Consider the following 72,089-nt stretch of genomic DNA (forward strand, 5'->3'; position numbering starts at 1 on the left):
GAAAGGAGGACTAGTAGCCGCGATGCGCAGGAGAATGTGAAAAGTCTTCATACGTAGTAAAAACCTGAGAAATCCGTCCGTTTTCGTCATTTGTTATCGAATCGACTTAAAGCCAGATCGACACATTGGCCGCCCTTCTGTCTGAAACGGTTACATTTATCGTCTGCAAAGCTATGTCGCATGGTGCGGTATGCGGAGACACTAAAAGCACCATATTAGAACACAGATGAAGCTTCTAAGTTGATGTAATAGCCAGTAAGAAGTAGTACACTTCAAGTTTTAGGTATCGATTATTGACTTTTTAGCAGGCTTTGGTGCCTTGGACATGAGCTACGTCCTTAAGATTCTGCATGAAAGGAGGACTAGCAGCCGCGTTGCACGGGAGTATGTGAAAAGTGTTCATATGTAGTAAAAACCTGAGATATCCGTCCATTTTCGTCATTTGTTATCGAATCGACTTATAGCCAGATCGTCACATTGGCCACTCTTCTCTCTGAAACGGTTATACTTATCGTCTGCAAAGCTATGTCGCGTGCTGCGGTATGCGAAGACACTAAAATCACCATAGTGGACACACAGATGAAGCTTCTAAGTTGATGTAATAGCCAGTAAGAAGTAGTACAATTCAAGTTTTTGGTTATGGATTATTGACTTTTTAGCTATCTTTGGTGCCTTGGAAATGAGATAGGACATTAAGATTCTGCATGAAAGGAGGACTAGCAGCGGCGTTGCATGGGAGTATGTGACAAGTGTTCATATGTAGTAAAAACCTGAGAAATCCGTCCGTTTTCGTCATTTGTTATCGAATAAACTTAAAGCCAGATCTTCACATTGGCCGCTCTTCTCTCTGAAACGGTTGTACTTAACGTCTGCAAAGCTTTGTCGCGTGCTGCGGTATGCGGTGACACTAAAAGCACCATAGTAGAACACAGACGAAACTTCTAAGTTGATGTAATAGCCAGTAAGAAGTAGTACAATTCAAGTTTTAGGTATCGTTATTGACTTTTTAGCTGGCTTTGGTGCCTTGGACATGAGCTAGGACCTTAAGATTCTGCATGAAAGGAGGACTAGCAGCCGAGTTGCATGGGAGAATGTGAAAAGTGTTCATATGTAGTAAATACCTGAGAAATTCGTCCGTTTTCGTCATTTGTTATCGAATCGACTTAAAGCCAGATCGTCACATTGGCCGCTGTTCCCTCTGAAACGGTTGTACTTATCGTTTGCAAAGCTATGTCGCGTGCTGCGGTATGCGGAGACACAAAATGCACCATAGTGGACACACAGATGAAGCTTCTAAGTTGATGTAATAGCCAGTAAGAAGTAGTACAATTCAAGATTTACGTATCGATTATTGACTTTTTTGCTGGCTTTGGTGCCTTGGACATGAGCTAGGACCTTAAGATTCTGCATGAAAGGAGGACTAGCAGCCGAGTTGTATGGGACAATGTGAAAAGTGTTCATATGTAGTAAAAACCTGAGAAATCCGTCCGTTTTCGTCATTTGTTATCGAATCGACTTGAAGCAAGATCGTCACATTGACCGCTCTTATCTCTGAAACGGTTACATTTATCGTCTGCAAAGCTATGTCGCGTTCTGCGGTATTTGGAGACACTAAAAGCACCATAGTAGAACACAGATGAAGCTTCTAAGTTGATGTAATAGCCAGTAAGAAGTAGTACAATTCAAGTTTTAGGTATCGATTATTGACTTTTTAGCTGGCTTTGGTGATTTGGACATGAGATAGGACCTTAAGATTCTGCATGAAAGGAGGACAAGCAGCCGAGTTGCATGGGAGAATGTGAAAAGTGTTCATATGTAGTAAATACCTGAGAAATTCGTCCGTTTTCGTCATTTGTTATCGAATCGACTTAAAGCCAGATCGTCACATTGGCCGCTGTTCCCTCTGAAACGGTTGTACTTATCGTTTGCAAAGCTATGTCGCGTGCTGCGGTATGCGGAGACATAAAAGGCACCATAGTGGACACACAGATGAAGCTTCTAAGTTGATGTAATAGCCAGTAAGAAGTAGTACAATTCAAGTTTTAAGTATCGATTATTGACTTTTTAGCTGGCTTTGGTGCCTTGGACATGAGCTAGGACCTTAAGATTCTGCATGAAAGGAGGAGTAGCAGCCGAGTTGTACGGGAGAATGTGAAAAGTGTTCACACGTTGTAAAAACCTGAGGAACCCGTCCATTTTCGTCATTTGTTATCGAATCGACTTAAAGCCAGATCGTCACATTGGCCGATCTTCTCTCTGAAACGGTTGTACTTATCGTCTGCAAAGCTATGTCGCGTGCTGCGGTATACGGAGACACTAAAAGCACCATAGTAGAACACAGATGAAGCTTCCTAGTTGATGTAATAGCCAGTAAGAAGTAGTACAATTCAAGTTTTAGTTATCGATTATTGACTTTTTAGCTGGCTTTGGTGCCTTGGACATGAGGTAAGACCTTAAGATTCTGCATGAAAGGACGACTAGCAGCCGAGTTGCACGGGAGAATGTGAAAAGTGTTCATATGTAGTAAAAACGTGAGAAATCCGTTACTTTTCGTCATTTGTTATCGAATCGACTTAAAGCCAGATCGCCACATTGGCCGCGCTTCTCTCTGAAACGGTTGTACTTATCGTCTGCAAAGCTAAGTCGCGTGCTGCGATATGCGTAGACACTAAAAGCATCATAGTAGAACACAGATGAAGCTTCTAAGTTGATGTAATAGCCAGTAAGAAGTAGCACAATTCAAGATTTACCTATCGATTAATGACTTTTTTGCTGGCTTTTGTGCCTTGGACATGAGCTAGGACCTTAAGATTCTGCATGAAAGGAGGAGTAGCAGCCGAGTTGTATGGGACAATGTGAAAAGTGTTCATATGTAGTAAAAACCTGAGAAATCCGTCCGTTTTCGTCATTTGTTATCGAATCGACTTGAAGCAAGATCGTCACATTGGCCGCTCTTCTATCTGAAACGGTTGTACTTATCGTCTGCAAAGCTATGTCGCGTGCTGCGGTATGCGTAGACACTAAAAGCACCATAGTAGAACACAGATGAAGCTTCTAAGTTGATGTAATAGCCAGTAAGAAGTAGTACAATTTAAGATTTACGTATCGATTATTGACTTTTTTGCTGGCTTTGGTGCCTTTGGCATGAGCTAGGTCCTTTTGATTCTGCATGAAAGGAAGACTAGCAGCCGAGTTGCATGGGAGAATGTGAAAAGTGTTCATATGTAGTAAAAACCTGAGAAATCCATCCGTTTTCGTCATTTGTTATCAAATCGACTTAAAGCCTGATCGTCACATTGGCCGCTCTTCTCTCTGAAACGGTTGTACTTAACGTCTGCAAAGCTATGTCGCGTGCTGCGGTATGCGGAGACACTAAAAGCACAATAGTAGAACACAGATGAAGCTTCTAAGTTGATGTAATAGCCAGTAAGGAGTAGTACAATTCAAGTTTTAGGTGTCGAATATTGACTTTTTAGCAGGCTTTGGTGCATTGGACATGGGCTAGGACCTTAAGATTCTGCATGAAAGGAAGACTAGCAGCCGAGTTGCACGGGAGGATGCGAAAAGTGTTCATATGTAGTAAAAACCTGAGAAATTCGTCCGTTTTCGTAATTTATTATCGAATCGACTTAAAGCAGTGCGTCACATTGGCCGCTCTTCTCTCTGAAACGGTTGTACTTATCGTCTGCAAAGCTATGTCGCGTGCTGCAGTATGAGGAGACACTAAAAGCACCATAGTAGAACAGAGATGAAGCTTCTAAGTTGATGTGATAGCCAGTGAGAAGTAGTACAATTCAAGTTTTAGGTATCGATTATTGACTTTTTAGCTGGCTTTGGTGCTTTGGACATGAGCTAGGACCTTAAGATTCTGCATGAAAGGAGGACTAGCAGCCGAGTAGCATGGGAGAATGTGAAAAGTGTTCATATGTAGTAAAAACCTGAGAAATCCGTCCGTTTCCGTCACTTGTTATCGAATCGACTTAAAGCCAGATCGTCACATTGGCCGCTCTTCTCTCTGAATCGGTTGTACTTATCGTCTGAAAGCTATGTCGCGTGCTGCGGTATGCGGAGACACTAAAATCACCGTAGTAGAACACAGATGAAGCTTCTATGTTGATGTAATAGCCAGTAGGGAGTAGTACTATTCAAGTTTTAGGTGTCGAATATTGACTTTTTAGCTGGCTTTGGTGCCTTGTACATGAGCTATTACCTTAAGATTCTGCATGAAAGGAGGACTAGCAGCCGAGTTGCACGGGATAATGTAAAAAGTGTTCATATGTAGTAAAAACCTGAGAAATCCGTCCGTTTTCGATATTTGTTATCGAATCGATTTAAAGCCAGATCGTCACATTGGCCCCTCTTCTCTCTGAAACGGTTGTACTTATCGTCTGCAAAGCTATGTCGCGTGCTGCAGTATGCGGAGACACTAAAAGCACCATAGTAGAACACAGATGAAGCTTCTAAGTTGATGTGATAGCCAGTGAGAAGTAGTACAATTCAAGTTTTAGGTATGGATTATTGACTTTTTACCTATCTTTGGTGCCTTGGAAATGAGCTAGGACATTAAGATTCTGCATGAAAGGAGGACTAGCAGCCGAGTTGCATGGGAGAATGTGAAAAGTGTTCATATATAGTAAAAACCTGAGAAATCCGTCCGTTTTCGTAATTTGTTATGGAATCGACTTAAAGCCAGATCGTCACATTGGCCGCTCTTCTCTCTGAAACGGTTGTACTTATCGTGTGCAAAGCTACGTCGCGTGCTGCGGTATGCGTAGACACTAAAAGCACCATAGTAGAACACAGATGAAGCTTCTAAGTTGATGTAATAGCCAGTAAGAAGTAGTACAATTCAAGATTTACGTATCGATTATTGACTTTTTTGCTGGCTTTGGTGCCTTGGACATGAGGTAGGACCTTAAGATTCTGCATGAAAGGAGGACTAGCAGCCGAGTTGTATGGGACAATGTGAAAAGTGTTCATATGTAGTAAAAACCTGAGAAATCCGTCCGTTTTCGTCATTTGTTATCGAATCGACTTGAAGCCAGATCGTCACATTGGCCGCTCTTCTCTCTGAAACAGTTGTACTTATCGCTTGCAAAGCTATGTCGCGTGCTGCGGTATGCGGAGACACTAAAAGCACCATAGTAGAATACAGATGAAGCTTCTAAGTTGATGTAATAGCCAGTAAGAAGTAGTACAATTCAAGTTTTAGGTATCGATAATTGACGTTTTAGCTGGCTTTGGCACCTTGGCCATGAGCTAGGACCTTAAGATTCTGCATGAAAGGAGGACTAGCAGCCGAGTTGCATGGGATAATGTGAAAAGTGTTCATATGTAGTAAAAACCTGAGAAATCCGTCCGTTTTCGTCATTTGTTATCGAATCGACTTAAAGCCAGATCGTCACATTGGCCGCTCTTCTCTCTGAAACGGTTGTACTTATCGTCTGCAAAGCTATGTCGCGTGCTGCGGTATGCGGAGACACTAAAATCACCAGAGTGGAACACAGATGAAGCTTCTAAGTTGATGTAATAGCCAGTAAGAAGTAGTACAATTCAAGTTTTAGGAATCGATTATTGACTTTTTAGCTGTCTTTGGTGCCTTTGCATGAGCTAGGTCCTTAAGATTCTGCATGAAAGGAGGACTAGCAGCCGAGTTGCACGGGAGGATGCGAAAAGTGTTCTTATGTAGTAAAAACTTAAGAAATCCGTCCGTTTTCGTAATTTATTATCGAATCGACTTAAAGCAGTGCGTCACATTTTCCGCTCTTCTCTCTGAAACGGTTGTACTTATCGTCTGCAAAGCTATGTCGCGTGCTGCGGTATGCGGAGACACTAAAAGCACCATAGTAGAACACAGATTAAGCATCTATGTTGATGTAATAGCCAGTAAGAAGTAGTACAATTCAAGTTTTAGGTATCGATTATTGACTTTTTAGCTGGCTTTTGTGCCTTGGACATGAGGTAGGACCTTATTATTCTGCATGAAAGGAGGACTAGCAGCCGAGATGCATGGGAGAATGTGTATAGTGTTCATATGCAGTAAGAAAATGAGAAATCCGTCCGTTTTCGTCATTTGTTATCGAATCGACTTAAAGCCAGATCGTCACATTGGCCGCTATTCTCTCTGAAACGGTTGTACTTATCGTCTGCAAGGCTATGTCGCGTGCTACAGTATGCGGAGACACTAAAAGCACCATAGTAGAACAGAGATGAAACTTCTAAGTTGATGTGATAGCCACTGAGAAGTAGTACAATTCAAGTTTTAGGTATCGATTATTGACTTTTTAGCTGGCTTTGGTGCCTTGGACATGAGCTAGGACCTTACGATTCTGCATGAAAGGAGGACTAGCAGCCGCGTTGCACGGGAGTATGTGAAAAGTGTTCATATGTAGTAAAAACCTGAGAAATCCGTCCATTTTCGTCATTTGTTATCGAATCGACTTAAAAACAGTTCGTCACATTGGCCCCTCTTCTCTCTGAAACGGTTGTACTTATCGTCTGCAAAGCTATGTCGCGTGCTGCGGTATGCGGAGACACTAAAAGCACCATAGTAGAACACAGATGAAGCTTCTAAGTTGATGTAATAGCCAGTAAGGAGTAGTACAATTAGAGTTTTAGGTATCGAATATTGATTTTGTAGCTGGCTTTGGTGCCTTGGCCATGAGCTAGGACCTTACGATTCTGCATGAAAATAGGACTAGTAGCCGAGTTGCATGGGAGGATGCGAAAAGTGTTTATATGTAGTAAAAACCTGAGAAATACGTCCGTTTTCGTAATTTATTATGGAATCGACTTAAAGCAGTGCGTCACATCTGGCGCTCTTCTCTCTGAAACGGTTGTACTTATCGTCTGCAAAGCTATGTCGCGTGCTGCGGTATGCGGAGACACTAAAAGCACCATAGTAGAACACAGATGAAGTTTCTAAGTAGATGTGATAGCCAGTAAGAAGTAGTACAATTCAAGATTTAGGTATCGATTATTGACTTTTTGCTGGCTTTGGTGCCTTGAACATGAGCTAGGACCCAACGATTCTGCATGAAAGGAGGACTAGAATCCGAGTTGTACGGGGGAATGTAAAAAGTGTTCATATGTAGTAAAATCCTGAGAAATCCGTCCGTTTTCGTCATTTGTTATCGAATCGACTTAAAGCCAGATCGTCACATTGGCCCCTCTTCTCTCTGAAACGGTTGTACTTATCGTCTGCAAAGCTATGTCGCGTGCTGCAGTATGCGGAGACACTAAAAGCATCATAGTAGAACACAGATGAAGCTTCTAAGTAGATGTGATAGCCAGTGAGAAGTAGTGCAATTCAAGTTTTAGGTATCGATTATTGACTTTTTAGCTGGCTTTGGTGCCTTGGACATGAGGTAGGACCTTAAGATTGTGCATGAAAGGAGTACTAGCAGCCGCGTTGCACGGGAGTATGTAAAGAGTGTTCATATGTAGTAAAAACCTGAGAAATGCGTCCATTTTCGTCATTTGTTATCGAATCGACTTGAAGCCAGATCGTCACATTGGCCTCTCTTCTCTCTGAAACGGTTGTACTTATCGTCTGCAAAGCTATGTCGCGTGCAGCGGTATGCGGAGACACTAGAATCACCATAGTGGAACACAGATGAAGCTTCTAAGTTGATGTAATAGCCAGTAAGAAGTAGTAAAATTCAAGTTTTAGGAATCGATTATTGACTTTTTTGATGGCTTTGGTGCCTTGTACATGAGCTATTACCTTAAGATTCTGCATGAAAGGAGGACTAGCAGCCGAGTTGCCTGGAAGAATGCGAAAAGTGTTCATATGTAGTAAAAACCTGAGAAATCCATCCGTTTTCGTCATTTGTTATCGAATCGACTTAAAGCCAGATAGTCACATTGGCCGCTCTTCTCTCTGAAACGGTTGTACTTATCGTCTGCAAAGCTATGTCGCGTGCTGCGGTATGCGGAGACACTAAAAGCACCATAGTAGAACACAGAAGAAGTTTCTAAGTTGATGTAATAGCCAGTAAGAAGTAGTACAATTCAAGTTTTAGGTATCGATTATTGACTTTTTATCTGGCTTTTGTGCCTTGGACATGAGTTAGGACCTTAACATTCTGCATGAATGGAGGACTAGTAGCCGAGTTACATGGGAGAATGTGAAAAGTGTTCATATGTAGTAAAAACCTGAGAAATCCGTCCGTTTTCGTCATTTGTTATCGAATCGACTTAAAGCCAGATCGTCACATTGGCCGCTCTTCTCTCTGAAACGGTTGTACTTATCGTCTGCAAAGCTATGTCGCGTGCTGCGGTATGCGGAGACACTAAAAGCACCATAGTAGAACACAGATGAAGCTTCAAAGTTGATGTAATAGCCAGTAAGAAGTAGTACTATTCAAGATTTAGGTATCGATTATTGACTTTTTTGCTGGCTTTGGTGCCTTGGACATGACCTAGGACCTTAAGATTCTGCATGAAAGGAGGACTAGCAGCCGAGTTGCACGGGAGAATGTAAAAAGTGTTCATATGTAGTAAAAACCTGAGAAATCCGTCCGTTTTCGTCATTTGTTATCGAATCGACTTAAAGCAAGATCGACACATGGGCCCCTCTTCTCTCTGAAACGGTTGTACTTATCGTCTGCAAAGCTATGTCGCGTGCTGCAGTATGCGGAGACACTAAAAGCACCATAGTAGAACACAGATGAAGCTTGTAAGTTGATGTGATAGCCAGTGAGACGTAGTACAATTCAACTTTTAGGTATCGATTATTGACTTTTAGCTGGCTTTGGTGCCTTGGACATGAGCTAGGACCTAAAGATTCTGCATGAAAGGAGGACTAGCAGCCGCGTTGCACGGGAGTATGTGAAAAGTGTTCATATGTAGTAAAAACCTGATACATACGTCCATTTTCGTCATTTGTTATCGAATCGACTTATAGCCAGATCGTCACATTGGCCCCTCTTCTCTCTGAAACGGTTGTTCTTATCGTCTGCAAAGCTATGTCGCGTGCTGCGGTATGCGGAGACACTAAAATCACCATAGTGGAACACAGATGAAGCTTCTAAGTTGATGTAATAGCCAGTAAGAAGTAGTACAATTCAAGTTTTAGGTTTCGATTATTGACTTTTTAGCTGGCTTTGGTGCTTTGGACATGAGCTATGTCCTTAAGATTCTGCATGAAAGGAGGACTAGCAGCCGAGTTGAAAGGGAGAATGTGAAAAGTGTTCATATGTAGTAAAAACCTGAGAAATCCGTCCGTTTTCGTCATTTGTTATCAAATCGACTTAAAGCCTGATCGTCACATTGGCCGCTCTTCTCTCTGAAACGGTTGTACTTAACGTCTGCAAAGCTATGTCGCGTGCTGCGGTATGCGGAGACACTAAAAGCACAATAGTAGAACACAGATGAAGCTTCTAAGTTGATGTAATAGCCAGTAAGGAGTAGTACAATTCAAGTTTTAGGTGTCGAATATTGACTTTTTAGCAGGCTTTGGTGCATTGGACATGGGCTAGGACCTTAAGATTCTGCATGAAAGGAAGACTAGCAGCCGAGTTGCACGGGAGGATGCGAAAAGTGTTCATATGTAGTAAAAACCTGAGAAATTCGTCCGTTTTCGTAATTTATTATCGAATCGACTTAAAGCAGTGCGTCACATTGGCCGCTCTTCTCTCTGAAACGGTTGTACTTATCGTCTGCAAAGCTATGTCGCGTGCTGCAGTATGAGGAGACACTAAAAGCACCATAGTAGAACAGAGATGAAGCTTCTAAGTTGATGTGATAGCCAGTGAGAAGTAGTACAATTCAAGTTTTAGGTATCGATTATTGACTTTTTAGCTGGCTTTGGTGCTTTGGACATGAGCTAGGACCTTAAGATTCTGCATGAAAGGAGGACTAGCAGCCGAGTAGCATGGGAGAATGTGAAAAGTGTTCATATGTAGTAAAAACCTGAGAAATCCGTCCGTTTCCGTCACTTGTTATCGAATCGACTTAAAGCCAGATCGTCACATTGGCCGCTCTTCTCTCTGAATCGGTTGTACTTATCGTCTGAAAGCTATGTCGCGTGCTGCGGTATGCGGAGACACTAAAATCACCGTAGTAGAACACAGATGAAGCTTCTATGTTGATGTAATAGCCAGTAGGGAGTAGTACTATTCAAGTTTTAGGTATCGATTATTGACTTTTTGCTGGCTTTGGTGCCTTGAACATGAGCTAGGACCCAACGATTCTGCATGAAAGGAGGACTAGAATCCGAGTTGTACGGGGGAATGTAAAAAGTGTTCATATGTAGTAAAATCCTGAGAAATCCGTCCGTTTTCGTCATTTGTTATCGAATCGACTTAAAGCCAGATCGTCACATTGGCCCCTCTTCTCTCTGAAACGGTTGTACTTATCGTCTGCAAAGCTATGTCGCGTGCTGCAGTATGCGGAGACACTAAAAGCATCATAGTAGAACACAGATGAAGCTTCTAAGTAGATGTGATAGCCAGTGAGAAGTAGTGCAATTCAAGTTTTAGGTATCGATTATTGACTTTTTAGCTGGCTTTGGTGCCTTGGACATGAGGTAGGACCTTAAGATTGTGCATGAAAGGAGTACTAGCAGCCGCGTTGCACGGGAGTATGTAAAGAGTGTTCATATGTAGTAAAAACCTGAGAAATGCGTCCATTTTCGTCATTTGTTATCGAATCGACTTGAAGCCAGATCGTCACATTGGCCTCTCTTCTCTCTGAAACGGTTGTACTTATCGTCTGCAAAGCTATGTCGCGTGCAGCGGTATGCGGAGACACTAGAATCACCATAGTGGAACACAGATGAAGCTTCTAAGTTGATGTAATAGCCAGTAAGAAGTAGTAAAATTCAAGTTTTAGGAATCGATTATTGACTTTTTTGATGGCTTTGGTGCCTTGTACATGAGCTATTACCTTAAGATTCTGCATGAAAGGAGGACTAGCAGCCGAGTTGCCTGGAAGAATGCGAAAAGTGTTCATATGTAGTAAAAACCTGAGAAATCCATCCGTTTTCGTCATTTGTTATCGAATCGACTTAAAGCCAGATAGTCACATTGGCCGCTCTTCTCTCTGAAACGGTTGTACTTATCGTCTGCAAAGCTATGTCGCGTGCTGCGGTATGCGGAGACACTAAAAGCACCATAGTAGAACACAGAAGAAGTTTCTAAGTTGATGTAATAGCCAGTAAGAAGTAGTACAATTCAAGTTTTAGGTATCGATTATTGACTTTTTATCTGGCTTTTGTGCCTTGGACATGAGTTAGGACCTTAACATTCTGCATGAATGGAGGACTAGTAGCCGAGTTACATGGGAGAATGTGAAAAGTGTTCATATGTAGTAAAAACCTGAGAAATCCGTCCGTTTTCGTCATTTGTTATCGAATCGACTTAAAGCCAGATCGTCACATTGGCCGCTCTTCTCTCTGAAACGGTTGTACTTATCGTCTGCAAAGCTATGTCGCGTGCTGCGGTATGCGGAGACACTAAAAGCACCATAGTAGAACACAGATGAAGCTTCAAAGTTGATGTAATAGCCAGTAAGTAGTAGTACTATTCAAGATTTAGGTATCGATTATTGACTTTTTTGCTGGCTTTGGTGCCTTGGACATGACCTAGGACCTTAAGATTCTGCATGAAAGGAGGACTAGCAGCCGAGTTGCACGGGAGAATGTAAAAAGTGTTCATATGTAGTAAAAACCTGAGAAATCCGTCCGTTTTCGTCATTTGTTATCGAATCGACTTAAAGCAAGATCGACACATGGGCCCCTCTTCTCTCTGAAACGGTTGTACTTATCGTCTGCAAAGCTATGTCGCGTGCTGCAGTATGCGGAGACACTAAAAGCACCATAGTAGAACACAGATGAAGCTTGTAAGTTGATGTGATAGCCAGTGAGACGTAGTACAATTCAACTTTTAGGTATCGATTATTGACTTTTAGCTGGCTTTGGTGCCTTGGACATGAGCTAGGACCTAAAGATTCTGCATGAAAGGAGGACTAGCAGCCGCGTTGCACGGGAGTATGTGAAAAGTGTTCATATGTAGTAAAAACCTGATACATACGTCCATTTTCGTCATTTGTTATCGAATCGACTTATAGCCAGATCGTCACATTGGCCCCTCTTCTCTCTGAAACGGTTGTTCTTATCGTCTGCAAAGCTATGTCGCGTGCTGCGGTATGCGGAGACACTAAAATCACCATAGTGGAACACAGATGAAGCTTCTAAGTTGATGTAATAGCCAGTAAGAAGTAGTACAATTCAAGTTTTAGGTTTCGATTATTGACTTTTTAGCTGGCTTTGGTGCTTTGGACATGAGCTATGTCCTTAAGATTCTGCATGAAAGGAGGACTAGCAGCCGAGTTGAAAGGGAGAATGTGAAAAGTGTTCATATGTAGTAAAAACCTGAGAAATCCGTCCGTTTTCGTCATTTGTTATCAAATCGACTTAAAGCCTGATCGTCACATTGGCCGCTCTTCTCTCTGAAACGGTTGTACTTAACGTCTGCAAAGCTATGTCGCGTGCTGCGGTATGCGGAGACACTAAAAGCACAATAGTAGAACACAGATGAAGCTTCTAAGTTGATGTAATAGCCAGTAAGGAGTAGTACAATTCAAGTTTTAGGTGTCGAATATTGACTTTTTAGCAGGCTTTGGTGCATTGGACATGGGCTAGGACCTTAAGATTCTGCATGAAAGGAAGACTAGCAGCCGAGTTGCACGGGAGGATGCGAAAAGTGTTCATATGTAGTAAAAACCTGAGAAATTCGTCCGTTTTCGTAATTTATTATCGAATCGACTTAAAGCAGTGCGTCACATTGGCCGCTCTTCTCTCTGAAACGGTTGTACTTATCGTCTGCAAAGCTATGTCGCGTGCTGCAGTATGAGGAGACACTAAAAGCACCATAGTAGAACAGAGATGAAGCTTCTAAGTTGATGTGATAGCCAGTGAGAAGTAGTACAATTCAAGTTTTAGGTATCGATTATTGACTTTTTAGCTGGCTTTGGTGCTTTGGACATGAGCTAGGACCTTAAGATTCTGCATGAAAGGAGGACTAGCAGCCGAGTAGCATGGGAGAATGTGAAAAGTGTTCATATGTAGTAAAAACCTGAGAAATCCGTCCGTTTCCGTCACTTGTTATCGAATCGACTTAAAGCCAGATCGTCACATTGGCCGCTCTTCTCTCTGAATCGGTTGTACTTATCGTCTGAAAGCTATGTCGCGTGCTGCGGTATGCGGAGACACTAAAATCACCGTAGTAGAACACAGATGAAGCTTCTATGTTGATGTAATAGCCAGTAGGGAGTAGTACTATTCAAGTTTTAGGTGTCGAATATTGACTTTTTAGCTGGCTTTGGTGCCTTGTACATGAGCTATTACCTTAAGATTCTGCATGAAAGGAGGACTAGCAGCCGAGTTGCACGGGATAATGTAAAAAGTGTTCATATGTAGTAAAAACCTGAGAAATCCGTCCGTTTTCGATATTTGTTATCGAATCGATTTAAAGCCAGATCGTCACATTGGCCCCTCTTCTCTCTGAAACGGTTGTACTTATCGTCTGCAAAGCTATGTCGCGTGCTGCAGTATGCGGAGACACTAAAAGCACCATAGTAGAACACAGATGAAGCTTCTAAGTTGATGTGATAGCCAGTGAGAAGTAGTACAATTCAAGTTTTAGGTATGGATTATTGACTTTTTACCTATCTTTGGTGCCTTGGAAATGAGCTAGGACATTAAGATTCTGCATGAAAGGAGGACTAGCAGCCGAGTTGCATGGGAGAATGTGAAAAGTGTTCATATATAGTAAAAACCTGAGAAATCCGTCCGTTTTCGTAATTTGTTATGGAATCGACTTAAAGCCAGATCGTCACATTGGCCGCTCTTCTCTCTGAAACGGTTGTACTTATCGTGTGCAAAGCTACGTCGCGTGCTGCGGTATGCGTAGACACTAAAAGCACCATAGTAGAACACAGATGAAGCTTCTAAGTTGATGTAATAGCCAGTAAGAAGTAGTACAATTCAAGATTTACGTATCGATTATTGACTTTTTTGCTGGCTTTGGTGCCTTGGACATGAGGTAGGACCTTAAGATTCTGCATGAAAGGAGGACTAGCAGCCGAGTTGTATGGGACAATGTGAAAAGTGTTCATATGTAGTAAAAACCTGAGAAATCCGTCCGTTTTCGTCATTTGTTATCGAATCGACTTGAAGCCAGATCGTCACATTGGCCGCTCTTCTCTCTGAAACAGTTGTACTTATCGCTTGCAAAGCTATGTCGCGTGCTGCGGTATGCGGAGACACTAAAAGCACCATAGTAGAATACAGATGAAGCTTCTAAGTTGATGTAATAGCCAGTAAGAAGTAGTACAATTCAAGTTTTAGGTATCGATAATTGACGTTTTAGCTGGCTTTGGCACCTTGGCCATGAGCTAGGACCTTAAGATTCTGCATGAAAGGAGGACTAGCAGCCGAGTTGCATGGGATAATGTGAAAAGTGTTCATATGTAGTAAAAACCTGAGAAATCCGTCCGTTTTCGTCATTTGTTATCGAATCGACTTAAAGCCAGATCGTCACATTGGCCGCTCTTCTCTCTGAAACGGTTGTACTTATCGTCTGCAAAGCTATGTCGCGTGCTGCGGTATGCGGAGACACTAAAATCACCAGAGTGGAACACAGATGAAGCTTCTAAGTTGATGTAATAGCCAGTAAGAAGTAGTACAATTCAAGTTTTAGGAATCGATTATTGACTTTTTAGCTGTCTTTGGTGCCTTTGCATGAGCTAGGTCCTTAAGATTCTGCATGAAAGGAGGACTAGCAGCCGAGTTGCACGGGAGGATGCGAAAAGTGTTCTTATGTAGTAAAAACTTAAGAAATCCGTCCGTTTTCGTAATTTATTATCGAATCGACTTAAAGAGGTGCGTCACATTTTCCGCTCTTCTCTCTGAAACGGTTGTACTTATCGTCTGCAAAGCTATGTCGCGTGCTGCGGTATGCGGAGACACTAAAAGCACCATAGTAGAACACAGATTAAGCATCTATGTTGATGTAATAGCCAGTAAGAAGTAGTACAATTCAAGTTTTAGGTATCGATTATTGACTTTTTAGCTGGCTTTTGTGCCTTGGACATGAGGTAGGACCTTATTATTCTGCATGAAAGGAGGACTAGCAGCCGAGATGCATGGGAGAATGTGTATAGTGTTCATATGCAGTAAGAAAATGAGAAATCCGTCCGTTTTCGTCATTTGTTATCGAATCGACTTAAAGCCAGATCGTCACATTGGCCGCTATTCTCTCTGAAACGGTTGTACTTATCGTCTGCAAGGCTATGTCGCGTGCTGCAGTATGCGGAGACACTAAAAGCACCATAGTAGAACAGAGATGAAACTTCTAAGTTGATGTGATAGCCACTGAGAAGTAGTACAATTCAAGTTTTAGGTATCGATTATTGACTTTTTAGCTGGCTTTGGTGCCTTGGACATGAGCTAGGACCTTACGATTCTGCATGAAAGGAGGACTAGCAGCCGCGTTGCACGGGAGTATGTGAAAAGTGTTCATATGTAGTAAAAACCTGAGAAATCCGTCCATTTTCGTCATTTGTTATCGAATCGACTTAAAAACAGTTCGTCACATTGGCCCCTCTTCTCTCTGAAACGGTTGTACTTATCGTCTGCAAAGCTATGTCGCGTGCTGCGGTATGCGGAGACACTAAAAGCACCATAGTAGAACACAGATGAAGCTTCTAAGTTGATGTAATAGCCAGTAAGGAGTAGTACAATTAGAGTTTTAGGTATCGAATATTGATTTTTTAGCTGGCTTTGGTGCCTTGGCCATGAGCTAGGACCTTAAGATTCTGCATGAAAATAGGACTAGTAGCCGAGTTGCATGGGAGGATGCGAAAAGTGTTTATATGTAGTAAAAACCTGAGAAATACGTCCGTTTTCGTAATTTATTATGGAATCGACTTAAAGCAGTGCGTCACATCTGGCGCTCTTCTCTCTGAAACGGTTGTACTTATCGTCTGCAAAGCTATGTCGCGTGCTGCGGTATGCGGAGACACTAAAAGCACCATAGTAGAACACAGATGAAGTTTCTAAGTAGATGTGATAGCCAGTAAGAAGTAGTACAATTCAAGATTTAGGTATCGATTATTGACTTTTTGCTGGCTTTGGTGCCTTGAACATGAGCTAGGACCCAACGATTCTGCATGAAAGCAGGACTAGAATCCGAGTTGTACGGGGGAATGTAAAAAGTGTTCATATGTAGTAAAATCCTGAGAAATCCGTCCGTTTTCGTCATTTGTTATCGAATCGACTTAAAGCCAGATCGTCACATTGGCCCCTCTTCTCTCTGAAACGGTTGTACTTATCGTCTGCAAAGCTATGTCGCGTGCTGCAGTATGCGGAGACACTAAAAGCATCATAGTAGAACACAGATGAAGCTTCTAAGTAGATGTGATAGCCAGTGAGAAGTAGTGCAATTCAAGTTTTAGGTATCGATTATTGACTTTTTAGCTGGCTTTGGTGCCTTGGACATGAGGTAGGACCTTAAGATTGTGCATGAAAGGAGTACTAGCAGCCGCGTTGCACGGGAGTATGTAAAGAGTGTTCATATGTAGTAAAAACCTGAGAAATGCGTCCATTTTCGTCATTTGTTATCGAATCGACTTGAAGCCAGATCGTCACATTGGCCTCTCTTCTCTCTGAAACGGTTGTACTTATCGTCTGCAAAGCTATGTCGCGTGCAGCGGTATGCGGAGACACTAGAATCACCATAGTGGAACACAGATGAAGCTTCTAAGTTGATGTAATAGCCAGTAAGAAGTAGTAAAATTCAAGTTTTAGGAATCGATTATTGACTTTTTTGATGGCTTTGGTGCCTTGTACATGAGCTATTACCTTAAGATTCTGCATGAAAGGAGGACTAGCAGCCGAGTTGCCTGGAAGAATGCGAAAAATGTTCATATGTAGTAAAAACCTGAGAAATCCATCCGTTTTCGTCATTTGTTATCGAATCGACTTAAAGCCAGATAGTCACATTGGCCGCTCTTCTCTCTGAAACGGTTGTACTTATCGTCTGCAAAGCTATGTCGCGTGCTGCGGTATGCGGAGACACTAAAAGCACCATAGTAGAACACAGAAGAAGTTTCTAAGTTGATGTAATAGCCAGTAAGAAGTAGTACAATTCAAGTTTTAGGTATCGATTATTGACTTTTTATCTGGCTTTTGTGCCTTGGACATGAGTTAGGACCTTAACATTCTGCATGAATGGAGGACTAGTAGCCGAGTTACATGGGAGAATGTGAAAAGTGTTCATATGTAGTAAAAACCTGAGAAATCCGTCCGTTTTCGTCATTTGTTATCGAATCGACTTAAAGCCAGATCGTCACATTGGCCGCTCTTCTCTCTGAAACGGTTGTACTTATCGTCTGCAAAGCTATGTCGCGTGCTGCGGTATGCGGAGACACTAAAAGCACCATAGTAGAACACAGATGAAGCTTCAAAGTTGATGTAATAGCCAGTAAGAAGTAGTACTATTCAAGATTTAGGTATCGATTATTGACTTTTTTGCTGGCTTTGGTGCCTTGGACATGACCTAGGACCTTAAGATTCTGCATGAAAGGAGGACTAGCAGCCGAGTTGCACGGGAGAATGTAAAAAGTGTTCATATGTAGTAAAAACCTGAGAAATCCGTCCGTTTTCGTCATTTGTTATCGAATCGACTTAAAGCCAGATCGACACATGGGCCCCTCTTCTCTCTGAAACGGTTGTACTTATCGTCTGCAAAGCTATGTCGCGTGCTGCAGTATGCGGAGACACTAAAAGCACCATAGTAGAACACAGATGAAGCTTGTAAGTTGATGTGATAGCCAGTGAGACGTAGTACAATTCAACTTTTAGGTATCGATTATTGACTTTTAGCTGGCTTTGGTGCCTTGGACATGAGCTAGGACCTAAAGATTCTGCATGAAAGGAGGACTAGCAGCCGCGTTGCACGGGAGTATGTGAAAAGTGTTCATATGTAGTAAAAACCTGATACATACGTCCATTTTCGTCATTTGTTATCGAATCGACTTATAGCCAGATCGTCACATTGGCCCCTCTTCTCTCTGAAACGGTTGTTCTTATCGTCTGCAAAGCTATGTCGCGTGCTGCGGTATGCGGAGACACTAAAATCACCATAGTGGAACACAGATGAAGCTTCTAAGTTGATGTAATAGCCAGTAAGAAGTAGTACAATTCAAGTTTTAGGTTTCGATTATTGACTTTTTAGCTGGCTTTGGTGCTTTGGACATGAGCTATGTCCTTAAGATTCTGCATGAAAGGAGGACTAGCAGCCGAGTTGAAAGGGAGAATGTGAAAAGTGTTCATATGTAGTAAAAACCTGAGAAATCCGTCCGTTTTCGTCATTTGTTATCGAATCAACTTGAAGCCAAATCGTCACATTGGCCGCTCTTATATCTGAAACGGTTGTACTTATCGTCTGCAAAGCTATGTCGCGTGCTGCGGTATGCGTAGACACTAAAATCACCATAGTAGAACACAGATGAAGCTTCTAAGTTGATGTAATAGCCAGTAAGAAGTAGTACAATTCAAGATTTACGTTTCGATTATTGACTTTTTTGCTGGCTTTGGTGCCTTGGATATGAGCTAGGACCTTAAGATTCTGCATGAAAGGAGGACTAGCAGCCGAGTTGCATGGGAGAATGTGAAAAGTGTTCATATGTAGTAAATACCTGAGAAATCCGTCCGTTTTCGTCATTTGTTATCGAATCGACTTAAAGCCAGATCGTCACATTGGCCGCTCTTCTCTCTGAAACGGTTGTACTTATCGTCTGCAAAGCTATGTCGTGTGCTGCGGTATGCGGAGACACTAAAAGCACCATTCTAGAACACAGGTTAAGCTTCTAAGTTGATGTAATAGCGTTTAAGAGGTAGTACAATTCAAGTTTTAGGTATCGATTATTGACTTTTTGCTGGCTATGTTGCCTTGGACATGAGCTAGTACCTTAAGATTCTGCATGAAAGGAGGACTAGCAGCCACGTTCCACGGAGAATGTGAAAAGTGTTCATATGTAGTAAAAACCTGAGAAATCCGTCCGTTTTCGTCATTTGTTATCGAATCGACTTAAAGCCAGATCGTCACATTGGTCGCTCTTCTCTCTGAAACGGTTGTACTTATCGTCTGCAAAGCTATGTCGCGTGCTGCGGTATGCGGAGACACTAAAATCACCAGAGTGGAACACAGATGAAGCTTCTAAGTTGATGTAACAGCCAGTAAGGAGTAGTACAATTCAAGTTTTAGGTATCGAATATTGATTTTTTAGCTGGCTTTGGTGCCTTGGACATGAGCTAGGACCTTAAGATTCTGCATGAAAGGAGGACTAGCAGCCGAGTTGCATCGGAGGATGCGAAAAGTGTTCATATGTAGTAAAAACCTGAGAAATACGTCCGTTTTCGTAATTTATTATGGAATCGACTTAAAGGAGTGCGTCACATCTGTTGCTCTTCTCTCTGAAACGGTTGTACTTATCGTCTGCAAAGCTATGTCGCGTGCTGCGGTATGCGGAGACACTAAAAGCACCATAGTAGAACACAGATGAAGTTTCTAAGTTGATGTAATAGCCAGTAAGAAGTAGTACAATTCAAGTTTTATTTATCGATTATTGACTTTTTATCTGGCTTTTGTGCCTTGGACATGAGCTAGGACCTTAACATTCTGCATGAAAGGAGGACTAGCAGCCGAGTTGCACGGGGGAATGTAAAAAGTGTTCATATGTAGTAAAAACCTGAGAAATCCGTCCGTTTTCGTCATTTGTTATCGAATCGACTTAAAGCCAGATCGTCACATTGGCCGCTCTTCTCTCTGAAACGGTTGTACTTATCGTCTGCAAAGCTATGTCGTGTGCTGCGGTATGCGGAGACACTAAAAGCACCATTCTAGAACACAGGTTAAGCTTCTAAGTTGATATAATAGCCAGTAAGAGGTAGTACAATTCAAGTTTTAGGTATCGATTATTGACTTTTCGCTGGCTATTTTGCCTTGGACATGAGCTAGGACCTTAAGATTCTGCATGAAAGGAGGACTAGCAGCCGCGTTCCACGAAGAATGTGAAAAGTGTTCATATGTAGTAAAAACCTGAGAAATCCGTCCGTTTTCGTCATTTGTTATCGAATCGACTTAAAGCCAGGTCGTCACATTGGTCGCTCTTCTCTCTGAAACGGTTGTACTTATCGTCTGCAAAGCTATGTCGCGTGCTGCGGTATGCGGAGACACTAAAATCACCAGAGTGGAACACAGATGAAGCTTCTAAGTTGATGTAATAGCCAGTAAGGAGTAGTACAATTCAAGTTTTAGGTATCGAATATTGATTTTTTAGCTGGCTCTGATGCCTTGGACATGAGCTAGTACCTTAAGATTCTGCATGAAAGGAGGACTAGCAGCCGAGTTGCATCGGAGGATGCGAAAAGTGTTCATATGTAGTAAAAACCTGAGAAATACGTCCGTTTTCGTAATTTATTATGGAATCGACTTAAAGCAGTGCGTCACATCTGCCGCTCTTCTCTCTGAAACGGTTGTACTTATCGTCTGCAAAGCTATGTCGCGTGCTGCGGTATGCGTAGACACTAAAATCACCATAGTAGAACAGAGATGAAGTTTCTAAGTTGATGTAATAGCCAGTAAGAAGTAGTACAATTCAAGTTTTATTTATCGATTATTGACTTTTTATCTGGCTTTTGTGCCTTGGACATGAGCTAGGACCTTAACATTCTGCCTGAAAAAAGGACTAGCAGCCGAGTTGCATGGGAGAATGTGAAAAGTGTTCATATGTAGTAAAAACCTGAGAAATCCGTCCGTTTCCGTCATTTGTTATCGAATCGACTTAAAGCCAGATCGTCACATTGGCCCCTCTTCTCTCTGAAACGGTTGTACTTATCGTCTGCAAAGCTATGTCGCGTGCTGCAGTATGCAGAGACACTAAAAGCACCATAGTAGAACACAGATGAAGCTTCTAAGTAGATGTGATAGCCAGTGAGAAGTAGTGCAATTCAAGTTTTAGGTATCGATTATTGACTTTTTATCTGGCTTTGGTACCTTGGACTTGAGGTAGGACCTTAAGATTGTGCATGAAAGGAGGACTAGCAGCCGTGTTGCACGGAGAATGTGAAAATGTTCATATGTAGTAAAAACCTGAGAAATCCGTCCGTTTTCGTAATTTATTACCGAATAGACTTAAAGCCACATCGTCACATTGGTCGCTCTTCTCTCTGAAACGGTTGTACTTATCGTCTGCAAAGCTATGTCGTATGCAGCGGTATGCGGAGACACTAAAATCACCATAGTGGAACACAGATGAAGCTTCTAAGTTGATGTAATAGCCAGTAAGAAGTAGTAAAATTCAAGTTTTAGGAATCGATTATTGACTTTTTTGATGGCTTTGGTGCCTTTGACATGAGTTAGGTCCTTATGATTCTGCATGAAAGGAGGACTAGCAGCCGAGTTGCATGGAAGAATGTGAAAAGTGTTCATATTTTGTAAAAACCTGAGAAATCCATCCGTTTTCGTCATTTGTTATCGAATCGACTTAAAGCCAGATCGTCACATTGGCCGCTCTTCTCTCTGGAACGGTTGTACTTATCGTCTGCAAGGCTATGTCGCGTGCTGCAGTATGCGGAGACACTAAAAGCACCATAGTAGAACAGAGATGAAGCTTCTAAGTTGATGTGATAGCCACTGAGAAGTAGTACAATTCAAGTTTTAGGTATCGATTATTGACTTTTTAGCTGGCTTTGGTGCCTTGGACATGAGCTAGGACCTTACGATTCTGCATGAAGGGAGGACTAGCAGCCGCGTTGCACGGGAGTATGTGAAAAGTGTTCATATGTAGTAAAAACTTGAGAAATCCGTCCATTTTCGTCATTTGTTATCGAATCGACTTAAAGCCAGTTCGTCACATTGGCCCCTCCTCTCTCTGAAACGGTTGTACTTATCGTCTGCAAAGCTATGTCGCATGCTGCGGTATGCGCAGACACTAAAAGCACCATAGTAGAACACAGATGAAGCTTCTAAGTTGATGTAATAGCCAGTAAGGAGTAGTACAATTCAAGTTTTAGGTATCGAATATTGATTTTTTAGCTGGTTTTGGTGCCTTGGACATGAGCTAGGACCTTAAGATTCTGCATGAAAGGAGGACTAGCAGCCGAGTTGCATCGGAGGATGCGAAAAGTGTTCATATGTAGTAAAAACCTGAGAAATACGTCCGTGTTGGTAATTTATTATGGAATCGACTTAAAGCAGTGCGTCACATCTGCCGCTCTTCTCTCTGAAACGGTTGTACTTATCGTCTGCAAAGCTATGTCGCGTGCTTCGGTATGCGGAGACACTAAAAGCACCATAGTGGAACACAGATGAAGTTTCTAAGTTGATGTAATAGCCAGTAAGAAGTAGTACAATTCAAGTTTTAGGTATCGATTATTGACTTTTTATCTGGCTTTTGTACTTTGGACATGAGCTAGGACCTTAACATTCTGCATGAAAGGAGGACTAGCAGCCGAATTGCATGGGAGAATGTGAAAAGTGTTCATATGTAGTAAAAACCTGAGAAATCCGTCCGTTTCCGTCATTTGTTATCGAATCGACTTAAAGCCAGATCGTCACATTGGCCGCTCTTATATCTGAAACGGTTGTACTTATCGTCTGCAAAGCTATGTCGCGTGCTGCGGTATGCGGAGACACTAAAAGCACCATAGTAGAACATAGATGAAGCTTCAAAGTTGATGTAATAGCCAGTAAGAAGTAGTACAATTCAAGATTTAGGTATCGATTATTGACTTTTTTGCTGGCTTTGGTGCCTTGAACATGAGCTAGGACCCTACGATTCTGCATGAAAGGAGGACTAGCAGCCGAGTTGCACGGGGGAATGTAAAAAGTGTTCATATGTAGTAAAAACCTGAGAAATCCGTCCGTTTTCGTCATTTGCTATCGAATCGACTTAAAGCCAGATCGCCACATTGGCCCCTCTTCTCTCTGAAACGGTTGTACTTATCGTCTGCAAAGCTATGTCGCGTGCTGCAGTATGCGGAGACACTAAAAGCACCGTAGTAGAACACAGATGAAGCTCCTAAGTAGTTGTGATAGCCAGTGAGAAGTAGTGCAATTCAAGTTTTAGGTATCGATTATTGACTTTTTAGCTGGCTTTGGTGCCTTGGACTTGAGGTAGGACCTTAAGATTGTGCATGAAAGGAGGACTAGCAGCCGCGTTGCACGGGAGTATGTAAAGAGTGTTCATATGTAGTAAAAACCTGAGAAATCCGTCCATTTTCGTCATTTGTTATCGAATCGACTTGAAGCCAGATCGTCACATTGGTCGCTCTTCTCTCTGAAAGGGTTGTACTTATCGTCTGCAAAGCTATGTCGCGTGCAGCGGTATGCGGAGACACTAAAATCACCATAGTGGAACACAGATGAAGCTTCTAAGTTGATGTAATAGCCAGTAAGAAGTAGTAAAATTCAAGTTTTAGGAATCGATTATTGACTTTTTTGATGGCTTTGGTGCCTTTGATATGAGCTAGGTCCTTATGATTCTGCATGAAAGGAGGACTAGCAGCCGAGTTGCATGGAAGAATGTGAAAAGTGTTCATATGTAGTAAAAACCTGAGAAATCCATCCGTTTTCGTCATTTGTTATCCAATCGACTTAAAGCCAGATCGTCACATTGGCCGCTCTTCTCTCTGAAACGGTTGTACTTATCGTCTGCAAAGCTATGTCGCGTGCTGCGGTATGCGGAGACACTAAAAGCACCATAGTAGAACACAGATGAAGTTTCTAAGTTGATGCAATAGCCAGTAAGAAGTAGTACAATTCAAGTTTTAGGTATCGATTATTGACTTTTTATCTGGCTTTTGTGCCTTGGACATGAGTTAGGACCTTAACATTCTGCATGAATGGAGGACTAGCAGCCGCGTTGCACGGGAGTATGTGAAAAGTGTTCATATGTAGTAAAAACCTGAGAAATCCGTCCATTTTCGTCATTTGTTAACCAATCGGCTTATAGCCAGATCGGCACATTAGCCCCTCTTCTCGCTGAAACGGTTGTACTTATCGTCTGCAAAGCTATGTCGCGTGCTGCGGTATGCGGAGACACTAAAAGCACCATAGTAGAACAAAGATGAAGCTTGTAAGTTGATGTGATAGCCAGTGAGACGTAGTACAATTCAACTTTTAGGTATCGATTATTGACTTTTAGCTGGCTTTGGTGCCTTGGACATGAGCTAGGACCTAAAGATTCTGCATGAAAGGAGGACTAGCAGCCGCGTTGCACGGGAGTATGTGAAAAGTGTTCATATGTAGTAAAAACCTGATACATACGTCCATTTTCGTCATTTGTTATCGAATCGACTTATAGCCAGATCGTCACATTGGCCCCTCTTCTCTCTGAAACGGTTGTTCTTATCGTCTGCAAAGCTATGTCGCGTGCTGCGGTATGCGGAGACACTAAAATCACCATAGTGGAACACAGATGAAGCTTCTAAGTTGATGTAATAGCCAGTAAGAAGTAGTACAATTCAAGTTTTAGGTTTCGATTATTGACTTTTTAGCTGGCTTTGGTGCTTTGGACATGAGCTATGTCCTTAAGATTCTGCATGAAAGGAGGACTAGCAGCCGAGTTGAAAGGGAGAATGTGAAAAGTGTTCATATGTAGTAAAAACCTGAGAAATCCGTCCGTTTTCGTCATTTGTTATCGAATCAACTTGAAGCCAAATCGTCACATTGGCCGCTCTTATATCTGAAACGGTTGTACTTATCGTCTGCAAAGCTATGTCGCGTGCTGCGGTATGCGTAGACACTAAAATCACCATAGTAGAACACAGATGAAGCTTCAAAGTTGATGTAATAGCCAGTAAGAAGTAGTACAATTCAAGATTTACGTATCGATTATTGACTTTTTTGCTGGCTTTGGTGCCTTGGATATGAGCTAGGACCTTAAGATTCTGCATGAAAGGAGGACTAGCAGCCGAGTTGCATGGGAGAATGTGAAAAGTGTTCATATGTAGTAAAAACCTGAGAAATCCGTCCGTTTTCGTCATTTGTTATCGAATCGACTTAAAGCCAGATCGTCACATTGGCCGCTCTTCTCTCTGAAACGGTTGTACTTATCGTCTGCAAAGCTATGTCGTGTGCTGCGGTATGCGGAGACACTAAAAGCACCATTCTAGAACACAGGTTAAGCTTCTAAGTTGATGTAATAGCGTTTAAGAGGTAGTACAATTCAAGTTTTAGGTATCGATTATTGACTTTTTGCTGGCTATGTTGCCTTGGACATGAGCTAGTACCTTAAGATTCTGCATGAAAGGAGGACTAGCAGCCACGTTCCACGGAGAATGTGAAAAGTGTTCATATGTAGTAAAAACCTGAGAAATCCGTCCGTTTTCGTCATTTGTTATCGAATCGACTTAAAGCCAGATCGTCACATTGGTCGCTCTTCTCTCTGAAACGGTTGTACTTATCGTCTGCAAAGCTATGTCGCGTGCTGCGGTATGCGGAGACACTAAAATCACCAGAGTGGAACACAGATGAAGCTTCTAAGTTGATGTAACAGCCAGTAAGGAGTAGTACAATTCAAGTTTTAGGTATCGAATATTGATTTTTTAGCTGGCTTTGGTGCCTTGGACATGAGCTAGGACCTTAAGATTCTGCATGAAAGGAGGACTAGCAGCCGAGTTGCATCGGAGGATGCGAAAAGTGTTCATATGTAGTAAAAACCTGAGAAATACGTCCGTTTTCGTAATTTATTATGGAATCGACTTAAAGGAGTGCGTCACATCTGTTGCTCTTCTCTCTGAAACGGTTGTACTTATCGTCTGCAAAGCTATGTCGCGTGCTGCGGTATGCGGAGACACTAAAAGCACCATAGTAGAACACAGATGAAGTTTCTAAGTTGATGTAATAGCCAGTAAGAAGTAGTACAATTCAAGTTTTATTTATCGATTATTGACTTTTTATCTGGCTTTTGTGCCTTGGACATGAGCTAGGACCTTAACATTCTGCATGAAAGGAGGACTAGCAGCCGCGTTCCACGGAGAATGTGAAAAGTGTTCATATGTAGTAAAAACCTGAGAAATCCGTCCGTTTTCGTCATTTGTTATCGAATCGACTTAAAGCCAGGTCGTCACATTGGTCGCTCTTCTCTCTGAAACGGTTGTACTTATCGTCTGCAAAGCTATGTCGCGTGCTGCGGTATGCGGAGACACTAAAATCACCAGAGTGGAACACAGATGAAGCTTCTAAGTTGATGTAATAGCCAGTAAGGAGTAGTACAATTCAAGTTTTAGGTATCGAATATTGATTTTTTAGCTGGCTCTGATGCCTTGGACATGAGCTAGGACCTTAAGATTCTGCATGAAAGGAGGACTAGCAGCCGAGTTGCATCGGAGGATGCGAAAAGTGTTCATATGTAGTAAAAACCTGAGAAATACGTCCGTTTTCGTAATTTATTATGGAATCGACTTAAAGCAGTGCGTCACATCTGCCGCTCTTCTCTCTGAAACGGTTGTACTTATCGTCTGCAAAGCTATGTCGCGTGCTGCGGTATGCGGAGACACTAAAAGCACCATAGTAGAACACAGATGAAGTTTCTAAGTTGACGTAATAGCCAGTAAGAAGTAGTACAATTCAAGTTTTATTTATCGATTATTGACTTTTTATCTGGCTTTTGTGCCTTGGACATGAGCTAGGACCTTAACATTCTGCATGAAAAAAGGACTAGCAGCCGAGTTGCATGGGAGAATGTGAAAAGTGTTCATATGTAGTAAAAACCTGAGAAATCCGTCTGTTTCCGTCATTTGTTATCGAATCGACTTAAAGCCAGATCGTCACATTGGCCCCTCTTCTCTCTGAAACGGTTGTACTTATCGTCTGCAAAGCTATGTCGCGTGCTGCAGTATGCAGAGACACTAAAAGCACCATAGTAGAACACAGATGAAGCTTCTAAGTAGATGTGATAGCCAGTGAGAAGTAGTGCAATTCAAGTTTTAGGTATCGATTATTGACTTTTTATCTGGCTTTGGTACCTTGGACTTGAGGTAGGACCTTAAGATTGTGCATGAAAGGAGGACTAGCAGCCGTGTTGCACGGAGAATGTGAAAATGTTCATATGTAGTAAAAACCTGAGAAATCCGTCCGTTTTCGTAATTTATTACCGAATCGACTTAAAGCCACATCGTCACATTGGTCGCTCTTCTCTCTGAAACGGTTGTACTTATCGTCTGCAAAGCTATGTCGTATGCAGCGGTATGCGGAGACACTAAAATCACCATAGTGGAACACAGATGAAGCTTCTAAGTTGATGTAATAGCCAGTAAGAAGTAGTAAAATTCAAGTTTTAGGAATCGATTATTGACTTTTTTGATGGCTTTGGTGCCTTTGACATGAGTTAGGTCCTTATGATTCTGCATGAAATTAGGACTAGCAGCCGAGTTGCATGGAAGAATGTGAAAAGTGTTCATATGTTGTAAAAACCTGAGAAATCCATCCGTTTTCGTCATTTGTTATCGAATCGACTTAAAGCCAGATCGTCACATTGGCCGCTCTTCTCTCTGAAACGGTTGTACTTATCGTCTGCAAGGCTATGTCGCATGCTGCGGTATGCGCAGACACTAAAAGCACCATAGTAGAACACAGATGAAGCTTCTAAGTTGATGTAATAGCCAGTAAGGAGTAGTACAATTCAAGTTTTAGGTATCGAATATTGATTTTTTAGCTGGTTTTGGTGCCTTGGACATGAGCTAGGACCTTAAGATTCTGCATGAAAGGAGGACTAGCAGCCGAGTTGCATCGGAGGATGCGAAAAGTGTTCATATGTAGTAAAAACCTGAGAAATACGTCCGTGTTGGTAATTTATTATGGAATCGACTTAAAGCAGTGCGTCACATCTGCCGCTCTTCTCTCTGAAACGGTTGTACTTATCGTCTGCAAAGCTATGTCGCGTGCTTCGGTATGCGGAGACACTAAAAGCACCATAGTGGAACACAGATGAAGTTTCTAAGTTGATGTAATAGCCAGTAAGAAGTAGTACAATTCAAGTTTTAGGTATCGATTATTGACTTTTTATCTGGCTTTTGTACCTTGGACATGAGCTAGGACCTTAACATTCTGCATGAAAGGAGGACTAGCAGCCGAATTGCATGGGAGAATGTGAAAAGTGTTCATATGTAGTAAAAACCTGAGAAATCCGTCCGTTTCCGTCATTTGTTATCGAATCGACTTAAAGCCAGATCGTCACATTGGCCGCTCTTATATCTGAAACGGTTGTACTTATCGTCTGCAAAGCTATGTCGCGTGCTGCGGTATGCGGAGACACTAAAAGCACCATAGTAGAACATAGATGAAGCTTCAAAGTTGATGTAATAGCCAGTAAGAAGTAGTACAATTCAAGATTTAGGTATCGATTATTGACTTTTTTGCTGGCTTTGGTGCCTTGAACATGAGCTAGGACCCTACGATTCTGCATGAAAGGAGGACTAGCAGCCGAGTTGCACGGGGGAATGTAAAAAGTGTTCATATGTAGTAAAAACCTGAGAAATCCGTCCGTTTTCGTCATTTGCTATCGAATCGACTTAAAGCCAGATCGCCACATTGGCCCCTCTTCTCTCTGAAACGGTTGTACTTATCGTCTGCAAAGCTATGTCGCGTGCTGCAGTATGCGGAGACACTAAAAGCACCGTAGTAGAACACAGATGAAGCTCCTAAGTAGTTGTGATAGCCAGTGAGAAGTAGTGCAATTCAAGTTTTAGGTATCGATTATTGACTTTTTAGCTGGCTTTGGTGCCTTGGACTTGAGGTAGGACCTTAAGATTGTGCATGAAAGGAGGACTAGCAGCCGCGTTGCACGGGAGTATGTAAAGAGTGTTCATATGTAGTAAAAACCTGAGAAATCCGTCCATTTTCGTCATTTGTTATCGAATCGACTTGAAGCCAGATCGTCACATTGGTCGCTCTTCTCTCTGAAAGGGTTGTACTTATCGTCTGCAAAGCTATGTCGCGTGCAGCGGTATGCGGAGACACTAAAATCACCATAGTGGAACACAGATGAAGCTTCTAAGTTGATGTAATAGCCAGTAAGAAGTAGTAAAATTCAAGTTTTAGGAATCGATTATTGACTTTTTTGATGGCTTTGGTGCCTTTGATATGAGCTAGGTCCTTATGATTCTGCATGAAAGGAGGACTAGCAGCCGAGTTGCATGGAAGAATGTGAAAAGTGTTCATATGTAGTAAAAACCTGAGAAATCCATCCGTTTTCGTCATTTGTTATCCAATCGACTTAAAGCCAGATCGTCACATTGGCCGCTCTTCTCTCTGAAACGGTTGTACTTATCGTCTGCAAAGCTATGTCGCGTGCTGCGGTATGCGGAGACACTAAAAGCACCATAGTAGAACACAGATGAAGTTTCTAAGTTGATGCAATAGCCAGTAAGAAGTAGTACAATTCAAGTTTTAGGTATCGATTATTGACTTTTTATCTGGCTTTTGTGCCTTGGACATGAGTTAGGACCTTAACATTCTGCATGAATGGAGGACTAGCAGCCGCGTTGCACGGGAGTATGTGAAAAGTGTTCATATGTAGTAAAAACCTGAGAAATCCGTCCATTTTCGTCATTTGTTAACCAATCGGCTTATAGCCAGATCGGCACATTAGCCCCTCTTCTCGCTGAAACGGTTGTACTTATCGTCTGCAAAGCTATGTCGCGTGCTGCGGTATGCGGAGACACTAAAAGCACGATAGTAGAACAAAGATGAAGCTTGTAAGTTGATGTGATAGCCAGTGAGACGCAGTACAATTCAACTTTTAGGTATCGATTATTGACTTTTAGCTGGCTTTGGTGCCTTGGACATGAGCTAGGACCTAAAGATTCTGCATGAAAGGAGGACTAGCAGCCGCGTTGCACGGGAGTATGTGAAAAGTGTTCATATGTAGTAAAAACCTGATACATACGTCCATTTTCGTCATTTGTTATCGAATCGACTTATAGCCAGATCGTCACATTGGCCCCTCTTCTCTCTGAAACGGTTGTTCTTATCGTCTGCAAAGCTATGTCGCGTGCTGCGGTATGCGGAGACACTAAAATCACCATAGTGGAACACAGATGAAGCTTCTAAGTTGATGTAATAGCCAGTAAGAAGTAGTACAATTCAAGTTTTAGGTTTCGATTATTGACTTTTTAGCTGGCTTTGGTGCTTTGGACATGAGCTATGTCCTTAAGATTCTGCATGAAAGGAGGACTAGCAGCCGAGTTGAAAGGGAGAATGTGAAAAGTGTTCATATGTAGTAAAAACCTGAGAAATCCGTCCGTTTTCGTCATTTGTTATCGAATCAACTTGAAGCCAAATCGTCACATTGGCCGCTCTTATATCTGAAACGGTTGTACTTATCGTCTGCAAAGCTATGTCGCGTGCTGCGGTATGCGTAGACACTAAAATCACCATAGTAGAACACAGATGAAGCTTCTAAGTTGATGTAATAGCCAGTAAGAAGTAGTACAATTCAAGATTTACGTATCGATTATTGACTTTTTTGCTGGCTTTGGTGCCTTGGATATGAGCTAGGACCTTAAGATTCTGCATGAAAGGAGGACTAGCAGCCGAGTTGCATGGGAGAATGTGAAAAGTGTTCATATGTAGTAAAAACCTGAGAAATCCGTCCGTTTTCGTCATTTGTTATCGAATCGACTTAAAGCCAGATCGTCACATTGGCCGCTCTTCTCTCTGAAACGGTTGTACTTATCGTCTGCAAAGCTATGTCGTGTGCTGCGGTATGCGGAGACACTAAAAGCACCATTCTAGAACACAGGTTAAGCTTCTAAGTTGATGTAATAGCGTTTAAGAGGTAGTACAATTCAAGTTTTAGGTATCGATTATTGACTTTTTGCTGGCTATGTTGCCTTGGACATGAGCTAGTACCTTAAGATTCTGCATGAAAGGAGGACTAGCAGCCACGTTCCACGGAGAATGTGAAAAGTGTTCATATGTAGTAAAAACCTGAGAAATCCGTCCGTTTTCGTCATTTGTTATCGAATCGACTTAAAGCCAGATCGTCACATTGGTCGCTCTTCTCTCTGAAACGGTTGTACTTATCGTCTGCAAAGCTATGTCGCGTGCTGCGGTATGCGGAGACACTAAAATCACCAGAGTGGAACACAGATGAAGCTTCTAAGTTGATGTAACAGCCAGTAAGGAGTAGTACAATTCAAGTTTTAGGTATCGAATATTGATTTTTTAGCTGGCTTTGGTGCCTTGGACATGAGCTAGGACCTTAAGATTCTGCATGAAAGGAGGACTAGCAGCCGAGTTGCATCGGAGGATGCGAAAAGTGTTCATATGTAGTAAAAACCTGAGAAATACGTCCGTTTTCGTAATTTATTATGGAATCGACTTAAAGGAGTGCGTCACATCTGTTGCTCTTCTCTCTGAAACGGTTGTACTTATCGTCTGCAAAGCTATGTCGCGTGCTGCGGTATGCGGAGACACTAAAAGCACCATAGTAGAACACAGATGAAGTTTCTAAGTTGATGTAATAGCCAGTAAGAAGTAGTACAATTCAAGTTTTATTTATCGATTATTGACTTTTTATCTGGCTTTTGTGCCTTGGACATGAGCTAGGACCTTAACATTCTGCATGAAAGGAGGACTAGCAGCCGAGTTGCACGGGGGAATGTAAAAAGTGTTCATATGTAGTAAAAACCTGAGAAATCCGTCCGTTTTCGTCATTTGTTATCGAATCGACTTAAAGCCAGATCGTCACATTGGCCGCTCTTCTCTCTGAAACGGTTGTACTTATCGTCTGCAAAGCTATGTCGTCTGCTGCGGTATGCGGAGACACTAAAAGCACCATTCTAGAACACAGGTTAAGCTTCTAAGTTGATATAATAGCCAGTAAGAGGTAGTACAATTCAAGTTTTAGGTATCGATTATTGACTTTTCGCTGGCTATTTTGCCTTGGACATGAGCTAGGACCTTAAGATTCTGCATGAAAGGAGGACTAGCAGCCGAGTTGCATCGGAGGATGCGAAAAGTGTTCATATGTAGTAAAAACCTGAGAAATACGTCCGTTTTCGTAATTTATTATAGAATCGACTTAAAGGAGTGCGTCACATCTGTTGCTCTTCTCTCTGAAACGGTTGTACTTATCGTCTGCAAAGCTATGTCGCGTGCTGCGGTATGCGGAGACACTAAAAGCACCATAGTAGAACACAGATGAAGCTTCTAAGTAGATGTGATAGCCAGTGAGAAGTAGTGCAATTCAAGTTTTAGGTATCGATTATTGACTTTTTATCTGGCTTTGGTACCTTGGACTTGAGGTAGGACCTTAAGATTGTGCATGAAAGGAGGACTAGCAGCCGTGTTGCACGGAGAATGTGAAAATGTTCATATGTAGTAAAAACCTGAGAAATCCGTCCGTTTTCGTAATTTATTACCGAATCGACTTAAAGCCACATCGTCACATTGGTCGCTCTTCTCTCTGAAACGGTTGTACTTATCGTCTGCAAAGCTATGTCGTATGCAGCGGTATGCGGAGACACTAAAATCACCATAGTGGAACACAGATGAAGCTTCTAAGTTGATGTAATAGCCAGTAAGAAGTAGTAAAATTCAAGTTTTAGGAATCGATTATTGACTTTTTTGATGGCTTTGGTGCCTTTGACATGAGTTAGGTCCTTATGATTCTGCATGAAATTAGGACTAGCAGCCGAGTTGCATGGAAGAATGTGAAAAGTGTTCATATGTTGTAAAAACCTGAGAAATCCATCCGTTTTCGTCATTTGTTATCGAATCGACTTAAAGCCAGATCGTCACATTGGCCGCTCTTCTCTCTGAAACGGTTGTACTTATCGTCTGCAAGGCTATGTCGCGTGCTGCAGTATGCGGAGACACTAAAAGCACCATAGTAGAACAGAGATGAAGCTTCCAAGTTGATGTGATAGCCACTGAGAAGTAGTACAATTCAAGTTTTAGGTATCGATTATTGACTTTTTAGCTGGCTTTGGTGCCTTGGACATAAGCTAGGACCTTACGATTCTGCATGAAGGGAGGACTAGCAGCCGCGTTGCACGGGAGTATGTGAAAAGTGTTCATATGTAGTAAAAACTTGAGAAATCCGTCCATTTTCGTCATTTGTTATCGAATCGACTTAAAGCCAGTTCGTCACATTGGCCCCTCCTCTCTCTGAAACGGTTGTACTTATCGTCTGCAAAGCTATGTCGCATGCTGCGGTATGCGGAGACACTAAAATGCACCATAGTAGAACACAGATGAAGCTTCTAAGTTGATGTAATAGCCAGTAAGGAGTAGTACAATTCAAGTTTTAGGTATCGAATATTGATTTTTTAGCTGGTTTTGGTGCCTTGGACATGAGCTAGGACCTTAAGATTCTGCATGAAAGGAGGACTAGCAGCCGAGTTGCATCGGAGGATGCGAAAAGTGTTCATATGTAGTAAAAACCTGAGAAATACGTCCGTGTTGGTAATTTATTATGGAATCGACTTAAAGCAGTGCGTCACATCTGCCGCTCTTCTCTCTGAAACGGTTGTACTTATCGTCTGCAAAGCTATGTCGCGTGCTTCGGTATGCGGAGACACTAAAAGCACCATAGTGGAACACAGATGAAGTTTCTAAGTTGATGTAATAGCCAGTAAGAAGTAGTACAATTCAAGTTTTAGGTATCGATTATTGACTTTTTATCTGGCTTTTGTACCTTGGACATGAGCTAGGACCTTAACATTCTGCATGAAAGGAGGACTAGCAGCCGAATTGCATGGGAGAATGTGAAAAGTGTTCATATGTAGTAAAAACCTGAGAAATCCGTCCGTTTCCGTCATTTGTTATCGAATCGACTTAAAGCCAGATCGTCACATTGGCCGCTCTTATATCTGAAACGGTTGTACTTATCGTCTGCAAAGCTATGTCGCGTGCTGCGGTATGCGGAGACACTAAAAGCACCATAGTAGAACATAGATGAAGCTTCAAAGTTGATGTAATAGCCAGTAAGAAGTAGTACAATTCAAGATTTAGGTATCGATTATTGACTTTTTTGCTGGCTTTGGTGCCTTGAACATGAGCTAGGACCCTACGATTCTGCATGAAAGGAGGACTAGCAGCCGAGTTGCACGGGGGAATGTAAAAAGTGTTCATATGTAGTAAAAACCTGAGAAATCCGTCCGTTTTCGTCATTTGCTATCGAATCGACTTAAAGCCAGATCGCCACATTGGCCCCTCTTCTCTCTGAAACGGTTGTACTTATCGTCTGCAAAGCTATGTCGCGTGCTGCAGTATGCGGAGACACTAAAAGCACCGTAGTAGAACACAGATGAAGCTCCTAAGTAGATGTGATAGCCAGTGAGAAGTAGTGCCATTCAAGTTTTAGGTATCGATTATTGACTTTTTAGCTGGCTTTGGTGCCTTGGACTTGAGGTAGGACCTTAAGATTGTGCATGAAAGGAGGACTAGCAGCCGCGTTGCACGGGAGTATGTAAAGAGTGTTCATATGTAGTAAAAACCTGAGAAATCCGTCCATTTTCGTCATTTGTTATCGAATCGACTTGAAGCCAGATCGTCACATTGGTCGCTCTTCTCTCTGAAAGGGTTGTACTTATCGTCTGCAAAGCTATGTCGCGTGCAGCGGTATGCGGAGACACTAAAATCACCATAGTGGAACACAGATGAAGCTTCTAAGTTGATGTAATAGCCAGTAAGAAGTAGTAAAATTCAAGTTTTAGGAATCGATTATTGACTTTTTTGATGGCTTTGGTGCCTTTGATATGAGCTAGGTCCTTATGATTCTGCATGAAAGGAGGACTAGCAGCCGAGTTGCATGGAAGAATGTGAAAAGTGTTCATATGTAGTAAAAACCTGAGAAATCCATCCGTTTTCGTCATTTGTTATCCAATCGACTTAAAGCCAGATCGTCACATTGGCCGCTCTTCTCTCTGAAACGGTTGTACTTATCGTCTGCAAAGCTATGTCGCGTGCTGCGGTATGCGGAGACACTAAAAGCACCATAGTAGAACACAGATGAAGTTTCTAAGTTGATGCAATAGCCAGTAAGAAGTAGTACAATTCAAGTTTTAGGTATCGATTATTGACTTTTTATCTGGCTTTTGTGCCTTGGACATGAGTTAGGACCTTAACATTCTGCATGAATGGAGGACTAGCAGCCGGGTTGCACGGGAGTATGTGAAAAGTGTTCATATGTAGTAAAAACCTGAGAAATCCGTCCATTTTCGTCATTTGTTATCCAATCGGCTTACAGCCAGATCGGCACATTAGCCCCTCTTCTCGCTGAAACGGTTGTACTTATCGTCTGCAAAGCTATGTCGCGTGCTGCGGTATGCGGAGACACTAAAAGCACAATAGTAGAACACAGATGAAGCTTCTAAGTTCATGTAATAGCCAGTAAGGAGTAGTACAATTCAAGTTTTAGGTATTGAATATTGACTTTTTAGCTGGCTTTGGTGCCTTGGACATGAGCTAGGACCTTAAGATTCTGCATGAAAGGAGGACTAGCAGCCGAGTTGCTCGGAGGATGCGAAAAGTGTTCATATGTAGTAGAAACCTGAGGAATCCGTCCGTTTTCGTAATTTATTATCGAATCGACTTAAAGCAGTGCGTCACATTGGCCGCTCTTCTCTCTGAAACGGTTGTACTTATCGTCTGCAAAGCTATGTGGCGTGCTGCGGTATGCGGAGACACTAAAAGCACAATAGTAGAACACAGATGAAGCTTCTAAGTTGATGTAATAGCCAGTAGGAAGTAGTACAATTCAAGTTTTAGGTATCGATTATTGACCTTTTAGCTGGCTTTTGTGCCTTGGACATGAGCTAGGACCTTATGATTCCGCACGGAAGGAGGACTAGCAGCCGAATTGCATGGGAGAATGTGAAAAGTGTTCATATGTAGTAAAAACCTGAAAAATGCGTCCGTTTTCGTCATTTGTTATCGAATCGACTTAAGGCCAGATTGTCACATTGGCCGCTCTTCTCTCTGAAACGGTTGTACTTATCGTCTGCAAAGCTATGTCGCGTGCTGCGGTATGCGGAGACACTAAAAGCACCATAGTAGAATACAGATGAAGCTTCAAAGTTGATGTAATAGCCAGTAAGAAGTAGTACAATTCAAGATTTAGGTATCGATTATTGACTTTTTTGCTGGCTTTGGTGCCTTGGACATGAGCTAGGACCTTACGATTCTGCATGAAAGGAGGACTAGCAGCCGAGTTGCACGGGAGAATGTAAAAAGTGTTCATATGTAGTAAAAACCTGAGAAATCCGTCCATTTTCGTAATTTGTTATCGAATCGACTTAAAGCCAGATCGTCACATTGGCCTCTCTTCTCTCTGAAACGGTTGTACTTATCGTCTGCAAAGCTATGTCGCGTGCTGCGGTATGCGGAGACACTAAAATCACCATAGTGGAACACAGATGAAGCTTCTAAGTTGATGTAACAGCTAGTAAGATGTAGTCAATTTAGGTATCGATTATTGACTTTTTAGCTGGCTTTGGTGCCTTGGACATGAGCTATGTCCTTATGATTCTGCATGAAAGGAGGACTAGCAGCCGAGTTGCATTGGAGAATGTGGAAAGTGTTCATATGTAGTAAAAACCTGAGAAATCCGTCCGTTTTAGTCATTTGTTATCGAATCAACTTGAAGCCAGATCGTCACATTGCCCGCTTTTCTCTCTGAAACGGTTGTACTTATCGTCTGCAAAGCTATGTCGCGTGCTGCAGTATGCGGAGACACTAAAAGCACCATAGTAGAACACAGATGAAGCTTCAAAGTTGATGTAATAGCCAGTAAGAAGTAGTACAATTCAAGATTTAGGTATCGATTATTGACTTTTTTGCTGGCTTTGGTGCCTTGGACATGAGCTAGGACCTTACGATTCTGCATGAAAGGAGGACTAGCAGCCGAGTTGCATTGGAGAATGTGGAAAGTGTTCATATGTAGTAAAAACCTGAGAAATCCGTCCGTTTTAGTCATTTGTTATCGAATCAACTTGAAGCCAGATCGTCACATTGCCCGCTTTTCTCTCTGTAACGGTTGTACATTTCGTCTGCAAAGCTATGTCGCGTGCTGCAGTATGCGGAGACACTAAAAGCACCATAGTAGAACGCAGATGAAGCTTCTAAGTTGATGTGATAGCCAGTGAGAAGTAGTACAATTAAAGTTTTAGGTATCGATTATTGACTTTTTAGCTGGCTTTTGTGCCTTGGACATGAGCTAGGACCTTATGATTCTGCATGAAAGGAGGACTAGCAGCCGAGTTACATGGGAGAATGTGAAAAGTGTTCATATGTAGTAAAAACCTGAGAAATCCGTCCGTTTTCGTCATTTGCTATCGAATCGACTTAAAGCCAGATCGTCACATTGGCCACTCTTCTCTCTGAAACGGTTGTACTTATCGTCTGCAAAGCTATGTCGCGTGCTGCGGTATGCGGAGACACTAAAAGCACCATAGTAGAACACAGATGAAGCTTCAAAGTTGATGTAATAGCCAGTAAGAAGTAGTACAATTCAAGATTTAGGTATCGATTATTGACTTTTTTGCTGGCTTTGGTGCCTTGGACATGAGCTATGTCCTTAAGATTCTACATGAAAGGAGGACTAGCAGCCGAGTTGCACGGGAGAATGTAAAAAGTGTTCATATGTAGTAAAAACCTGAGAAATCCGTCCGTTTTCGTCATTTGTTATCGAATCGACTTAAAGCCAGATCGTCACATGGGCCCCTCTTCTCTCTGAAACGGTTGTACTTATCGTCTGCAAAGCTATGTCGCGTGCTGTAGTATGCGGAGACACTAAAAGCACCATAGTAGAACACAGATGAAGCTTCTAAGTTGATGTGATAGCCAGTGAGACGTAGTACAATTCAAGTTTTAGGTATCGATTATTGACATTTTAGCTGGCTTTTGTGCCTTGGACATGAGCTAGGACCTAAAGATTCTGCATGAAAGGAGGACTAGCAGCCGCGTTGCACGGGAGGATGTAAAAAGTGTTCATATGTAGTAAAAACCTGAAAAATGCGTCCGTTTTCGTCATGTGTTATCGAATCGACTTAAAGCCAGATTGTCACATTGGCCGCTCTTCTATCTGAAACGGTTGTACTTATCGTCTGCAAAGCTATGTCGCGTGCTGCGCTATGCGGAGACACTAAAAGCACCATAGTAGAATACAGATGAAGCTTCAAAGTTGATGTAATAGCCAGTAAGAAGTAGTACAATTCAAGATTTAGGTATCGATTATTGACTTTTTTGATGGCTTTGGTGCCTTGGACATGAGCTAGGACCTTACGATTCTGCATGAAAGGAGGACTAGCAGCCAAGTTGCACGGGAGAATGTAAAAAGTGTTCATATGTAGTATAAACCTGAGAAATCCGTCCGTATTCGTCACTTGTTATCGAATCGACTTAAAGCCAGATCGTCACATGGGCCCTTCTTCTCTCTGAAACGGTTGTACTTATCGTCTGCAAAGCTATGTCGCGTGCTGCGTTATGCGGAGACACTAGAAGCACCATAGCAGAACACAGATTAAGCTTCTAAGTTGATGTAATAGCCAGTAAGGAGTAGTACAATTCAAGTTTTAGGTATCGATTATTGACTTTTTTGCTGGCTTTGGTGCCTTGGACATGAGCTAGGACCTTACGATTCTGCATGAAAGGAGGACTAGCAGCCGAGTTGCACGGGAGAATGTAAAAAGTGTTCATATGTAGTAAAAACCTGAGAAATCCGTCCATTTTCGTAATTTGTTATCGAATCGACTTAAAGCCAGATCGTCACATTGGCCTCTCTTCTCTCTGAAACGGTTGTACTTATCGTCTGCAAAGCTATGTCGCGTGCTGCGGTATGCGGAGACACTAAATTCACCATAGTGGAACACAGATGAAGCTTCTAAGTTGATGTATTAGCTAGTAAGATGTAGTCAATTTAGGTATCGATTATTGACTTTTTAGCTGGCTTTGATGCCTTGGACATGAGCTATGTCCTTAAGATTCTGCATGAAAGGAGGAATAGCAGCCGAGTTGCATTGTAGAATGTGGAAAGTGTTCATATGTAGTAAAAACCTGAGAAATCCGTCCGTTTTAGTCATTTGTTATCGAATAACTTGAAGCCAGATCGTCACATTGCCCGCTTTTCTCTCTGAAACCGTTGTACTTATCGTCTGCAAAGCTATGCCGCGTGCTGCGGTATGCGGAGACACTAAAAGCACCATAGTAGAACTCAGATGAAGCTTCAAAGTTGATGTAATATCCAGTAAGAAGTAGTACAATTCAAGTTTTAGGTATCGATTATTGACTTTTTAGCTGGCTTTGGTGCCTTGGACATGAGCTATGTCCTTAAGATTCTGCATGAAAGGAGGACTAGCAGCCGAGTTGAATGGGAGAATGTGAAAAGTGTTCATATGTAATAAAAACCTGAGAAATCCATCCTTTTTCGTCAGTTGTTATCGAATCAACTTCAAGCCAGATCGTCATATGGCCCGCTCTTCTCTCGGAAACGGTTGTACTTATCGTCTGCAAAGCTATGTCGCGTGCTGCAGTATGCGGAGACACTAAAAGCACCATAGTAGAACATGGATGAAGCTTCTAAGTTGATGTGATAGCCAGTGAGAAGTAGTACAATTCAAGTTTTAGGTATCGATTGTTGACTTTTTAGCTGGCTTTTATGCCTTGGACATGAGCTAGGACCTTATGATTCAGCATGAAAGGAGGACTAGCAGCCGAGATGCATGGGAGAATGTGAATAGTGTTCATCTGTAGTAAAAAAATGAGAAATCCGTCCGTTTTCGTCATTTGTTATCGAATCGACAAAGCAGATCGTCACATTGGCCGCTCTTCTCTCTGAAACGGTTGTACTTATCGTCTGGAAAGCTATGTCGCATGCTGCAGTATGCGGAGACACTAAAAGCACCATAGTAGAACACAGATGAAGCTTCTAAGTTGATGTGATAGCCAGTGAGAAGTAGTACAATTCAAGTTTTAGGTACCGATTATTGACTTTTTAGCTGGCTTTGGTGCCTTGGACATGGGCTAGGACCTTAAGATTCTGCATGAAAAGAGGACTAGCAGCCGAGTTGCACAGGAGGATGCGAAAAGTGTTCATATGTAGTAAAAACCTGAGAAATCCGTCCGTTTTCGTCATTTATTATCGAATGGACTTAAAGCAGTGCGTCACATTGGCCGCTCTTCTCTCTGAAACGGTTGTACTTATCGTCTGCAAAGCTATGTCGCGTGCTGCGGTATGCGGAGACACTAAAAGCACCATAGTAGAACACAGATTAAGCTTCTAAGTTGATGTAATAGCCAGTAAGAAGTAGTACAATTCAAGTTTTAGGTATCGATTATTGACCTTTTAGCTGGCTTTTGTGCCTTGGACATGAGCTAGGACCTTATGATTCCGCACGGAAGGAGGACTAGCAGCCGAATTGCTTGGGAGAATGTGAAAAGTGTTCATATGTAGTAAAAACCTGAAAAATGCGTCCGTTTTCGTCATTTGTTATCGAATCGACTTAAGGCCAGATTGTCACATTGGCAGCTCTTCTCTCTGAAACGGTTGTACTTATCGTCTGCAAAGCTATGTCGCGTGCTGCGGTATGCGGAGACACTAAAATCACCATAGTGGAACACAGATGAAGCTTCTAAGTTGATGTAACAGCTAGTAAGATGTAGTCAATTTAGGTATCGATTATTGACTTTTTAGCTGGCTTTGGTGCCTTGGACATGAGCTATGTCCTTATGATTCTGCATGAAAGGAGGAGTAGCAGCCGAGTTGCATTGGAGAATGAGGAAAGTGTTCATATGTAGTAAAAACCTGAGAAATCCGTCCGTTTTAGTCATTTGTTATCGAATCAACTTGAAGCCAGATCGTCACATTGCCCGCTTTTCTCTCTGAAACGGTTGTACTTATCGTCTGCAAAGCTATGTCGCGTGCTGCGGTATGCGGAGACACTAAAAGCACCATAGTAGAACACGGATGAAGCTTCTAAGTTGATGTGATAGCCAGTGAGAAGTAGTACAATTCAAGTTTTAGGTATCGATTGTTGACTTTTTAGCTGGCTTTTATGCCTTGGACATGAGCTAGGACCTTATGATTCAGCATGAAAGGAGGACTAGCAGCCGAGATGCATGGGAGAATGTGAATAGTGTTCATCTGTAGTAAAAAAATGAGAAATCCGTCCGTTTTCGTCATTTGTTATCGAATCGACAAAGCAGATCGTCACATTGGCCGCTCTTCTCTCTGAAACGGTTGTACTTATCGTCTGCAAAGCTATGTCGCATGCTGCAGTATGCGGAGACACTAAAAGCACCATAGTAGAACACAGATGAAGCTTCTAAGTTGATGTGATAGCCAGTGAGAAGTAGTACAATTCAAGTTTTAGGTACCGATTATTGACTTTTTAGCTGGCTTTGGTGCCTTGGACATGGGCTAGGACCTTAAGATTCTGCATGAAAGGAGGACTAGCAGCCGAGTTGCACAGGAGGATGCGAAAAGTGTTCATATGTAGTAAAAACCTGAGAAATCCGTCCGTTTTCGTCATTTATTATCGAATCGACTTAAAGCAGTGCGTCACATTGGCCGCTCTTCTCTCGGAAACGGTTGTACTTATCGTCTGCAAAGCTATGTCGCGTGCTGCGGTATGCGGAGACACTAAAAGCACCATAGTAGAACACAGATTAAGCTTCTAAGTTGATGTAATAGCCAGTAAGAAGTAGTACAATTCAAGTTTTAGGTATCGATTATTGACCTTTTAGCTGGCTTTTGTGCCTTGGACATGAGCTAGGACCTTATGATTCCGCACGGAAGGAGGACTAGCAGCCGAATTGCTTGGGAGAATGTGAAAAGTGTTCATATGTAGTAAAAACCTGATAAATGCGTCCGTTTTCGTCATTTGTTATCGAATCGACTTAAGGCCAGATTGTCACATTGGCCGCTCTTCTCTCTGAAACGGTTGTACTTATCGTCTGCAAAGCTATGTCGCGTGCTGCGGTATGCGGAGACACTAAAATCACCATAGTGGAACACAGATGAAGCTTCTAAGTTGATGTAACAGCTAGTAAGATGTAGTCAATTTAGGTATCGATTATTGACTTTTTAGCTGGCTTTGGTGCCTTGGACATGAGCTATGTCCTTATGATTCTGCATGAAAGGAGGACTAGCAGCGTAGTTGCATTGGAGAATGTGGAAAGTGTTCATATGTAGTAAAAACCTGAGAAATCCGTCCGTTTTAGTCATTTGTTATCGAATCAACTTGAAGCCAGATCGTCACATTGCCCGCTTTTCTCTCTGAAACGGTTGTACTTATCGTCTGCAAAGCTATGTCGCGTGCTGCGGTATGCGGAGACACTAAAAGCACCATAGTAGAATACAGATGAAGCTTCAAAGTTGATGTAATAGCCAGTAAGAAGTAGTACAATTCAAGATTTAGGTATCGATTATTGACTTTTTTGCTGGCTTTGGTGCCTTGGACATGAGCTAGGACCTTACGATTCTGCATGAAAGGAGGACTAGCAGCCGAGTTGCATTGGAGAATGTGGAAAGTGTTCATATGTAGTAAAAACCTGAGAAATCCGTCCGTTTTCGTCATTTGTTATCGAATCGACTTAAAGCCATCTCGTCACATTGGCCGCTCTTCTCTCTGAAACGGTTGTACTTATCGTCTGCAAAGCTATGTCGCGTGCTGCGGTATGCGGAGACACTAAAAGCACCATAGTAGAACACAGATGAAGCTTCAAAGTTGATTTAATAGCCAGTAAGAAGTAGTACAATTCAAGATTTAGGTATCGATTATTGACTTTTTTGCTGGCTTTGGTGCCTTGGACATGAGCTATGTCCTTAAGATTCTGCATGAAAGGAGGACTAGCAGCCGAGTTGCTCGGGAGAATGTAAAAAGTGTTCATATGTAGTAAAAACCTGAGAAATCCGTCCGTTTTCGTCATTTGTTATCGAATCGACTTAAAGCCAGATCGTCACATGGGATCCTCTTCTCTCTGAAACGGTTGTACTTATCGTCTGCAAAGCTATGTCGCGTGCTGTAGTATGCGGAGACACTAAAAGCACCATAGTAGAAGACAGATGAAGCTTCTGAGTTGATGTGATAGCCAGTGAGACGTAGTACAATTCAAGTTTTAGGTATCGATTATTGTCTTTTTAGCTGGCTTTTGTGCCTTGGACATGAGCTAGGACCTAAAGATTCTGCATGAAAGGAGGACTAGCAGCCGCGTTGCACGGGAGGATGTAAAAAGTGTTCATATGTAGTAAAAACCTGAGAACTCCGACCGTTTTCGTCATTTGTTATCGAATCGACTTAAAGCCAGATCGTCACATGGGCACCTCTTCTCTCTGAAACGGTTGTACTTATCGTCTGTAAAGCTATGTCGCGTGCTGCGGTATGCGGAGACACTAAAATCACCATAGTGGAACACAGATGAAGCTTCTAAGTTGATGTAATAGCCAGTAAAAAGTAGTACAATTCAAGATTTAGGTATCGATTATTGACTTTTTTGATGGCTTTGGTGCCTTGGACATGAGCTAGGACCTTACGATTCTGCATGAAAGGAGGACTAGCAGCCGAGTTGCACGGGAGAATGTAAAAAGTGTTCATATGTAGTATAAACCTGAGAAATCCGTCCGTATTCGTCACTTGTTATCGAATCGACTTAAAGCCAGATCGTCACATGGGCCCCTCTTCTCTCTGAAACGGTTGTACTTATCGTCTGCAAAGCAATGTCGCGTGCTGCGGTATGCGGAGACACTAGAAGCACCATAGCAGAACACAGATTAAGCTTCTAAGTTGATGTAATAGCAAATAAGAAGTAGTAGAATTCAAGTTTTAGGTATCGATTATTGACCTTTTAGCTGGCTTTTGTGCCTTGGACATGAGCTAGGACCATATGATTCCGCACGGAAGGTGGACTAGCAGCCGAGTTGATCGGGAGTATGTGAAAAGTGTTCATATGTAGTATAAACCTGAGAAATCCGTCCATTTTCGTCATTTGTTATCGAATCGACTTAAAGCCAGTTCGTCACATTGGCCCCTCTTCTCTCTAAAACGGTTGTACTTATCGTCTGCAAAGCTATGTCGCGTGCTGCGGTATGCGGAGACACTAAAAGCACCATAGTAGAACACAGATGAAGCTTCTAAGTTGATGTAATAGCCAGTAAGGAGTAGTACAATTCAAGTTTTAGGTATCGAATATTGACTTTTTAGCTGGCTTTGGCGCCTTGGACATGAGCTAGGACCTTAAGATTCTGCATGAAAGGAGGACTAGCAGCCGAGTTGCACGGGAGGATGCGATAAGTGTTCATATGTAGTAAAAACCTGAGAAATCCGTCCGTTTTCGTAATTTATTATCGAATCGACTTAAAGCAGTGCGTCACATTGGCCGCTCTTCTCTCTGAAACGGTTGTACTTATCGTCTGCAAAGCTATGTCGCGTGCTGCGGTATGCGGAGACACTAAAAGCACCATAGTAGAAAACAGATGAAGCTACTAAGTTGAAGTAATAGCCAGTAAGGAGTAGTACAATTCAAGTTTTAGGTATCGAATATTGACTTTTTAGCTGGCTTTGGCGCCTTGGACATGAGCTAGGACCTTAAGATTCTGCATGAAAGGAGGATTAGCAGCCGCGTTGCACGGGACTATGTGACAAGTGTTCATATGTAGTAAAAACCTGAGAAATCCGTCCATTTTCGTCATTTGTTATGGAATCGACTTAAAGCCAGATCGTCACATTGGCCTCTCTTCTCTCTGAAACGGTTGTACTTATCGTCTGCAAAGCTATGTCGCGTGCTGCGGTATGCGGAGACACTAAAATCACCATAGTGGAACACAGATGAAGCTTCTAAGTTGATGTATTAGCTAGTAAGATGTAGTCAATTTAGGTATCGAATATTGACTTTTTAGCTGGCTTTGGTGCCTTGGGCATGAGCTATGTCCTTAAGATTCTGCATGAAAGGAGGAATAGCAGCCGAGTTGCATTGTAGAATGTGGAAAGTGTTCATATGTAGTAAAAACCTGAGAAATCCGTCCGTTTTAGTCATTTGTTATCGAATAACTTGAAGCCAGATCGTCACATTGCCCGCTTTTCTCTCTGAAACCGTTGTACTTATCGTCTGCAAAGCTATGCCGCGTGCTGCGGTATGCGGAGACACTAAAAGCACCATAGTAGAACTCAGATGAAGCTTCAAAGTTGATGTAATAGCCAGTAAGAAGTAGTACAATTCAAGTTTTAGGTATCGATTATTGACTTTTTAGCTGGCTTTGGTGCCTTGGACATGAGCTATGTCCTTAAGATTCTGCATGAAAGGAGGACTAGCAGCCGAGTTGAATGGGAGAATGTGAAAAGTGCTCATATGTAGTAAAAACCTGAGAAATCCATCCTTTTTCGTCAGTTGTTATCGAATTAACTTCAAGTCAGATCGTCATATGGCCCGCTCTTCTCTCTGAAACGGTTGTACTTATCGTCTGCAAAGCTATGTCGCGTGCTGCGGTATGCGGCGTCACTAAAAGCACCATAGTAGAACACAGATGAAGCTTCTAAGTTGATGTAATAGCCAGTAAGGAGTAGTACAATTCAAGTTTTAGGTATCGAAAATTGACTTTTTAGCTGGCTTTGGTGCCTTGGACATGAGGTAGAACCTTATGATTGTGCATGAAAGGATTACTAGCAGCCGAGTGGCACGGGAGGATGCGAAAAGTGTACATATGTAGTAAAAACCTGAGAAATCCGTCCGTTTTCGGAATATATTATCGAATCGACTTAAAGCAGTGCGTCACATTGGCCGCTCTTCTCTCTGAAACGGTTGTACTTATCGTCTGCAAAGCTATGTCGCGTGCTGCAGTATGCGGAGACACTAAAAGCACCATAGTAGAACACGGATGAAGCTTCTAAGTTGATGTGATAGCCAGTGAGAAGAAGTACAATTCAAGTTTTAGGTATCGATTATTGACTTTTTAGCTGGCTTTTATGCCTTGGACATGAGCTAGGACCTTATGATTCAGCATGAAAGGAGGACTAGCAGCCGAGATGCATGGGAGAGTGTGAATAGTGTCCATCTGTAGTAAAAAAATGAGAAATCCGTCCGTTTTCGTCATTTGTTATCGAATCGACAAAGCAGATCGTCACATTGGCCGCTCTTCTCTCTGAAACGGTTGTACTTATCGTCTGCAAAGCTATGTCGCGTGCTGCGGTATGCGGAGACACTAAAAGCACCATAGTAGAACACAGATTAAGCTTCTAAGTTGATGTAATAGCCAGTAAGAAGTAGTACAATTCAAGTTTTAGGTATCGATTATTGACTTTTTAGCTGGCTTTTCTGCCTTTGACATGAGCTAGGACCTTATGATTCTGCATGAAAGGAGGACTAGCAGCCGAGTTGCATGGGAGAATGTGAAAAGTGTTCATATGTAGTAAAAACCTGAGAAATCCGTCCGTTTTCGTCATTTGTTATCGAATCGACTTAAAGCCAGATCGTCACATTGGCCGCTCTTCTCCCTGAAACGGTTGTACTTATCGTCTGCAAAGCTATGTCGCGTGCTGCGGTATGCGGAGACACTAACAGCACCATAGTAGAACACAGATTAAGCTTCAAAGTTGATGTAATAGCCAGTACGAAGTAGTACAATTCAAGTTTTAGGTATCGATTATTGACTTTTTAGCTGGCTTTTATGCCTTGGACATGAGCTAGGACCTAATGATACTGCATGAAAGGAGGACTAGCAGCCGAGATGCATGGGAGAATGTGAATAGTGTTCATATGTAGTAAAAAAATTAGAAATCCGTCCGTTTTCGTCATTTGTTATCGAATCGACTTAAAGCAGATCGTCACATTGGCCGCTCTTCTCTCTGAAACGGTTGTACTTATCGTCTGCAAAGCTATGTCGCGTGCTGCGGTATGCGGAGACACTAACAGCACCATAGTAGAACACAGATTAAGCTTCAAAGTTGATGTAATAGCCAGTAAGCAGTAGTACAATTCAAGATTTAGGTATCGATTATTGACTTTTTTGCTGGCTTTGGTGCCTTGGACATGAGCTAGGACCTTACGAGTCTGTATGAAAGGAGGACTAGCAGCCAAGTTGCACGGGAGGATGCGAAAAGTGTTCATATGTAGTAAAAACCTGAGAAATCCGTCCGTTTTTGTAATTTATTATCGAATCGACTTAAAGCAGTGCGTCACATTGGCCGCTCTTCTCTCTGAAACGGTTGTACTTATCGTCTGCAAAGCAATGTCGCGTGCTGCGGTATGCGGAGTCACTAAAAGCACCATAGTAGAACACAGATGAAGCTTCTAAGTTGATGTAATAGCCAGTAAGAAGTAGTACAATTCAAGTTTTAGGTATCGAATATTGACTTTTTAGCTGGCTTTGGTGTCTTGGACATGAGGTAGGACCTCACGATTCTGCATGAAAGGAGGACTAGCAGCCGCGTTGCACGGGAGAATGTAAAAAGTGTTCATATGTAGTAAAAACCTGAGAAATCCGTCCGTTTTCGTCATTTGTTATCGAATCGACTTAAAGCCAGATCGTCACATTGGCCCCTCTTCTCTCTGAAGAGGTTGTACTTATCGTCTGCAAAGCTATGTCGCGTGCTGCGGTACGCGGAGTCACTAAAAGCACCATAGTAGATCAGAGATGAAGCTTCTAAGTTGATGAGATAGCCAGTGAGAAGTAGTACAATTCAAGTTTTAGGTATCGATTATTGACTTTTTAGCTGGCTTTGGTGCCTTGGACATGAGCTAGGACCTTACGATTCTGCATGAAATCAGGACTAGCAGCCGCGTTGCACGGGAGTATGTGAAAAGTGTTCATATGTAGTAAAAACCTGAGAAAACCGTCCATTTTCGTCATTTGTTATCGAATCGACTGAAAGCCAGATCGTCACATTGGCCCCTCTTCTCTCTGAAACGTTTGTACTTATCGTCTTTAAAGCTATGTCGCGTGCTGCGGTATGCGGAGACACTAAAATCACCATAGTGGAACACAGATGAAGCTTCTAAGTTGATGTAATAGCCAGTAAGAAGTAGTACAATTCAAGTTTTAGGTATCGATTATTGACTTTTTAGCTGGCTTTGGTGACTTGGACATGAGCTATGTCCTTAAGATTCTGCATGAAAGGAGGACTAGCAGCCGAGTTGCACGGGAGAATGCGAAAAGTTTTCATATGTAGTAAAAACCTGAGAAATCCGTCCGTTTTCGGAATATATTATCGAATCGACTTAAAGCAGTGCGTACATTGGCCGCTCTTCTCTCTGAAACGGTTGTACTTATCGTCTGCAAAGCTATGTCGCGTGCTGCAGTATGTGGAGACACTAAAAGCACCATAGTAGAACACAGATGAAGCTTCTAAGTTGATGTGATAGCCAGTGAGATGTAGTACAATTCAAGTTTTAGGTATCGAATAAAGAATTTTTAGCTGGCTTTGGTGCCTTGGACATGAGCTAGGACCTTACGATTCTGCATGAAAGGAGGACTAGCAGCCGAGTTGCACGGGAGAATGCGAAAAGTTTTCATATGTAGTAAAAACCTGAGAAATCCGTCCGTTTTCGTAATTTATTATCGAATCGACTTAAAGCAGTGCGTCACATTGGCCGCTCTTCTCTCTGAAACGGTTGTACTTATCGTCTGCAAAGCTATGTCGCGTGCTGCGGTATGCGGAGACACTAAAAGCACCATAGTAGAACACAGATGAAGCTTCTAAGTTGTAATAGCCAGTAAGAAGTAGTACAATTCAAGTTTTAGGTATCGATTATTGACTTTTTAGCTGGCTTTTGTGCCTTGGACATGAGCTAGGACCTTATGATTCCGCATGGAAGGAGGACTAGCAGCCGAGTTGCATGGGAGAATGTGAAAAGAGTTCATATGTAGTAAAAACCTGAGAAATCCGTCCGTTTTCGTCATTTGTTATCGAATCGACTTAAAGCCAGGTCGTTACATTGGCCGCTCTTCTCTCTGAAACGGTTGTACTTATCGTCTGCAAAGCTATGTCGCGTGCTGCGGTATGCGGAGACACTAAAATCACCATAGTAGAACACAGATGAAGCTTCTATGTTGATGTAATAGCCAGTAAGAAGTAGTACAATTCAAGATTTAGGTATCGATTATTGACTTTTTACCCTTCTTTGGTGCCTTGGACATGAGCTGGGGCCTTAAGATTCTGCATGAAACGAGGACTAGCAGCCGAGTTGCACGGGAGAATGTGAAAAGTGTTCATATGTATTAAAAACCTGAGAAATCCGTTCGTTTTCGTCATTTGTTATCGAATCGACTCAAAGCCAAATCGTCACATTCGTCGCTCTCCTCTCTGAAACGGTTGTACTTATCGTCTGCAAAGCTATGTCGCGTGCTGCGGTATGCGGAGACACTAAAATCACCACAGTGGAACACAGATGAAGCTTCTAAGTTGATGTGATAGCCAGTGAGAAGTAGTACAATTCAAGTTTTAGGTATCGATTATTGACTTTTTAGCTGGCTTTGGTGCCTTGGACATGAGCTAGGACCTTACGATTGTGCATGAAAGGAGGACTAGCAGCCGCGTTGCACGGGAGTATGTGAAAAGTGTTCATATGTAGTAAAAACCTGAGAAATCCGTCCCCTTTTATTCATTTGTTATCGAATCGACTTATAGCCAGATCGTCACATTGGCCGCTCTTCTCTCTGAAACGGTTGTACTTATCGTCTGCAAAGCTATGTCGCGTGCTGCGGTATGCGGAGACACTAAAAGCACCATAGTAGAACACAGATGAAGCTTCTAAGTTGATGTAATAGCCAGTAAGGAGTAGTACAATTCAAGTTTTAGGTATCGAATATTGAATTTTTAGCTGGCTTTGGTGCCTTGGACTTGAGCTAGGACCTTAAGATTCTGCATGAAAGGATTACTAGCAGCCGAGTTGCACGGGAGAATGCGAAAAGTTTTCATATGTAGTAAAAACCTGAGAAATCCGTCCGTTTTCGGAATATATTATCGAATCGACTTAAAGCAGTGCGTCACATTGGCCGCTCTTCTCTCTGAAACGGTTGTACTTATCGTCTGCAAAGCTATGTCGCGTGCTGCAGTATTTGGAGACACTAAAAGCACCATAGTAGAACACAGATGAAGCTTCTAAGTTGATGTGATAGCCAGTGAGATGTAGTACAATTCAAGTTTTAGGTATCGATTATTGACTTTTTAGCTGGCTTTGGTGCCTTGGACATGAGCTAGGACCTTACGATTCTGCATGAAAGGAGGACTAGCAGCCAAGTTGCACGGGAGGATGCGAAAAGTGTTCATATGTAGTAAAAACCTGAGAAATCCGTCCGTTTTCGTAAATTATTATCGAATCGACTTAAAGCAGTGAGTCACATTGGCCGCTCTTCTCTCTGAAACGGTTGTACTTATCGTCTGCAAAGCAATGTCGCGTGCTGCGGTATGCGGAGACACTAAAAGCACCATAGTAGAACACAGATGAAGCTTCTAAGTTGATGTAATAGCCAGTAGGAAGTAATACAATTCAAGTTTTAGGTATCGAATATTGACTTTTTAGCTGGCTTTGGTGCCTTGGACATGAGCTAGGACCTTACGATTCTGCATGAAATCAGGACTAGCAGCCGCGTTGCACGGGAGTATGTGAAAAGTGTTCATATGTAGTAAAAACCTGAGAAAACCGTCCATTTTCGTCATTTGTTATCGAATCGACTGAAAGCCAGATCGTTACATTGGCCGCTCTTCTCTCTGAAACGGTTGTACTTATCCTTGCAAAGCTATGTCGTGTGCTGCGGTATGCGGAGATACATAAAGCACCATAGTAGAACACAGATGAAGCTTCTAAGTTGATGTAATAGCCAGTAAGAAGTAGTACAATTCAAGATTTAGGTATCGATTATTGACTTTTTACCCTTCTTTGGTGCCTTGGACATGAGCTGGGGCCTTAAGATTCTGCATGAAACGAGGACTAGCAGCCGAGTTGCACGGGAGAATGTGAAAAGTGTTCATATGTATTAAAAACCTGAGAAATCCGTTCGTTTTCGTCATTTGTTATCGAATCGACTCAAAGCCAAATCGTCACATTCGTCGCTCTCCTCTCTGAAACGGTTGTACTTATCGTCTGCAAAGCTATGTCGCGTGCTGCGGTATGCGGAGACACTAAAATCACCATAGTGGAACACAGATGAAGCTTCTAAGTTGATGTGATAGCCAGTGAGAAGTAGTACAATTCAAGTTTTAGGTATCGATTATTGACTTTTTAGCTGGCTTTGGTGCCTTGGACATGAGCTAGGACCTTAAGATTGTGCATGAAAGGAGGACTAGCAGCCGCGTTGCACGGGAGTATGTGAAAAGTGTTCATATGTAGTAAAAACCTGAGAAATCCGTCCCCTTTTATTCATTTGTTATCGAATCGACTTATAGCCAGATCGTCACATTGGCCGCTCTTCTCTCTGAAACGGTTGTACTTATCGTCTGCAAAGCTATGTCGCGTGCTGCGGTATGCGGAGACACTAAAAGCACCATAGTAGAACACAGATGAAGCTTCTAAGTTGATGTAATAGCCAGTAAGGAGTAGTACAATTCAAGTTTTAGGTATCGAATATTGAATTTTTAGCTGGCTTTGGTGCCTTGGACTTGAGCTAGGACCTTAAGATTCTGCATGAAAGGATTACTAGCAGCCGAGTTGCACGGGAGAATGCGAAAAGTTTTCATATGTAGTAAAAACCTGAGAAATCCGTCCGTTTTCGGAATATATTATCGAATCGACTTAAAGCAGTGCGTCACATTGGCCGCTCTTCTCTCTGAAACGGTTGTACTTATCGTCTGCAAAGCTATGTCGCGTGCTGCAGTATTTGGAGACACTAAAAGCACCATAGTAGAACACAGATGAAGCTTCTAAGTTGATGTGATAGCCAGTGAGATGTAGTACAATTCAAGTTTTAGGTATCGATTATTGACTTTTTAGCTGGCTTTGGTGCCTTGGACATGAGCTAGGACCTTACGATTCTGCATGAAAGGAGGACTAGCAGCCAAGTTGCACGGGAGGATGCGAAAAGTGTTCATATGTAGTAAAAACCTGAGAAATCCGTCCGTTTTCGTAAATTATTATCGAATCGACTTAAAGCAGTGAGTCACATTGGCCGCTCTTCTCTCTGAAACGGTTGTACTTATCGTCTGCAAAGCAATGTCGCGTGCTGCGGTATGCGGAGACACTAAAAGCACCATAGTAGAACACAGATGAAGCTTCTAAGTTGATGTAATAGCCAGTAGGAAGTAATACAATTCAAGTTTTAGGGTATCGAATATTGACTTTTTAGCTGGCTTTGGTGCCTTGGACATGAGCTAGGACCTTACGATTCTGCATGAAATCAGGACTAGCAGCCGCGTTGCACGGGAGTATGTGAAAAGTGTTCATATGTAGTAAAAACCTGAGAAAACCGTCCATTTTCGTCATTTGTTATCGAATCGACTGAAAGCCAGATCGTTACATTGGCCGCTCTTCTCTCTGAAACCGTTGTACTTATCCTTGCAAAGCTATGTCGTGTGCTGCGGTATGCGGAGATACATAAAGCACCATAGTAGAACACAGATGAAGCTTCTAAGTTGATGTAATAGCCAGTAAGAAGTAGTACAATTCAAGATTTAGGTATCGATTATTGACTTTTTACCCTTCTTTGGTGCCTTGGACATGAGCTGGGGCCTTAAGATCCTGCATGAAACGAGGACTAGCAGCCGAGTTGCACGGGAGAATGTGAAAAGTGTTCATATGTATTAAAAACCTGAGAAATCCGTTCGTTTTCGTCATTTGTTATCGAATCGACTCAAAGCCAAATCGTCACATTGGTCGCTCTTCTCTCTGAAACGGTTGTACTTATCGTCTGCAAAGCTATGTCGCGTGCTGCGGAATGCGGAGACACTAAAAGCACCATAGTAGAACACAGATTAAGCTTCTAAGTTGATGTAATAGCCAGTAAGGAGTAGTACAATTCACGTTTTAGGTATCGAATATTGACTTTTTAGATGGCTTTGGTGCCTTGGACATGAGCTAGGACCTTAAGACTCTGCATGAAAGGAGGACTAGCAGCCGAGTTGCACGGGAGGATGCGAAAAGTGTTCATATGTAGTAAAAACCTGAGAAATCCGTCCGTTTTCGTAATTTATTATCGATTCGACTTAAAGCAGTGCGTCACATTGGCCGCTCTTCTCTCTGAAACGGTTGTACTTATCGTCTGCAAAGCTATGTCGCGTGCTGCGGTATGCGGAGACACTAAAATCACCATAGTGGAACACAGATGAAGCTTCTAAGTTGATGTAATAGCCAGTAAGAAGTAGTACAATTCAAGTTTTAGGTATCGATTATTGACTTTTTAGCTGGCTTTGGTGCCTTGGTCATGAGCTATGTCCTTAAGATTCAGCATGAAAGGAGGACTAGCAGCCGAGTTGCATGGGAAAATGTGAAAAGTGTTCATTGTAGTAAAAACCTGAGAAATCCGTCCGTTTTCGTCATTTGTTATCGAATCAACTTGAAGCCAGATCGTCACATTGGCCGCTCTTCTCTCTGAAACGGTTGTACTTATCGTCTGCAAAGCTATGTCGCGTGCTGCGGTATGCGGAGACACTAAAAGCACCATAGTAGAACACAGATGAAGCTTCAAAGTTAATGTAATAGCCAGTAAGAAGTAGTACAATTCAAGATTTAGGTATCGATTATTAACTTTTTTGCTAGCTTTGGTGCCTTGGACATGAGCTAGGACATTACGATTCTGCTTAAAAGGAGGACTAGCAGCCGAGTTGCACGGGAGAATGTAAATAGTGTTCATATGTAGTAAAAACCTGAGAAATCCGTCCGTTTTCGTCATTTGTTATCGAATCGACTTAAAGCCAGATCATCACATTGGCCCCTCTCCTCTCTGAAACGGTTGTACTTATCGTCTGCAAAGCTATGTCGCGTGCTGCAGTATGCGGAGACACTAAAAGCACCATAGTAGAACACAGATGAAGCTTCTATGTTGATGTGATAGCCAGTGAGAAGTAGTACAATTCAAGTTTTAGGTATCGATTATTGACTTTGTAGCTGGCTTTGGTGCCTTGGACATGAGCTAGGACCTTAATATTCTGCATGAAAGGAGGACTAGCAGCCGAGTTGCACGGGAGAAAGTAAAAATTGTTCATATGTAGTAGAAAGCTGAGAAATCCGTCCGCTTTCGTCATTTGTTATCGAATCGACTTAAAGCCAGATCGTTACATTGGCCGCTCTTCTCTCTGAAACGGTTGTACTTACCGTCTGCAAAGCTATGTCGCGTGCTGCGGTATGCGGAGATACATAAAGCACCATAGTAGAACACAGATGAAGCTTCTAAGTTGATGGAATAGCCAGTAAGAAGTAGTACAATTCAAGATTTAGGTATCGATTATTGACTTTTTACCCTTCTTTGGTGCCTTGGACATGAGCTGGGGCCTTAAGATCCTGCATGAAACGAGGACTAGCAGCCGAGTTGCACGGGAGAATGTGAAAAGTGTTCATATGTATTAAAAACCTGAGAAATCCGTTCGTTTTCGTCATTTGTTATCGAATCGACTCAAAGCCAAATCGTCACATTGGTCGCTCTCCTCTCTGAAACGGTTGTACTTATCGTCTGCAAAGCTATGTCGCGTGCTGCGGTATGCGGAGACACTAAAATCACCATAGTGGAACACAGATGAAGCTTCAAAGTTGATGTAATAGCCAGTAAGAAGTAGTACAATTCAAGTTTTAGGTATCGATTATTGACTTTTTAGCTGGCTTTGGTGCCTTGGTCATGAGCTATGTCCTTAAGATTCAGCATGAAAGGAGGACTAGCAGCCGAGTTGCATGGGAGAATGTGAAAAGTGTTCATTGTAGTAAAAACCTGAGAAATCCGTCCGTTTTCGTCATTTGTTATCGAATCAACTTGAAGCCAGATCGTCACATTGGCCGCTCTTCTCTCTGAAACGGTTGTACTTATCGTCTGCAAAGCTATGTCGCGTGCTGCGGTATGCGGAGACACTAAAAGCACCATAGTAGAACACAGATGAAGCTTCAAAGTTAATGTAATAGCCAGTAAGAAGTAGTACAATTCAAGATTTAGGTATCGATTATTAACTTTTTTGCTAGCTTTGGTGCCTTGGACATGAGCTAGGACATTACGATTCTGCTTAAAAGGAGGACTAGCAGCCGAGTTGCACGGGAGAATGTAAATAGTGTTCATATGTAGTAAAAACCTGAGAAATCCGTCCGTTTTCGTCATTTGTTATCGAATCGACTTAAAGCCAGATCATCACATTGGCCCCTCTCCTCTCTGAAACGGTTGAACTTATCGTCTGCAAAGCTATGTCGCGTGCTGCAGTATGCGGAGACACTAAAAGCACCATAGTAGAACACAGATGAAGCTTCTATGTTGATGTGATAGCCAGTGAGAAGTAGTACAATTCAAGTTTTAGGTATCGATTATTGACTTTGTAGCTGGCTTTGGTGCCTTGGACATGAGCTAGGACCTTAATATTCTGCATGAAAGGAGGACTAGCAGCCGAGTTGCACGGGAGAAAGTAAAAATTGTTCATATGTAGTAGAAAGCTGAGAAATCCGTCCGCTTTCGTCATTTGTTATCGAATCGACTTAAAGCCAGATCGTTACATTGGCCGCTCTTCTCTCTGAAACGGTTGTACTTACCGTCTGCAAAGCTATGTCGTGTGCTGCGGTATGCGGAGATACATAAAGCACCATAGTAGAACACAGATGAAGCTTCTAAGTTGATGGAATAGCCAGTAAGAAGTAGTACAATATAAGATTTAGGTATCGATTATTGACTTTTTACCCTTCTTTGGTGCCTTGGACATGAGCTGGGGCCTTAAGATTCTGCATGAAACGAGGACCAGCAGCCGAGTTGCACAGGAGAATGTGAAAAGTGTTCATATGTATTAAAAACCTGAGAAATCTGTTCGTTTTCGTCATTTGTTATCGAGTCGACTCAAAGTCAAATCGTCACATTGGTCGCTCTCCTCTCTGAAACGGTTGTACTTATCGTCTGCAAAGCTATGTCGCGTGCTGCGGTATGCGGAGACACTAAAATCACCATAGTAGAACACAGATGAAGCTTCTATGTTGATGTAATAGCCAGTAAGAAGTAGTACAATTCAAGATTTACGTATCGATTATTGACTTTTTAGCTGGCTTTTGTGCCTTGGACATGAGCTAGGACCTTATGATTCCGCATGGAAGGAGGACTAGCAGCCGAGTTGCATGGGAGAATGTGAAAAGAGTTCATATGTAGTAAAAACCTGAGAAATCCGTCCGTTTTCGTCATTTGTTATCGAATCGACTTAAAGCCAGGTCGTTACATTGGCCGCTGTTCTCTCTGAAACGGTTGTACTTATCGTCTGCAAAGCTATGTCGCGTGCTGCGGTATGCGGAGACACTAAAATCACCATAGTAGAACACAGATGAAGCTTCTATGTTGATGTAATAGCCAGTAAGAAGTAGTACAATTCAAGATTTAGGTATCGATTATTGACTTTTTTGCTGGCTTTGGTGCCTTGGACATGAGCTAGGACCTTACGATTCTGCATGAAAGAAGGACTAGCAGCCGAGTTGCACGGGAGAAAGTAAAAATTGTTCATATGTAGTAGAAAACTGAGAAATCCGTCCGTTTTCGTCATTTGTTATCGAATCGACTTAAAGCCAGATCGTTACATTGGCCGCTCTTCTCTCTGAAACGGTTGTACTTATCGTCTGCAAAGCTATGTCGTGTGCTGCGGTATGCGGAGATACATAAAGCACCATAGTAGAACACAGATGAAGCTTCTAAGTTGATGTAATAGCCAGTAAGAAGTAGTACAATTCAAGATTTAGGTATCGTTTATTGACTTTTTACCCTTCTTTGGTGCCTTGGACATGAGCTGGGGCCTTAAGATTCTGCATGAAACGAGGACTAGCAGCCGAGTTGCACGGGAGAATGTGAAAAGTGTTCATATGTATTAAAAACCTGAGAAATCCGTTCGTTTTCGTCATTTGTTATCGAATCGACTCAAAGCCAAATCGTCACATTGGTCGCTTTCCTCTCTGAAACGGTTGTACTTATCGTCTGCAAAGCTATGTCGCGTGCTGCGGAATGCGGAGACACTAAAATCACCATAGTGGAACACAGATGAAGCTTCTAAGTTGATGTAATAGCCAGTAAGAAGTAGTACAATTCAAGTTTTAGGTATCGATTATTGACTTTTTACCCTTCTTTGGTGCCTTGGACATGAGCTGGGGCCTTAAGATTCTGCATGAAACGAGGACTAGCAGCCGAGTTGCACGGGAGAATGTGAAAAGTGTTCATATGTATTAAAAACCTGAGAAATCCGTTCGTTTTCGTCATTTGTTATCGAATCGACTCAAAGCCAAATCGTCACATTGGTCGCTCTCCTCTCTGAAACGGTTGTACTTATCGTCTGCAAAGCTATGTCGCGTGCTGCGGTATGCGGAGACACTAAAATCACCATAGTGGAACACAGATGAAGCTTCTAAGTTGATGTAATAGCCAGTAAGAAGTAGTACAATTCAAGTTTTAGGTATCGATTATTGACTTTGTAGCTGGCTTTGGTGCCTTGATCATGAGCTATGTCCTTAAGATTCAGCATGAAAGGAGGACTAGCAGCCGAGTTGCATGGGAGAATGTGAAAAGTGTTCATATGTAGTAAAAACCTGAGAAATCCGTCCGTTTTGTCATTTGTTATCGAATCAACTTGAAGCCAGATCGTCACATTGGCCGCTCTTCTCTCTGAAACGGTTGTACTTATCGTCTGCAAAGCTATGTCGCGTGCTGCGGAATGCGGAGACACTAAAAGCACCATAGTAGAACACAGATTAAGCTTCTAAGTTGATGTAATAGCCAGTAAGGAGTAGTACAATTAACGTTTTAGGTATCGAATATTGACTTTTTAGATGGCTTTGGTGCCTTGGACATGAGCTAGGACCTTAAGACTCTGCATGAAAGGAGGACTAGCAGCCGAGTTGCACGGGAGGATGCGAAAAGTGTTCATATGTAGTAAAAACCTGAGAAATCCGTCCGTTTTCGTAATTTATTATCGAATCGACTTAAAGCAGTGCGTCACATTGGCCGCTCTTCTCTCTGAAACGGTTGTACTTATCGTCTGCAAAGCTATGTCGCGTGCTGCGATATGCGGAGACACTAAAAGCACCATAGTAGAACACAGATGAAGCTTCAAAGTTAATGTAATAGCCAGTAAGAAGTAGTACAATTCAAGATTTAGGTATCGATTATTAACTTTTTTGCTAGCTTTGGTGCCTTGGACATGAGCTAGGACATTACGATTCTGCATAAAAGGAGGACTAGCAGCCGAGTTGCACGGGAGAATGTAAATAGTGTTCATATGTAGTAAAAACCTGAGAAATCCGTCTGTTTTCGTCATTTGTTATCGAATCGACTTAAAGCCAGATCATCACATTGGCCGATCTTCTCTCTGAAACGGTTGTACTTATCGTCTGCAAAGCTATGTCGCGTGCTGCGGTATGCGGAGACACTAAAAGCACCATAGTAGAACACAGATGAAGCTTCTAAGTTGATGTAATAGCCAGTAAGGAGTAGTACAATTCAAGTTTTAGGTATCGAATATTGAGCTTTTAGCTGGCTTTCGTGCCCTGGACATGAGCTAGGACCTTAAGATTCTGCATGAAAGGAGGCCTAGCAGCCGAGTTGCACGGGAGGATGCGAAAAGTGTTCATATGTAGTAAAAACCTGAGAAATCCGTCCGTTTTCGTAATTTATTATCGAATCGACTTAAAGCAGTGCGTCACATTGGCCGCTCTTCTCTCTGAAACGGTTGTACTTATCGTCTGCAAAGCTATGTCACGTGCTGCGGTATGCGGAGACACTAAAAGCACCATAGTAGAAAACAGATGAAGCTTCAAAGTTGATGTAATAGCCAGTAAGAAGTAGTACAATTCAAGATTTAGGTATCGATTATTGAATTTTTTGCTGGATTTGGTGCCTTGGTCAAGAGCTAGGACCTTACGATTCTGCATGAAAGGAGGACTAGCAGCCGAGTTGCACGGGAGAATGTAAAAAGTGTTCATATGTAGTAAAAACCTAAGGAATCCGTCCGTTTTCGTCATTTGTTATCGAATCGACTTAAAGCCAGATCGTCACATTGGCCCATCTCCTCGCTGAAACGGTTGTACTTATCGTCTGCAAAGCTATGTAGCGTGCTGCAGTATGCGGAGACACTAAAAGCACCATAGTAGAACACAGATGAAGCTTCTAAGTTGATGTAATAGCCAGTAAGGAGTAGTACAATTCAAGTTTTAGGTGTCGAATATTGACTTTTTAGCTGGCTTTGGTGCCTTGGACATGAGCTAGGACCTTATGATTCTGCATGAAAGGAGGACTAGCAGCCGAGTTGCACGGGAGGATGCGAAAAGTGTTCATATGTAGTAAAAACCTGTGAAATCCTTCCGTTTTCGTAATTTATTATCGAATCGACTTAAAGCAGTGCGTCACATTGGCCGCTCTTCTCTCTGAAACGGTTGTACTTATCGTCTGCAAAGCTATGTCGCGTGCTGCGGTATGCGGAGACACTAAAAGCACCATAGTAGAACACAGATTAAGCTTCTAAGTTGATGTAATAGCCAGTAAGAAGTAGTACAATTCAAGTTTTAGGTATCGATTATTGACTTTTTCGCTGGCTTTGGTGCATTGGACATGAGCTAGGACCTTAAGATTCTGCATGAAAGGAGGACTAGCAGCCGAGTTGCACGGGAGGATGCGAAAAGTGTACATATGTAGTAAAAACGTGAGGAATCCGTCCGTTTTCGTAATTTATTATCGAATCGACTTCAAGCAGTGCGTCACATTGGCCGCTCTTCTCTCTGAAACGGTTGTACTTATCGTCTGCAAAGCTATGTCGCGTGCAGCAGTATGCGGAGACACTAAAAGCACCATAGTAGAACACAGATGAAGCTTCTAAGTTGATGTGATAGCCAGTAAGGAGTAGTACAATTCAAGTTTTAGGTGTCGAATATTGACTTTTTAGCTGGCTTTGGTGCCTTGGACATGAGCTAGGACCGTACGATTCTGCATGAAAGGAGGACTAGCAGCCGAGTTGCACGGGAGGATGCGAAAAGTGTTCATATGTAGTAAGAACCTGAGAAATCCGTCCGTTTTCGTAATTTATTATCGAATCGACTTAAACCAGTGCGTCACATTGGCCGCTCTTCTCTCTGAAACGGTTGTACTTATTGTCTGCAAAGCTATGTCGCGTGCTGCGGTATGCGGAGACACTAAAAGCACCATAGTAGAACACAGATTAAGCTTCTAAGTTGATGTAATACCCAGTAAGAAGTAGTACAATTCAAGTTTTAGGTATCGATTATTGACTTTTTAGCTTTCTTTGGTGCCTTGGACATGAGCTAGGACCTAATGATTCTGCATGAAAGGAGGACTAGCAGCCGAGTTGCATGGGAGAATGTGAAAAGTGTTCATATGTAGTAATAACCTGAGAAATCCGTCCGTTTTCGTCATTTGTTATCAATCGACTTAAAGCCAGATCGTCACATTGGCCGCTCTTCTCTGTGAAACGGTTGTACTTATCGTTTGCAAAGCTATGACGCGTGCTGCGGGATGCGGAGACACTGAAAGCACCATAGTAGAACACAGATGAAGCTTCAAAGTTGATGTAATAGCCAGTAAGAAGTAGTACAATTCAAGATTTAGGTATCGATTATTGACTTTTTAGCTGGCTTTGGTGCCTTGGATATGAGCTAGGACCTTAAGATTCGGCATGAAAGGAGGACTAGCAGCCGAGTTGCACGGGAGGATGCGAAAAGTGTTCATATGTAGTAAAAACCTGAGAAATCCGTCCGTTTTCGTAATTAATTATCGAATCGACATAAAGCAGTGCGTCACATTGGCCGCTCTTCTCTCTGAAACGGTTGTACTTATCGTCTGCAAAGCTATGTCGCGTGCTGCGGTATGCGGAGACACTAAAAGCACCATAGTAGAACAAAGATTAAGCTTCTACGTTGATGTAATAGCCAGTAAGAAGTAGTACAACTCAAGTTTTAGGTATCGATTATTGACTTTGTAGCTGGCTTTGGTGCCTTGGACATGAGCTAGGACCTTAAGATTCCGCATGAAAGGAGGACTAGCAGCCGCGTTGCACGGGAGTATGTGAAAAGTGTTCATATGTAGTAAAAACCTGAGAAATCCGTCCATTTTCGTCATTTGTTATCGAATCAACTTAAAGCCAGATCGTCACATTGGCCGCTCTTCTCTCTGAAACGGTTGTACTTATCATCTGCACAGCTATGTCGCGTGCTGCGGTATGCGGAGACACTAAAAGCACCATAGTAGAACACAGATGAAGCTTCTATGTTGATGTAATAGCCAATAAGAAGCAGTACAATTCAAGTTTTATATATCGATTGTTGACTTTTTAGCTGGCTTTGGTGCCTTTGGCATGAGCTAGGTCCGTATGATTCTGCATGAAAGGAGGACTAGCAGCCGAGTTGCATGGGAGAATGTGAAAAGTGTTCATATGTAGTAAAAACCTGAGAAATCCATCCGTTTTCGTCATTTGTTATCGAATCGACTTAAAGCCAGATCGTCACATTGGCCGCTCTTCTCTCTGAAACGGTTGTACTTATCGTCTGCAAAGCTATGTCGCAGTGCTGCGGTATGCGGAGACACTAAAAGCACCATAGTAGAACACAGATTAAGCTTCTAAGTTGATGTAATAGCCAGTAAGAAGTAGTACAATTCAAGTTTTTGGTATCGATTATGGACTTTATGCTGGCTTTGGTGCCTTGGACATGAGCTAGGACCTTAAGATTCTGCATGAAAGGAGGACTAGCAGCTGCGTTGGACGGGAGTATGTGAAAAGTGTTCATATGTAGTAAAAACCTGAGAAATCCGTCCATTTTAGTCATTTGTTATCGAATCGACTTAAAGCCAGATCGTCACATTGGCCCCTCTTCTCTCTGAAACGGTTGTACTTATCGTCTGCAAAGCTATGTCGCGTGCTGCGGTATGCGGAGTCACTAAAATCACCATAGCGGAACACAGATGAAGCCTCTAAGTTGATGTAATAGCCAGTAAGAAGTAGTACAATTCAAGTTTTAGGTATAGATTATTGACTTTTTAGCTGGCTTTGGTGCCTTGGACATGAGCCAGGACCTTAAGATTCTGCATGATAGGAGGACTAGCAGCCGAGTTGCACGGGAGTACGTGAAAAGTGTTTATATGTAGTAAAAACCTGAGAAATCCGTCCATTTTCGTCATTTGTTATCGAATCGACTTAAAGCCAGATCGTCACATTGGCCGCTCTTCTCTCTGAAACGGTTGTACTTATCGTCTGCAAAGCTATGTCGCGTGCTGCGGTATGCGGAGACACTAAAATCACCATAAATGAACACAGATGAAGCTTCTAAGTTGATGTAATAGCCAGTAAGAAGTAGTACAATTCAAGTTTTAGGTAACGATTATTGACTTTGTAGCTGGCTTTGGTGCCTTGGACATGAGCTAGGACCTTAAGATTCTGCATGAAAGGAGGACTAGCAGCCGAGTTGAACGGGAGAATGCGAAAAGTGTTCATGTGTAGTAAAAACCTGAGAAATCATTCCGTTTTCGCAATTTATTATCGAATCGACTTAAAGCCAGATCGTCACATTGGCCGCTCTTCTCTCTGAAACGGTTGTACTTATCGTCTGCAAAGCTATGTCGCGTGCTGCGGTATGCGGAGACACTAAAATCACCATAGTGGAACACAGATGAAGCTTCTAAGTTGATGTAATAGCCAGTAAGAAGTAGTACAATTCAAGTTTTAGGTATCGATTATTGACTTTTTAGCTGGCCTTGGTGCCTTGGACATGAGCTAGGACCTTAAGATTCTGCATAAAAGGAGGACTAGCAGCTGCGCTGTACGGGAGTATGTGAAAAGTGTTCATATGTAGTAAAAACCTGAGAAATCCGTCCATTTTCGTCATTTGTTATCGAATCAACTTAAAGCCAGATCGTCACATTGGCCGCTCTTCTCTCTGAAACGGTTGTACTTATCGTCTGCACAGCTATGTCGCGTGCTGCGGTATGCGGAGACACTAAAAGCACCATAGTAGAACACAGATGAAGCTTCTATGTTGATGTAATAGCCAATAAGAAGCAGTACAATTCAAGTTTTATATATCGATTGTTGACTTTTTAGCTGGCTTTGGTGCCTTTGGCATGAGCTAGGTCCGTATGATTCTGCATGAAAGGAGGACTAGCAGCCGAGTTGCATGGGAGAATGTGAAAAGTGTTCATATGTAGTAAAAACCTGAGAAATCCATCCGTTTTCGTCATTTGTTATCGAATCGACTTAAAGCCAGATCGTCACATTGGCCGCTCTTCTCTCTGAAACGGTTGTACTTATCGTCTGCAAAGCTATGTCGCGTGCTGCGGTATGCGGAGACACTAAAAGCACCATAGTAGAACACAGATTAAGCTTCTAAGTTGATGTAATAGCCAGTAAGAAGTAGTACAATTCAAGTTTTTGGTATCGATTATGGACTTTTTGCTGGCTTTGGTGCCTTGGACATGAGCTAGGACCTTAAGATTCTGCATGAAAGGAGGACTAGCAGCTGCGTTGGACGGGAGTATGTGAAAAGTGTTCATATGTAGTAAAAACCTGAGAAATCCGTCCATTTTAGTCATTTGTTATCGAATCGACTTAAAGCCAGATCGTCACATTGGCCCCTCTTCTCTCTGAAACGGTTGTACTTATCGTCTGCAAAGCTATGTCGCGTGCTGCGGTATGCGGAGTCACTAAAATCACCATAGCGGAACACAGATGAAGCCTCTAAGTTGATGTAATAGCCAGTAAGAAGTAGTACAATTCAAGTTTTAGGTATAGATTATTGACTTTTTAGCTGGCTTTGGTGCCTTGGACATGAGCCAGGACCTTAAGATTCTGCATGATAGGAGGACTAGCAGCCGAGTTGCACGGGAGTACGTGAAAAGTGTTTATATGTAGTAAAAACCTGAGAAATCCGTCCATTTTCGTCATTTGTTATCGAATCGACTTAAAGCCAGATCGTCACATTGGCCGCTCTTCTCTCTGAAACGGTTGTACTTATCGTCTGCAAAGCTATGTCGCGTGCTGCGGTATGCGGAGACACTAAAATCACCATAAATGAACACAGATGAAGCTTCTAAATTGATGTAATAGCCAGTAAGAAGTAGTACAATTCAAGTTTTAGGTAACGATTATTGACTTTGTAGCTGGCTTTGGTGCCTTGGACATGAGCTAGGACCTTAAGATTCTGCATGAAAGGAGGACTAGCAGCCGAGTTGAACGGGAGAATGCGAAAAGTGTTCATGTGTAGTAAAAACCTGAGAAATCATTCCGTTTTCGCAATTTATTATCGAATCGACTTAAAGCCAGATCGTCACATTGGCCGCTCTTCTCTCTGAAACGGTTGTACTTATCGTCTGCAAAGCTATGTCGCGTGCTGCGGTATGCGGAGACACTAAAATCACCATAGTGGAACACAGATGAAGCTTCTAAGTTGATGTAATAGCCAGTAAGAAGTAGTACAATTCAAGTTTTAGGTATCGATTATTGACTTTTTAGCTGGCCTTGGTGCCTTGGACATGAGCTAGGACCTTAAGATTCTGCATAAAAGGAGGACTAGCAGCTGCGCTGTACGGGAGTATGTGAAAAGTGTTCATATGTAGTAAAAACCTGAGAAATCCGTCCATTTTCGTCATTTGTTATCGAATCGACTTAAAGCCAGATCGTCACATTGGCCGCTCTTCTCTCTGAAACGGTTGTACTTATCGTCTGCAAAGCTATGTCGCGTGCTGCGGAATGCGGAGACACTAAAATCACCATAGTGGAACACAGAAGAAGCTTCTAAGTTGATGTAATAGCCAGTAAGAAGTAGTACAATTCAAGTTTAAGTATCGATTATTTACTTTTTAGCTGGCTTTGGTGCCTTGGACATGAGCTATGTCCTTAAGATTCTCCATGAAAGGAGGCCTAGCAGCCGAGTTGCATGGGAGAATGTGAAAAGTGTTCATATGTAGTAAAAACCTGAGAAATCCGTCCGTTTTCGTAATTTATTATCGAATCGCCTTAAAGCAGTGCGTCACATTGGCCGCTCATCTCTCTGAAACGGTTGTACTTATCGTCTGCAAAGCTATGTCGTGTGCTGCGGTATGCGGAGACACTAAAAGCACCATAGTAGAACACAGATAAAGCTTCTAAGTTGATGTAATAGCCAGTAAGGAGTAGTACAATTCAAGTTTTAGGTATCGATTATTGACTTTTTAGCTGGCTTTGGTGCCTTGGACATGAACTATGTCCTTAAGATTCTGCATGAAAGGAGGACTAGCAGCCGAGTTGCATGAGAGAATTTGGAAAGTGTTCATATGTAGTAAAAATCTGAAAAGTCCGTCCGTTATCGTCATTTGTTATCGAATCAACTTGAAACCAGATCGTCACATTGCACGCTCTTCTCTCTGAAACGGATGTACGTATCGTCTGCAAAGCTATGTCGCGTGCTGCGGTATGCGGAGACACTAAAAGCACCATAGTAGAACACAGATGAAGCTTCTAAGTTGATGTAATAGCCAGTAAGGAGTAGTACAATTCAAGTTTTAGGTATCGATTGTTGACTTTGTAGCTGGCTTTGGTGCCTTGGACATGAGCTAGGACCTTAAGATTCCGCATGAAAGGAGGACTAGCAGCCGCGTTGCACGGGAGTATGTGAAAAGTGTTCATATGTAGTAAAAACCTGAGAAATCCGTCCATTTTCGTCATTTGTTATCGAATCGACTTAAAGCCAGATCGTCACATTGGCCCCTCTTCTCTCTGAAACGGTTGTACTTATCGTCTGCAAAGCTATGTCGCGTGCTGCGGTATGCGGAGTCACTAAAATCACCATAGCGGAACACAGATGAAGCCTCTAAGTTGATGTAATAGCCAGTAAGAAGTAGTACAATTCAAGTTTTAGGTATCGATTATTGACTTTTTAGCTGGCTTTGGTGCCTAGGACATGAGCTAGGACCTTAAAATTCTGCATGATAGGAGGACTAGCAGCCGAGTTGCACGGGAGTACGTGAAAAGTGTTTATATGTAGTAAAAACCTGAGAAATCCGTCCATTTTCGTCATTTGTTATCGAATCGACTTAAAGCCAGATCGTCACATTGGCCGCTCTTCTCTCTGAAACGGTTGTACTTATCGTCTGCAAAGCTATGTCGTGTGCTGCGGTATGCGGAGACACTAAAAGCACCATAGTAGAACACAGATAAAGCTTCTAAGTTGATGTAATAGCCAGTAAGGAGTAGTACAATTCAAGTTTTAGGTATCGATTATTGACTTTTTAGCTGGCTTTGGTGCCTTGGACATGAACTATGTCCTTAAGATTCTGCATGAAAGGAGGACTAGCAGCCGAGTTGCATGGGAGAATTTGGAAAGTGTTCATATGTAGTAAAAATCTGAGAAGTCCGTCCGTTATCGTCATTTGTTATCGAATCAACTTGAAACCAGATCGTCACATTGCAAGCTCTTCTCTCTGAAACGGATGTACGTATCGTCTGCAAAGCTATGTCGCGTGCTGCGGTATGCGGAGACACTAAAAGCACCATTGTAGAACACAGATGAAGCTTCTAAGTTGATGTAATAGCCAGTAAGGAGTAGTACAATTCAAGTTTTAGGTATCGAATAAAGAATTTTTAGCTGGCTTTGGTGCCTTGGACATGAGCTAGGACCTTACGATAATGCATGAAAGGAGGACTAGCAGCCGAGTTGCACGGGAGAATGCGAAAAGTTTTCATATGTAGTAAAAACCTGAGAAATCCGTCCGTTTTCGTAATTTATTATCGAATCGACTTAAAGCAGTGCGTCACATTGGCCGCTCTTCTCTCTGAAACGGTTGTACTTATCGTCTGCAAAGCTATGTCGCGTGCTGCGGTATGCGGAGACACTAAAAGCACCATAGTAGAACACAGATTAAGCTTCTAAGTTGTAATAGCCAGTAAGAAGTAGTACAATTCAAGTTTTAGGTATCGATTATTGACTTTTTAGCTGGCTTTGGTGCCTTGGCTATGAGCTAGGACTTTACGATTCTGCATGAAAGGAGGACTAGCAGCCGGGTTGCATGGGAGAATGTGAAAAGTGTTCATATGTAGTAAAAACCTGAAAAATCCGTCCGTTTTCGTCATTTGTTATCGAATCGACTTAAAGCCAGATCGTCACATTGGCCCCTCTTCTCTCTGAAACGGTTGTACGTATCGTCTGCAAAGCTATGTAGCGTGCTGTAGTATGCGGAGACACTAAAAGCACCATAGTATAACACAGATTAAGCTTCTAAGTTGATGTAATAGCCAGTAAGAAGTAGTACAATTCAAGTTTTAGGTATCGATTATTGACTGTTTTGCTGGCTTTGCTGCTTTGGATATGAGCTAGGACCTTAAGATTCCGCATGAAAGGAGGACTAACAGCCGCGTTGCACGGGAGTATGTGAAAAGTGTTCATATGTAGTAAAAACCTGAGAACTCCGTCCATTTTCGTCATTTTTTTTTGAATCGACTTAAAGCCAGATCGTCACATTGGCCGCTCTACTCTCTGAAACGGTTGTACTTATCGTCTGCACAGCTATGTCGCCTGCTGCGGTATGCGGAGACACTAAAAGCACCATAGTAGAACACAGATTAAGCTTCTAAGTTGATGTAATAGCAAGTAAGAAGTAGTACAATTCAAGTTTTAGGTATCGATTATTGACTTTTTCGCTGGCTTTGGTGCATTGGACATGAGCTAGGACCTTAAGATTCTGCATGAAAGGAGGACTAGCAGCCGAGTTGCACGGGAGGATGCGAAAAGTGTACATATGTAGTAAAAACGTGAGGAATCCGTCCGTTTTCGTAATTTATTATCGAATCGACTTCAAGCAGTGCGTCACATTGGCCGCTCTTCTCTCTGAAACGGTTGTACTTATCGTCTGCAAAGCTATGTCGCGTGCAGCAGTATGCGGAGACACTAAAAGCACCATAGTAGAACACAGATGAAGCTTCTAAGTTGATGTGATAGCCAGTAAAGAGTAGTACAATTCAAGTTTTAGGTGTCGAATATTGACTTTTTTGCTGGCTTTGGTGCCTTGGACATGAGCTAGGACCGTAAGATTCTGCATGAAAGGAGGACTAGCAGCCGAGTTGCACGGGAGGATGCGAAAAGTGTTCATATGTAGTAAGAACCTGAGAAATCCGTCCGTTTTCGTAATTTATTATCGAATCGACTTAAACCAGTGCGTCACATTGGCCGCTCTTCTCTCAGAAACGGTTGTACTTATTGTCTGCAAAGCTATGTCGCGTGCTGCGGTATGCGGAGACACTAAAAGCACCATAGTAGAACACAGATTAAGCTTCTAAGTTGATGTAATACCCAGTAAGAAGTAGTACAATTCAAGTTTTAGGTATCGATTATTGACTTTTTAGCTGGCTTTGGTGCCTTGGACATGAGCTAGGACCTAATGATTCTGCATGAAAGGAGGACTAGCAGCCGAGTTGCATGGGAGAATGTGAAAAGTGTTCATATGTAGTAATAACCTGAGAAATCCGTCCGTTTTCGTCATTTGTTATCAATCGACTTAAAGCCAGATCGTCACATTGGCCGCTCTTCTCTGTGAAACGGTTGTACTTATCGTTTGCAAAGCTATGACGCGTGCTGCGGGATGCGGAGACACTGAAAGCACCATAGTAGAACACAGATGAAGCTTCAAAGTTGATGTAATAGCCAGTAAGAAGTAGTACAATTCAAGATTTAGGTATCGATTATTGACTTTTTAGCTGGCTTTGGTGCCTTGGATATGAGCTAGGACCTTAAGATTCGGCATGAAAGGAGGACTAGCAGCCGAGTTGCACGGGAGGATGCGAAAAGTGTTCATATGTAGTAAAAACCTGAGAAATCCGTCCGTTTTCGTAATTAATTATCGAATCGACATAAAGCAGTGCGTCACATTGGCCGCTCTTCTCTCTGAAACGGTTGTACTTATCGTCTGCAAAGCTATGTCGCGTGCTGCGGTATGCAGAGACACTAAAAGCACCATAGTAGAACAAAGATTAAGCTTCTACGTTGATGTAATAGCCAGTAAGAAGTAGTACAACTCAAGTTTTAGGTATCGATTATTGACTTTGTAGCTGGCTTTGGTGCCTTGGACATGAGCTAGGACCTTAAGATTCCGCATGAAAGGAGGACTAGCAGCCGCGTTGCACGGGAGTATGTGAAAAGTGTTCATATGTAGTAAAAACCTGAGAAATCCGTCCATTTTCGTCATTTGTTATCGAATTAACTTAAAGCCAGATCGTCACATTGGCCGCTCTTCTCTCTGAAACGGTTGTACTTATCGTCTGCACAGCTATGTCGCGTGCTGCGGTATGCGGAGACACTAAAAGCACCATAGTAGAACACAGATGAAGCTTCTATGTTGATGTAATAGCCAGTAAGAAGCAGTACAATTCAAGTTTTAGGTATCGATTGTTGACTTTTTAGCTGGCTTTGGTGCCTTTGGCATGAGCTAGGTCCTTATGATTCTGCATGAAAGGAGGACTAGCAGCCGAGTTGCATGGGAGAATGTGAAAAGTGTTCATATGTAGTAAAAACCTGAGAAATCCATCCGTTTTCGTCATTTGTTATCGAATCGACTTAAAGCCAGATCGTCACATTGGCCGCTCTTCTCTCTGAAACGGTTGTACTTATCGTCTGCAAAGCTATGTCGCGTGCTGCGGTATGCGGAGACACTAAAAGCACCATAGTAGAACACAGATTAAGCTTCTAAGTTGATGTAATAGCCAGTAAGAAGTAGCACAATTCAAGTTTTTGGTATCGATTACGGACTTTTTGCTGGCTTTGGTGCCTTGGACATGAGCTAGGACCTTAAGATTCTGCATGAAAGGAGGACTAGCAGCTGCGTTGGACGGGAGTATGTGAAAAGTGTTCATATGTAGTAAAAACCTGAGAAATCCGTCCATTTTAGTCATTTGTTATCGAATCGACTTAAAGCCAGATCGTCACATTGGCCCCTCTTCTCTCAGAAACGGTTGTACTTATCGTCTGCAAAGCTATGTCGCGTGCTGCGGTATGCGGAGTCACTAAAATCACCATAGCGGAACACAGATGAAGCCTCTAAGTTGATGTAATAGCCAGTAAGAAGTAGTACAATTCAAGTTTTAGGTATCGATTATTGACTTTTTAGCTGGCCTTGGTGCCTTGGACATCAGCTAGGACCTTAAGATTCTGCATGAAAGGAGGACTAGCAGCCGAGTTGAACGGGAGAATGCGAAAAGTGTTCATGTGTAGTAAAAACCTGAGAAATCATTCCGTTTTCGCAATTTATTATCGAATCGACTTAAAGCCAGATCGTCACATTGGCCGCTCTTCTCTCTGAAACGGTTGTACTTATCGTCTGCAAAGCTATGTCGCGTGCTGCGGTATGCGGAGACACTAAAATCACCATAGTGGAACACAGATGAAGCTTCTAAGTTGATGTAATAGCCAGTAAGAAGTAGTACAATTCAAGTTTTAGGTATCGATTATTGACTTTTTAGCTGGCCTTGGTGCCTTGGACATGAGCTAGGACCTTAAGATTCTGCATAAAAGGAGGACTAGCAGCTGCGCTGTACGGGAGTATGTGAAAAGTGTTCATATGTAGTAAAAACCTGAGAAATCCGTCCATTTTCGTCATTTGTTATCGAATCGACTTAAAGCCAGATCGTCACATTGGCCGCTCTTCTCTCTGAAACGGTTGTACTTATCGTCTGAAAGCTATGTCGCGTGCTGCGGTATGCGGAGACACTAAAAGCACCATAGTAGGACACAGATGAAGCTTCTAAGATGATGAAATAGCCAGTAAGATGTAGTACAATTCTAGTTTTAAGTATCGATTATTGACTTTTTAGTTGGCTTTGGTGCCTTGGACATGAGCTAGGACCTTAAGATTCTGCATGAAAGGAGGACTAGCAGCCGAGTTGCAAGGGAGGATGTGAAAAGTGTTCATATGTAGTAAAAACCTAAGAAATCCGTCCATTTTCGTCATTTGTTACCGAATCGACTTAAAGCCGGATCGTCACGTTGGCCGCTCTTCTCTCTGAAACGGTTGTACTTATCGTCTGCAAAGCTATGTCGCGTGCTGCGGTATGTGGAGACACTAAAAGCACCATAGTAGAACACAGATGAAGCTTCTAAGTTGATGTAATAGCCAGTAAGAAGTAGTACAATTCAAGTTTTAGGTATCGATTATTGACTTTTTAGCTGGCTTTGGTGCCTTGGACATAGCTAGGACCATAAGATTCTGCATGAAAGGAGGACTAGCAGCCGAGTTGCACGGGAGAATGTGAAAAGTGTTCATATGTAGTAAAAACCTGAGAAATCCGTCCGTTTTCGTCATTTGTTATCGAATCGACTTAAAGCCAGATCGTCACATTGGCCACTCTTCTCTCTGAAACGGTTGTACTTATCGTCTGAAAGCTATGTCGCATGCTGCGGTATGCGGAGACACTAAAAGCACCATAGTAGGACACAGATGAAGCTTCTAAGATGATGAAATAGCCAGTAAGAATTAGTACAATACCAGTTTTAAGTATCGATTATTGACTTTTTAGCAGGCTTTGGTGCCTTGGACATGAGGTAGGACCTTAAGATTCTGCATGAAAGGAGGACTAGCAGCCGAGTTACACGGGAGGATGTGAAAAGTGTTCATATGTAGTAAAAACCTTCGAAATCCGTCCGTTTTCGTCGTTTGTTATCGAATCGACTTAAAGCCAGGTCGTCACATTGGCCGCCCTTCTCTCTGAAACGGTTGTACATATCGTCTGCAAAGCTATGTCGCGTGTTTGCGGTATGTGGAGACTCTAAAAGCACCATAGTAGAACACAGATGATGCTTGTAAGTTGATGTAATAGCCAGTAAGAAGTAGTACAACTCAAGTTCTAGGTATCGATTATTGACTTTTTAGCTGGCTTTGGTGCCATGGACATGAGCTAGGACCATAAGATTCTGCATGAAAGGAGGACTAGCAGCCGAGTTGATCGGGAGAATGAGAAAAGTGTTCATATGTAGTAAAAA

The sequence above is a fragment of the Schistocerca gregaria genome, unplaced genomic scaffold (genome assembly GCF_023897955.1).
Source record: "Schistocerca gregaria isolate iqSchGreg1 unplaced genomic scaffold, iqSchGreg1.2 ptg000280l, whole genome shotgun sequence".
Lineage (NCBI taxonomy): Eukaryota > Metazoa > Arthropoda > Insecta > Orthoptera > Acrididae > Schistocerca > Schistocerca gregaria.